Source organism: Malaclemys terrapin, chromosome 1 (genome assembly GCF_027887155.1).
Source record: "Malaclemys terrapin pileata isolate rMalTer1 chromosome 1, rMalTer1.hap1, whole genome shotgun sequence".
Classification (NCBI taxonomy): domain Eukaryota; kingdom Metazoa; phylum Chordata; order Testudines; family Emydidae; genus Malaclemys; species Malaclemys terrapin.
In genome coordinates, this window is record NC_071505.1 from 75,916,080 (window position 1) to 75,988,168 (window position 72,089).

The window sequence follows — 72,089 nt, forward strand, 5'->3', positions numbered from 1 at the left end:
GATATTTTAAAAGGGCCCTAGAGGCAATCCTGGCAATTACAGGCCAGTAAGCTAACTTCAAAATGAGGCACATAGGTTGAAATGATAGTAAAGGACAGAATTATCAGAGATAGATGAGCATGATATGTTGGGGAAGAGTCAACACAGCTTTTGTAAAGGGAAATCATATCTCAACAGACTATTAGAATTCTTTGAGGGTGTCAACAAGCATGTGGACAAGGGTGATCCAGTTGCTATAGTGTGGGCTTTCGGAAATGCTCCCACATCAAAAGGTTCTTAAGTAAAGTAAGCAGTCATGTTATAAGAGAGAAGGCCCTTTCATGGACCAGAAACTGGATAAAAGACAGGAAACAAAGGGTAAGATTAAATTATCTGTTTTCACAATGGAAAATGGTAAATAGTGTTGTCCCCCAGGGATCTATACTGGGACCAGTGCTGTTCAACATATTCATGAACGATCTGGAAAAGATGGTATACAGTGAGGTAGCAAAGTTCGCAGACAAAACTAAATTACTCAAGATAGTTAAATTCAAAGCTGACTGTGAAGAGTTACAAACTGGGTTACTGAGCCACAAAATGTCAGATGAAACTCAATGTTTATAACTGCAAAGTAAAGTACATTGGAAAACATAATCCCAGCTAAACATTCTAAATGATGGGGTCTAAATTGGCTGTTGCCACTCAAATTGGAGTCATTGTGAATAGTTCTCTGAAAATATCTGTTCCATGTGCAGTGGCAGTTAAAAAAGCTAACAGAATGTTAGGAACCATTAAAAAAAGGATAGATAAGAAGACCAAAAATATCATAATGCCACTATATAAATCCATGGTATGCAGTTCTGGTCACTCCAACTCAAAAAAAGATATATTAGAATTGGGAAAGGTACAGAGAAGGGCAACAAAAATGTTTATGGGTATGGAACAACTTCTGTATGAGGAGAGACTAAAAAGACTGGGACTGTTCAACTTAGGAAAGAGACAACTAAGAGAGGAATATGATGGAGGTTTATGAAATTACGAATGGTGTGAAGAAGGTGAATAGGGAAGTGTTATTTACCCCTTCATGTAAGAAAGAACCAGAGGTCACCCAATGAAATTAATAGTCAGCAAACGTAATACAAACATACAAAAGGACTTCTTCACACAGTGCATAATAGATCTCTGGCACTCATTGCATGGTGATGTTGTGAAGGCCAAAAGTATAACTGAGTTCAAAAAAGAATTAAATAAGTCCATGGAGGATAGGTCCATCAATGGCTATTCACCAAGATGCTCAGGGAGGCAACTCCATGTCCTGGATGTGCCTAAACCTCTGACATCCAGAAGCTGGAACTAGACAATAGGGATGGGTTACTCAATAATTGCCCTGTTCTGTTCATTCCCTCTGAAGTGTCTGGCACTGACCACTGTCAGAAGACAGGATACTGGGCTAAATGGACCATTGTTCTGAACTAGGATGGCCAGTCTTATGTCATTATTTCCAACCTTTCTGACAACACAGAATGATACTCCACTCTCATGTCTCAGTGGATTGATGTTTCTAGGTATACAGTGATGATTTAAATTCCATCGTTTTCCTGGAGCCTTATTCTATCATTTGGATCTTTTGTCTTTTATTTGGTTATGTTATATTTACCTCATATGAGGGTATTTTTTGTTCTATCTCCACTAATGGCTAGCACAACAAAAATCACACGCTGAGGCAAACTTCTGCGCAGAGTAATTCAACAGATTTCAATGGACTTTCAGCAGGGATTGAAAAAGGCAGTGTATATTCATGTTTGGCTTGTCTCCTAGGGCTGGGATGTTGCACAGAATCTTTTGCACTCTATTTTTAAGGTGACTCTTTGAGGACCTCCACACTTACTTGCACTTTTCCAGCAATGCTTTTGTTTTTCAAAGGACTCAGCTTCAACAGTGGAGGCTGTTTAGCAGCAGTAGGCACCAAGCATTTGAATGGCAGTAGACAGGATGTGTATTAGAGCACAGGGATTTCTGGAGCCCACAACATTCCATGCAACCGGTATGGCAGGATAATCAAAGTATGGTTGTTGGCATGCAGCTAATCAAGAGTTAACAGTGTAAATGTGTGGCCATTTTAAGGAAAGGATAAATATATTACAGAAAGTAGATGAAACAGGAGAAAGAGTTGACAGATTCTCTTGATAGCATGGCCCTTACCATGCTGGGACAGTCCTTCACTCTGTGATTATGATTGCATTGACATCAGTTTTGTATTTCTGGAATAGGCAAAGGGAATTTAACCAGGACTAAGGATATTGTGTTAGGGGCTGTCCCATGAGAAAGGGTAGTTCTGTTGACAGATGTTAGTATGATCATCTTCATTTGTTCAGCTGTGACGGAGAGTGCCCGTCACCGCCAGGATGATGCCTCTTCCTGCTCATTCTGGGGAATAGCTTGCAAGGTCGACACTCCTTCCTGCAGTTGCACACTGTCTCTCCATCTCTCTCTCTCTCAGTGTCTGCAGCCGCTCTTTCACTCCACAAGCTGCTGCTGCCTCTTTCTAACACAGCATTTTGGCAAGGTTACCATCTGTGTTGTCCCCTTCTGGAGTACCAAGGTCTTCCCTCAGCAATCCTGGGTAGTCTTCCCATTCACTGCCACATAGCGCTACTCCCTGTGAGTGGCATGGGAACCCGGTCCTGCCCTTTACTCCAGGTTCCGGTTCAGCGACCCCCAAGCCAGCAGTCAAGGCCTGTGTCCTCTTAGACCTTACTGCCTTTCCCTGAGCCATCCTGGCATTCCCCCTCTCTGTAGATGATAATACATTCCTACACTTCTGCTGCTTCCATGTGGCAGGTTTGGGCACATCTCTACATTTTGTACACATTTCCTCTAGGTCTCTTGCTATTCTGCTGTGGTATATGTGACATTATCTGATAAAATATGACCATGTAGGCCATTGTTGCTGCCACTGCTATATAATTGCAACAAATCTTGTACAAGGTATGTCAAGTAAGGTGTCTATGGAAAGGGTATGATTTGATTAATATGATTTTGCTATTTGTATGCATGTATCATTTTTGTATTTGAAGTTATGAGTATTGGCTCTATACCTGTATTTTAAACATTTGCTCCTGTGGTAATGCCCACAAGATATTTAGCCTGCACATCTTGAAGGGACTATTCGAGTTGAGTGGCCCATTAAAGAACACTTAACTCACAATGGAAGACGCCCACCTACGGACTTTGGACTAATGGACTTTCCTGCTGTGACTAAGCGAAATCATGCATGGACATGTGACTTGCCCATGTGACTCCAAACACCATCTTGTCACCTGTAATTTTCCACAATGAGAGCAATGGGTTTCCCTTCACTTGAGAGAAGCTATAAAAGGTGCTGGAAACATCTCCATTTTGCCTCTTTCCTGCTCAACCTTCTGGACTATGGACTTATACTAATGGGAGCATTCTAACCAAAGGACTGCGGACCTTCCAATGATTTGGAAGCAACCAGTACATATTTGATTCCTTTAAACAATTTTCTCACCTTTCTTTCTTTTTATAAACAAACCTTTAGATTTTAGATACTAAAGGATGGACAACAGCATGATTTTGGGGTAAGATCTGAGTTATATATTGACCTGAGTATGTGGCTGGTCCTTTGGGATCAGAAGAACCCTTTTGTTTGATGAAATTGGTTTTAAATAACCACTCATCTTTAAGTCTAGTGCCTGGGTGTTGAATCAGAACTGGAATGCCCACGGAGACTGCTTTTCTGACTTCTTGTTAGCCAGTGTGGTGAAACCAAAGTTTATTTTTGTTGCTAGTTTGGTATATCTTATGGGAGAATAACCACCAGTTTTGGGGTGTGTCTGCCCTATTTCTCAGCAGTTTGTCCTGAATTTGGTATTCTGAGTTGTGACTCATGGAGGCACAGTGACAGTACACAATTACTAACATCATCTGTTGACCACAAAGATCTTTGATGAATGACCCTTTTGAACTATTTCAGTTGCCCTGTGTAAGTTCCAACAGGTAAGCTAGGGACATCCCATAGACCACATTTTATGCAGATAAGAGGCAGCACAATATTCAAAAAGGCTAAGTAACCTGATATGTTTTTTTCTCTGAGCCACTGTTAGCTAAATTGAGAAGATGTTCTTCTTCATCATTATTAATGAAAATTATTTCAGAAGATCTTAAGGGGGGGAGGGTATGGGGTGGAACTATTCCGAGACGAATAATAAAATAATATTTTCATGGGCATGTTGTATGTTGCATAGCTTACTCTGGATCTTTATTTTCACATGCAAGTATTTTATTCTGAATCACACACTGTTGTAGTACAGTTTAAGGCTCAATTTTGAGCCACCATATGCACCTGTGCAAAGAAATAAGCAAACATAAGGCTTACTTATGTGGGCTACCAGAAGCACAGGTAGCAGCAGAGAAGCAAAGCAACCTTCACAACTTCCTCTCCTATCCATGTAGACATGAAGAGGGGCAGTCAGGGATAGGATGAGGATAGCTGCAAGTCAATCCCAGAGGAAGTGGGGGTGGGAGGAGAACAAGGTACCAGATAGTGGTTCTGACTTTCTTGCATTCCGTCCCAGAGACACAATCTGATTCCTTGTTCTGCTCCTGGCCAACATAGCCATTCTCTACTCTTTGCTCAGGACTTGTGGCAAAAGCAGAATTGAGTCTATAGTTTATTACATGCCCCAGGGAACTTATATGTCTGGATTTGTAAAATGCTATGTAAATTTACAGGGCTACATAAATTATTGTAGTAATAATAAAAATCCTTATTCCTAATGCAATAATTTAATAAAAACATGACCTCCCAGTTAAACATATTTTTGCTTTTACAGGCTTTGAGCACCTCTCCCCAGTTTGTGAACACTGTTCTTTCAGCTAGCCCAGCTGATAGGCAAGAGTGTTACACTATAAAAAAATATCAGGAGATAACAAATAAACATCTTTTTTTCACTCTCTTTATTCATAGGTTAAAATGTAATGCCATACAGTTCTTAACGTTTAGTCACTAAAAAAACCAAGGATTTCTTTTTGCATAAACCAGAAGCAAAACAGAAAGAGACTAATTAAAAAAGCCATCTTGCTTCAAGTTTTGAAACCATTACATACAGTATTAATATACATATTTACATTACAAGTATATTATATAAATATAATATATATGTAATCTTGTAACCACAATAAATATCAAGAAGGTTTTTTTAGGCACACAGCATAGAAAAAATGCAGAATCTGCACAATCCTTAAGAGTCTTGGAGTGACTCGCTCTTACATCATTTTCACACTGAAAAAGAAAATATTTTACATAAAATATACAGCCACAGCTTAAGCAGTCCTCAGTGAACTGGGAATCTTTCTTGTATTCCCATTAGAAGCCTCCTCCTTGGTTTTCTAATACTATTTTTCTATACAGCTGTTACATAAGAAAATAGTTTGCAAGATTTTGTACTCAGCTAATAGCCTAAGTAATTATCAGTGCTAACAAAATAAGTACAGCATATCTACATAATGTATATACAATTGTGTGAAGAAATATGGGTTTGGTGAACTATTTTGAGGCTCACTTCTAATACTTGGGAGTTAACCTGACATCAAAAAAGAGATTTTCAGTTAAACCAAGTCAGAAATATTACATCAGTTGAGAAACTGCTGCAAACTGAGGTAACAACTGTACTTTATAGACATAAAGCTTTCAAATTAAATTTAAAAAAAATCTTTGCTATCTTGACAGACCTAGGCCATCACTGATTTTTTTGTGTGGTGTGTATTCCCTTCAACACTCAAGATAGTCAAGTCCAAAGCAGACTGCAAAGAGTTACAAAAGGGATCTCACAAAACTGGGTGACGGGGCTACAAAATGGCAGATAAAATTCTATGTTGATAAATGCAAAGTAATGCACATTGGAAAACATAATCCCAGCTATACATACAAAATTATGGGGTCTAAATTAGCTGTTACCACTCAAGAAAGAGATCTTGGAGTCACTGTGGATAGTTCTCTGAAAACATCAACGCATGTTGAATACTTGAATACTGCATGCAGATGTGGTTGCCCCATCTAAAAATATATATATATATTGGATTTGGAAAAGGTTCACAGAAGGGCAACAAAAATGATTAGGGCCATGGAACAGTTTCCATATGAGGCATGATTAACAAGACTGGGACTTTTCAACTTGGAAAAAAGACGACTAAGGGGGGATTTGATTGAGGTCTATAAAATCATGACTGGAGTGGAGAAAGTAAATAAGGAAGTGTTATTTACTCCTCATAACACAAGAACTAGGGGATCAGCAAATGAAATGAATAGGCAGCATGTTTAAAAGAAACAAAAGGAAGTATTTCTTCACACAACGCACAGTCAATCTGTGGAACTCTTTGCCAGAGGATGTTGTGAAGGCCAAGACTATAAAAGGGTTCAAAAAAGAACTAGATAAATTCATGGAGGATAGGTCCATCAATGGCTATTAGCCAGGATAGGCAGAGATGGTGTCCCTGGCCTCTGTTTGATGGAGGCTGGGGTTGGGTGACTGGGGATGGATCGCTTGATGATTGCCTGTTCTGTTCATTCCCTCTGGGGCACCTGGCATTGGCCACTGTTAGAGGACATGGATGGGCTTTTGGTTTGACCCAGTATGGCTGTTCTTATGTTCTAATGCAATATAAAACCAGACGATCAATCCAAAGGGAATTTTCACTCTGTATGTACCGTCATGATATTTTAAAGACTGTAGCTAGGGGACACCTGAGATCGCACTCTAGTAAGTGAAGCAGACAACTTCTCTTAGAGAGCCAATGTTTAGTGATACAGTATAAACAAAAAAAAGTGATTTTGTTCTCTAGCTACAAGTCAGACTCTGGCATATCTGGCATATCTGCCATTAGATAGCCAATACCATAGCGTCCATTGGGAGCAGTATCCAGCGTTGGGGATCCAGTCTGTTTCCGGTATATGTTTTTACCAAAATTTGGAGATGGCAGCTCACTTGGAATCTTCCCATGAATCAGACTTGCATCATCTCCCTCTAGATTAACAGGCTCCTTTATTATCCGTCCTCTTTTGTAGGATACAGCGGCCAAACTACCAGAGCTATCATCAATAAGATTGCAGCGGCGGACTATGAAGACTATAGGGACTGGAAGTATGGCCAATATCATCAGAGATATACAGACAATCATTCCCCAGGGTGGATAGCTCAGGAACTCCTCAGTAGCCTATGCGGGCCAAGAGAAACACAATTAATACATTGTTACTTAATAAGAGACAAAGCTTGCAATCCTAACCCAGACGAAACTCCTATTCATATCACACATTAACTTCCCCCAAATTTTGATTAGCAATCAACCCCAGATTTGGTGTTGCTACATGAGATGAAATAAGCACTAAAAGCAGTGCTAATATTGCAAAAAACCTAGAAAACAGAACATTACCAATTCTTTGCTGAAAAACCATATAGCTAGATTTCCTAGAAACTGAATGTCCTTATCCCACTATACTAGACAATCATAGATTGTTCTATAAAGTAGTAATTCACTGATATGCTGTTCCAGCTTCCAGGGGGAGTGGCCATGAAATGCCTAATCTGAATATTCAGTTCTATGATAGCTGATGACAACAAAGTGGTGAAACAACTGATGCTAGCTCAGTGCCACCACCGTGTATTCTGCTTTAATTCAAACAAACAAACAAATGCCTTAACACCTCCCCCTTTCACCCTCTCTCACACATGCAACCTAACAAATCAGCACTGACACAAAGGATAAAAGGGAAGTGTCAGCCAGTGACTACCTTTTTTTGGAAATGAAAGAACCAATGCTATATTAAAGGTAATGATGTTTTTGTATTAGTATAACTAGAAACAAAAGTGGCCATGTTTACATTTGTAATGAACTATATGAATTACAAAAGTGTCTTTTCATGGGCTAGCAAAAGCACTTTAAATACATGTTACATTATTCTGGCAATTACTTACCTTTTCTTCAATCCATGCATTGTAACCAGGAGGACTTAATCCCATTTGGACAATACTAGCTACCAGCAAAAATAACAATACTACAGGGGAAACATACTTCCACATGTAGTAATAATATTGGTTTGGAGAAAAACCAAGCATATCCTTTAGGTCCTCCATAAATCTGGGGAGAAATGCACATTATTATTAGTTCAGAAACTGAGGTTTTGAGTGTATGTAGTTGAGACATATCAGCTAATTTGCAACAAGAGGCACACCAATAAAGTGTAAAAATAGAAATATCTCCACTTAGATCAATTATATGGTTTACAAACAGTACCTATATTAATAATGGGTTGAATCAGCTCAGATCAAGTTCACTCAGAGTGCTAGAAAACTTAGGTTTGAATCCTGATTAAGCCACAAGCAGAAATGAGTGTGATTCCTAAATGATGTTAGGCCAATATTTAGTTCCTGGTGTGTCACAAATATAGATTAGATTACCCTAAAATAAGTAAGAAACATATTTTGAATGTTGATGAATCATTGTGAAAATCCACAGTATTCAGCTCAGAAAGATTTAACACTGGTGTTTAGGGGTGATACATTAGGGAAAAAAAACCCACTGTTATAAGTTTTCCAACCCATTCTTGCAGCTGTCTGCTAGTTCAAAGATGCTACCCCAAACCAGTATAAGTGTAAAAAGAAATATTACCCTGAACCCAACGCAAAACCTACTGAAGTGTTTATATTGTGCTGGGATATCTATTTAGGCGTGTGCCATTGCTTTTGAATTCACATACAAGTACGGCACCAGAAAGAACAAAACAGGTGTTACAAAACTAATTTGGAATTGAAGTGTGCTATATATTATAATAAATTACATTATCAACAAGCTACCATTTTGCACCTTATCAGTTGTTGAATGACTGTGTGAGGTCTCGACTCTGCCACTGTGCCTTCATAGTGCAACATATGTTTTGAACCAAGCCTATTGTTTTAGGACTTTCTAATGAAAAAGGACACATACTCCAATGCCAGCAGAAAATGAGTGTGTTAACTTAGAACTGGTTCCTTTTGCGTTTTGTCAGCAAACTCTGATGGCATTTCAACACTTTTGCTGTTTCATTTCCCTATTTGAATGTTACTGTAACAAAATGCTTCTACTGTAATTAACGTTGTGGAAGAAATGCCCCATGCAAGATTACTATGACATAAAATCTCATCTAATTCCAGGAAACATACCACTGAGAATATACTTCATTGTGAGCAAAGGACATAGTTAAAACCAGTGAAAATAACCGATTTCACAAATGGCTTTAACCCTTGGTATATAGCTCCCCTTTCTCCACCATAGCAAACATAAGCTACTTGTCTTCACTTTTAAGATTTTTCATGACCTATCCCCACACTACCTATCATCTCTCATATACGGTCAAGATGTCATCTCCTGCCTCTGATCTGTCAATGATGACAGCCTTCATCACCCACGTGTTACATTTTCAAACACTTTCTTACTTTTTCCTATGCTGCTCCTCATGCTTGGGAGGTGCTTCACATAAGCATCCACAAGGTCACCTCCCTCAAACTCTCCTTTGCTGTGATGCCTATAGAAAACTTGAGGGTTAGGTGCTGTGCTGAGACTGCTGCCTATCAGGCTGATCAATATTGTCTCACGTTTCCTGTGTTCCCCCGTTGGTCTGTATCCACCTGCTGTCTCTTTTCTTACACTTAGATTATTAGCTCTATGGGGCAGGCACTGCCTTTTTGTACTGTTTGCCCAGCATCTACCACAGTGTGGTCCTGACCTTTGACTGAAGCTCCTAGGCCTGATAATTAATAGCTACTTGTCAATGACAGTTTGAGTGCTTTCGATTCAAGTGGTCTCTGCAAATAATATTGGGTTCCATACTAAGGTTAGTGTGGGGAAATATACACCATCAGTGATGTATAGAGCTTAGCAATGAGTTCACAGGTCAGTCTGAATGCTGGACTACAGTACATGCCGTGGCTCATAGACACTTTCAGTTGAATCATCAGGATACCCCGTGGAACCACTGACAAAGTAATACCTTGGACTGATAAATCAAGATAGGAGACAAATGCATTTGACATATGTAGGGTCAATGCTTCGAGATTATTAAATCTGAGACTAGATTTACAACAAAAGCCATATTCTTTTCATCATCTGCGCTGACTAGTTGATTGAAACTGTTTCCTTTGAATTTGGATCTGGGTACCCTGATCCATGCCTGTGACACCTCAAGACTAGATTAATGCAATGCATTTTGCATGGGACTTTATCTTGACTCAATCTAGAAACTTTAGCTGGTGTAGTATGCAGTAGCCAGTCTAGTAAGTAGTGCACCTTGATGAGAGTGTGTGACATTACAGTTCCAGGATCTGCACTGGCTGACTGTTGGTTTCTGTATTTTTAGTCTAATTAATGTGTTGATTTTGACCTAAAAAGCCTTAAATGGGCTGGCGCCTTCCAACTTGAGAGACTATCTCTCATGTCATATTGTCAAATAATTCAATCTGTCAAAAATCATATATTGTTCCTCACCCACTACTCTAAGTATGTTTAGCTCTTCTTGAAATCCTTCCATTGGCTTCCCCTTGCTGTGTAGATCAAATTTATACACCTCTTCCTTGACTTCAAGACCTTTCTCATCCTGCCCATCTCTCTGACCTTGTCTCTTGCCACTGACTTCCTCTTCTCTGTTGCACTGGTCTAATCAACCCTCTGTGTCCCTCTACTACTCGTGCTTGAAGGCCTTCTTCCATACTGCCCCCATAGATTTAGAACCCTCCTCCTACGCTGGTCCAATATATTCTCCAAATCCATCCTTAAAAATGCACTTCCCTCAGGAGTCCTACAACCACAGGCTCACCCACCCTGACACCCATAACCTACCAGAAATAATGTACCTACACACACAAGAAAAAAACAACCCCAAGATGAAGACTTGATTTCACTCTTCAGTTCATCATTCCCCTTCCCTTCTCTGTTTTTGTATCTGCCTAGATAATTTGAAAGCTCTTTGGGGCAGGGATCTGTCTTTACCTCATCCAGTGGGCTGCTGATCCTACACAACTAAAACAATAACAAGGATAATGATGAAAAGCATCAACATATTAACCATCACAGAAAGGAGCAACTCCATTTCCTGAACTTACTTGTCTATCCCATAAACTTGAGAAATGGCAATATTCTCCAAAATGACCACAATAAGTAGAGGCAGAGTAGCAGAGTAATCATCAAACATTGTGACAAAATAATTTCCAGAGCGCTGCACAAAGATCAGGCCAATTAAAAATGCCACCAGACAGCAGATGACTGGAACAAAGGACAGAAATTAGAATTGTAACCATAATCATGCATCAGAGAAAGAAAGGAAGGAAGGAAGAAAGAGTTACCAAACATCAAAATAATTACTGTTTTGCTTTATTCTAGGCTGACACTAGTTTTCCCTTCTTTTCTTCCCACCTTTGCACTGGCACAGTAAAGCCATCAAAGGAATCTTAGCCATTCCCTAGGCAGCAAACAGTCAAAAATTTGAAGTAATTACTAGAATGTAAGGCAGCCCTGATTCAGCAAAATAAGTTCTTTGCTGAATCAAGGACTATTTATCATTAGACACTTAAAGTGAATGTAAGGGTAGAATCCAGGAAAACAGTACGCTTAATGCAGTGCATGCTGTGAACTGGTCCTTAGTTCTCTCTTTCCATCAACTAAAGTTAAGTGCGTCAAAATTTTAGACCAATTTTTTAAAACCAAACAACTATATAGGTTTACTAGGTAGAATCATTCACTGCCACTTTGATTCAGATTGCATTCACTTGCCATGGGAACTATTTGCATTTACTTGCTTTCAGAGCAACAGCATCATAATCTTTTCTTCTTCTAAAGTCCAGCAGGAAATCTCCATCCCAAAGTCAATGAAATTCAGTGATGAAAGTCAATGGGATTTCTGCCATTGGCTTCAGTGGGAGCAGGACTGGACCCTACAATAGTAATACAGTGAGACAAATTCTGGAAGAATTTGAAGTTGGTTGTACTCCGAACAGATAAAACTTGTAGGATTGGCCCCAAAGTGTAACAGTATCCCATAAAGGTCACTTGTTATACTCCAGCCAATATATGTATTGACTTAAGTACTGTAAGGAAAGAGAACAATAATTTTGTAAATACGGTCATATAAAAATAAATGTATCTTTTTTTATCATGTAGCCACAGTTGTTTACTTTATTAATGTCTTTTGGAGAAAAAAGTTTTGAATTAAAGCATTGCAGAAGAAACAGCTATTAAAATAAAAAATGGATGTTAACCATAGCATTCAGGGCCCAACACAAATTGACAAAAGCAGGGAAAGTTAGTGTGGAATCTTCAAAAGGCCTCAGCACTGGCCTAATTGCTCCTACTGAAATCAATATGAGTTATCCTAGAAACTTCAGTGAAACAGATTTAGCCCCATACTGTGTGCTTTGGAAAATCCCACCCTCAGACTTTAGATTATCCCTGAATCGTTAACTCTTCCCTCTGTGCCTTCATGTTGTAGATAGCCAGAGTATGCAATAATCTGTATATGGAGACTCTGATGATAGCACTAATGTCACTGAACACATACACCCCAAAGTATTTAAGCATATGATAAGTCTCAGTGAAGGCAATGGAGATTCGAAGATACTTGAGTGCTTTGCTGAATCAGGCCCATAATGCTGCAAGTTACAAATGCAGGAACCACTTTAATCAAAATTGCAGATGTGTGGGTATCTATGACTCTTCATGCCAAATTCTCCTGTTGGTGTTTATGCTGTGCAATTCAACTGGCATTGGATGGGATGTAATCCAGGGTAGAATTTGGAGATTAGAGATCAATTCTGAAAACATTTTATTGTGAAGTGCTAAAATTGTATTACGTGGCAACAAGGCATTCATATACACATTCAGAACAAGTAGCTAATTTTCAAACTATATTAATGTTACACGAGTTATTTGATAGGGTTTTAAAGAAGCAAAAGAACTTAAGGACAGTGTTTCAGAAGTGGTGAGCATTTCTATTCAATGGCTCAGCACTCATGAATATCTGCTGATTAGCCTTTGTGAAAATTGTAAGGCCCTGATCAAGCAAACAGCTGAAGCACATGTTTCCTTGTTAACTAAGTCCTCCAAGGCCAGATTTTTAAAGCTATTCAGGCACCTAAGATTTAGACAGGTGCCTAGTGGGATTTTCAAAATTGTATAGGAGCCCATGGGAGCCCAGTGCATTACTGGTCAGGCCTAACTCTCAGTAAAAAAGTATTTTTTATGAATGGTGGGTGCAGGGATGCTATCTTCCTCATAAATATCTGACATAGGACATTTCTGGCAGTAGGCAATCAGAGTGAGTGGGCAATTTGCTTGGTCCACTGTGGTAGTTCTATAGACTTTCTGAACTGCAAATTTCATCTCACCGTTTATTTCTTTACCTCATTTTTTTTCTCTATCCAAAGAAAAGATTAGTAAAAGATGGTTAAGGATGCCCCATTAATCACTCATAAATCAGGACAAGCCACTATTAAGGCTGCATGTGAAACTTTCATTCCTCTTTGTGCATAACTTTTAGCATTTTATATTTATTTTTTTCATTCTTTTCTATTTACACTGTCATACTTATCTATGCTTGAATGGCGAACATTTTGCGGGACTTAAGAATGACTGACTTTAAAGGAGCTCACAATGGAAACTGTTATACAACTTGAATTACACACAATAAAAATTCTTTATGGAGCTATGTATAGGGAGGTGGGGAATAGAGAGTACAGACTGGTCTGCAGTTAAATTACACTATACTATATTCTATGGTGCAACTCTTCATGCCAATAAAAACATGAAATACCTCTTATTCTTCTCCAAAGAAGTGAGGAGGAGACCTATTTTATTGGGCTAATGAGAGATGAAAACTTGTAAAACTCACCAGTAAGAATTTCTTTCCTCACTTTGAAGGTATCAACAATAGGTGTGATGATTCCTTCAATGGTTCCAAACATACTGCCAAGTCCCAAATTTACCAGCATGAGGAAGAACATCACTGACCAGAAAGGAGAAGCAGGGAAGTGGGTCATTGCTTCTGTAAAGGCAATAAAAGCTAAACCGGTGCCTTGAACAGCCTGTCAATAAGAAATCCACATGAGATGATTAATGGAGACAACAAAGCAAACTGTGAGTCAAAGTAACAGTGGGTCAGTATTTATTTACATATTTTTGTAAGCTTGCGTACACAAATTCTGCCTCCCACTCCAGGCACCAGCTTGGCAAGCAGGTGCTTGGGGCGGCCACTCCGGAGAGGGGCGGCAGGTCCAGCTATTCGGCGGCAATTCGGCGGACGGTCCCTCACTCCCGCTCGGAGCGAAGGACCTTCCACTGAATTGCCGCCGCAGATCACTATTGCGGCTTTTTTTTTTTTTTTTTTTTTTGGCTGCCTGGGGCGGCCAAAACCCTGGAGCCTGCCCTGCTCCCACCCATAACATTGCATTCTCTAAATGTTTGAAAATCAGGCTCATTATATTTTATGATCTCAGGATCAGTATATCTGATCTCAGGACCATAGCATACAGTAGCTCAATGCAGAGACACTGATTAGGGGCCTGATCCAAAAAATCTGATTGGGGCTTTAGATGAGGCCCATCTGTTTACAGATGAGGCTGTTCAGAAAATAAAGCCAATTTTAGATATACAATATTGCATTCTTTGTATTTCACAGTGGCAGATGGCTAATAAAATACCTACTCATTCATAATTTTTGCATTGAAGACACAAATATCATTCTAACCTTATTAAGCTCATCTTCGATCTGACAGGATTTCAGGCCAAGAGCAGGAAATTCTTCTTCTTTAACTTTTTGAATGATGTCATAAACTAAATTGTAATCATCTGCTGTAATGCTAGAGAAATTAATATGATGGGGGATCATATCCTGGCTCAGATTGCCTATTTTCAAAAGATTTAAAATCTTTTCTGAATTTCTGTAAAACACAATGAAATAGTGATAATAAATCAGAGGATTTCTTGTGTGAATTCCTAAGTGAAATATACCATAAAAATGAAGGAAAAAAATGAATATTCATACTGGGTAATGCATTTCTCATTTATGATATTTGCTTTGAAGCCCAGGACAGCAAACACCACCAAAGTTGCCAGCACAGAAGTGAAAAAATTGATGAAGGACACCAGAACAGCATCGAAATGGCAGTTGTTGTCTCTCTTGTTGTAGCTTGAAAAGGCAATGACTCCACCAAATCCAAGCCCTAAGGCAAAGAACACCTGAGTAGCAGCTTCTCTCCAGACCTTGGGCTCCAGCATTATTTCAAGCTGTTTGAAATTAGACACAATATATGTCAGCTACAAAATACAGTACTTCTTTTGTATGGATAGACAACATACAATCCTGTAAGATAACCCACACAAACTAAAATGCTAAAGCACAAATTTATTTATATAGTATTAGAATTCTACCACTGGAGGAATGTATGGACCAAGATTTCCACTGGCTTTACACACAGTCCAAGAGGAACATAATGAGGCACTGTTGGCCAGTTATGTTCATTGTTAAAATAATAGCTAGTTGTACCCTGGTATTGGAGGCCACATTGTAGTACGTTTCTAGTTTAACTGGGTTAATTGATTTGAGTTGCAATTGTTAAGATATTTTGGGATACAATTCCTTTATAAAATTAAAATAAAGTATGTTGAAGATTGTTTGAATAGCAAAAATGAATTACATGAAGCATCATGTGGAATTCTATTGTGTTAACAAGAGAGAGTTCTGTGAATGCACTTATATTATAGTCTAAACTCTGGCCACTATAACCTTTGCTGATATCTGTGGGTCAAATTCTGTCTTCAAATATACACATAAACCTCTCACTGACTTAAACAGATCACATCTCCAAGTGAAAATTTGGCCCTGCACTGAAATTTGATTGTAAATTCCATTTGCATTGCTTCTTTAGCCAATCCAATTTCAATTAATGCCTTTGGTGAAACTAGATAATTTATACTGCATTCACCTTGGATCTACCCAATTAGTAGATCACAACAGAATAACAACACTGTCTAGTTCTTATATGTGTTGTTTTTCTTCCATAGATCTCAAAGAAGGTCAGAAGTTGATGGTTATGTTGGACATATTAGATTTGTCTACTGAGATCAAACTGAACCATACCTTCATAAATATGTTATGAAATTATATATAACATTAAAAGACCTTAATTTTGATGACATACTTTGTATTTAAATTTCATTAGTTTTATAAGAAAATAAAAGCATCAAAATAGTTACATTAATTTATTGTTTTTCCTTACTTTAAGCAAAATATGCCTCAAGTTTCTTTAATACAATTTTAGAAAAGTTTCCAACTTCCTGTAAAAACTGCAAGATTATATATATCATATGTAAACTGTAAAGGAGCTGTTTTCATAAATCTAATTCTGGTCCTGGAAGTCCTGACAAATGGATCTTTAGTGTGAAGGTGGAAATATATATTTTTCTGTAAAGATGCACAGTACTGTAATTACAAATGGTACAAACAGATACGCCGTACTCTACAGATACACCTCTATCCCGATATAACGCGACCCGATGTAACACGAATTCGAATATAATGTGGTAAAGCAGTGCTCCGGGGGGGCAAGGCCGCACGCTCCGGCAGATCAAAGCAAGTTTGATATAACGCGGTTTCACCTATAACGCAGTAAGATTTTTTTTGGCTCCCGAGGACGGCGTTGTATCGGGGTAGAGGTGTACTTCAAATGTTGTGTGTATCTATCACACAATCATTTCTAGTGCTTGATCACTAGATGGAGCTAAATATACACTCTTAATTCCTACCAGCATGTCAGAACATTTTTTTTCACATTTTTATTTACTCTGTTAATATAGAGCATTTTCATTTCAGTTTTTGTGCAGTATAAGGAAACATTTCTCCATATACTGTGATATTTCTCCCCAAGTAACTGACTTTAATGGGCTTTGAATCAGGCCCATATATATTTCGTTTGCTACTCTATCTACATCAAGCCAATGTTCAAGTGACAATCTTCTAGTTATATATACTGCAAACAACATTATCCTCTCCTGTATTTACACCATCACTCGAGAGTAATGAAAATCAGGTTTTGAGACACATATCTAGAGACCAATAGAAAATATTAAGAATAAAATTTTTCTTTAAACATTATTTACTTGAACAATTTTATTACTAACCTCTTTTAATTAAAAAATCATCAGTATTATTTGTAATGTACTCATAACTATGTTTAAATCATGATTGGCCAACTCCTAAGAGATGCTGAATTCCTTTTGCTCAGTGGGAGCTGGGGAGCTTAGCTTCCTTCAGGATCTGGCTCCAGAGTGTTTTTATGATTAAAAGAAAGATAGTCTTGTGTTTGAAGCACTGAACTGCAAATCAGGAGCTCTCTTTTAAAGCACTCAACTACATCTCAGGAGCTCGCAGTTCAATTCCTGCCTCTGCTACAGGTTTCCTGTCTGACCATGGACAAGTCTCTTAATATCTCTGTGCCTTGGTTTTCCATCTGTAGAAATTGGGATAACACTTCCTCACAACCACCCGGCAACTGTCTTGTCTATTTAGCTGGTAAGCTAATTTAGGGTACGGACTGTCTCTCACTATGTGTTTGTACAGTGCCTAGCATAATGGGCCTGGATCTCAGTTAGGGAATCTTAGCATTACTATCATGCAAGTAAAAAACAATATGATTGCTAACACAGGTCGTTTTAACCTACTGATGGTGCTCCTGACATTCAAACAAGGGGTAACCTTCTTGTTATTTTTCTCTGGCCACGATAACCCCTTCAATTTTATCATATATTATTTAATATTCATCTGTGAGGGCCAGTCCTGCTTCCACTGAACTCAACTGTAGAACTGACTTGTACAGAAACAGGAACAGAGCCCGTATGTGTTTCTGAGCAGGTAGGCTCTAAGGGCTTGATCCTGTGCCACTGAAGTCAATGGAAAATGTCCCATTTATTACAATGGGAGCAGGAGCAGGCCCTGAAAGAAGGCTGCTAAGCCCAGTGTTTTATTATTCAGAGAATTCATAAATGAACAATTTGCCATTGAAGCCATAAGTGCACATTCAATGGAAACTAAGCACATACCTTAGGTGTAAACATGTGACGAATTCCATCCATGGAACCATTTAAGAGCAGTCCTCTGACTAGAAAGCATATAAGTACCACATAAGGGAAAAGGGAACTAAAATACATGATCTGGAAAACATTAAAAGAACATTAAAAAGACATGCATGGCGTGGTTTTTTTTTTCAGAGTTTCATTTTCTATAGTCAGTGTCTTTTCATGGTACAATTACATGACCAAGATTAAATTGCAAGACAGACTCTCTGTTCCCCTCTATGGGGCAGAATGGAGCAAAAGTAAGGTAACATTGCTCAAATGGTTCCCCAAATTGCAGAAAAAATTATAGTACAACATCTGGTCTGGTTGGCTGAACAACACAGAATTGGGATTTCATGGAAATCCAATGGGTATGTCAGTCCTGATGAGAGGAGTGGAGAGCAGCCACTCTTAAGGACTTTGCTTCTGCTTCTAAATGTACTCTGTTTCAGGCAGAAATCAAGATGAAGAAAGTGGCTGCTTTTTGCAGCATTGTTATAATCTGCAACTTGTACTCCCTTTGGAAGAGGGATAACAGGTAGCCCAGTGGCTTCACCCCACCAAATAATGTGTACTGCCAAGAAGGAAGGGGAGCCCAAAACAGTGTGCAAATGCCCCAAAATCCATGGGATTTCAGCCATGTTGCATAGGGATTGGACCATTCCCCGTCACCTGAAGATCACATCTCACTGGGCGAGTAGGCAGAGAAGTTAGTACACTTTAGAGCCCTAGAATACAATCCAGACCAACTTTCTGAGCCAGGAGAACCCTACTCCTACACTCTACAGCACTGATGCAGCTAAGGACCAGGTTTTTACTTTATACTTGAGGGCTGACTTCATTTGGTTTTACAAGCATAAAGCTTAATTTTCTGAGGTACTTGTAACCCCTTGTGATAAATATCTTTTTGCTTTATTGTTAACTTATCTGATCTCATATTGGAAAGAAAACAGTATCCAGTAAGTGAAATGCTATCTTTCATTCCTTATCTGTTCTTGAAAAGGCTAGTAAATGGGTTTGGTGCTTGAAAAACTCAATCGTTTTATTATGTGTCAAAACAGGCCACACTTAAATAATTTCTGTTACTGAAATATGCTAAAGAGGCATGTGATAATTCCCCATGATCTGATGTAACATCCTATCACAAGATTTTCTGATTGCAAAGAACTGGGCAGATGATGCTGTCAACAATGAGGTGCCAGAACCAGCCAGTCTTAAGGGCAATTGTTTTTTTCTTATCTGGGGCTGTATGTAGAGGAAAGATGAATTCCCTTAAATTTGGCTAGTATTTTATAATACAGCCTGACATTATGACTCAGTCCTCTTGCCTCCAGGGCAGGAGATTATGGGTGGAAGTTCTAGGTGAGTACTTCCAGTCATGTTAAATACAAATTTTGCAGATTCACTTAGGATCAGGAATAACTGGAGGACGAACCTGGGGGGAGGATTATTGCCATTGCCACCTTCTAGGTCCACCCCAAAATGCCCCTCCATAAACTTCAGACCTTCCTGCAGCATTCCGCAGGTGTCTCCTTTCTAAATGCTAGTTAAGATAGCCTGATTTACGACCCAACCCTGTTAACATTTACACTCACATGTAATTTTATTGACAGTCCCAGTTTTAAGAATTACTGTGATGCATAAAATTTCCACTGAACCCTGTAGGTGCCTAAACTCACGCGGCACCTAAGATTTTACTGTAAAATTTCCTTAGATACCTATGACTCTGCCTCTGAGAATGTACACTGCTGCTTCACTCTAGGCGCCTATCTCCCACCTAATCCCCAGAGCGATTCACATATCCCGGGAAGATTGGCTTTCTGTCTCCTCAGTCATGTGTGGGGCCTGATGGTGGACAGCCTCCAAACACAGCTAATGGATTGGGCGGGCCCCTCAGGTGAATTTACACAAAACAGACAGGAGAAGAAGGAAGAGGACAACTTCCCTCATAACATTTAGCCCAGTGATTAGAGTATTCTCCTGGCACGTGGGAGACTCACAGTTCAAGACCCACTCTCCCTGAGGAGGTGAAGGGATTTGAGCAGGGATCTGCCACTGGGCTATGGCATATTCTGATGTGGGAGAGTTCTCCTCCTGAAGCAGTACACTCTGGATAATTAGTCATTGACACAGGAGGGCTGGGTCCTCAGTCTCCACCTCCCAGTGCTCTCACCACTGGACTATAGAGTCATTTTCATGCTTGTCCTCTCTTTTACTTTCTTGCTGGCCCAAATGACTCTTTGACACAGAGAGCACACATGAGAGAGAGTTCAAGCATTAGAATTACTCTGTAGCATCTATCGCTCTCCTCCTCAGCAGCAGCAGCCAAAGGGGATGGCTAATCGAAAAGGTTGAAAAGGAACAATGAAGGCTTCCAAAGGGAGCTGTATCCAGCCCTCATGATAAAGGATGTTACAGCAGCATGGACCTCTGTCAGACAGGGGATCAAAATGATAACGGATCATAAGGAACCAATCTACCATCCTGTAAATGGGCATGGATGTGGTAAGAGCCATCTCACCTCTTTATCTGATACACAAATGTATGCACAGGTATCAGTGATGCAATAAAACAGAGGTGAAATTACCTGCATTATTTATGTCACAAGAAAACAAAAAGGGTTCTCAGATTCAGCACTCCCTCTCTTTTTATAACCATACATTATGTCTACAGTTTTAATGCTTAGGTACCAACAGTTCTCTACCTGAGATTATAAAAATGCTAGATGAGTCACAACCTTTAGTCTGCCCGTGCAGATTTTATGAGAGGGTAGGCAAAGGAAGTGGCAAGTAAGAATGTACAGAAAGTAAAACACTGTAATTAAGATAAAGAATATACTCACTTTGCCTGAAGACTGAATGCCTTTGATCATTGCCAGGCAAACCAGAATCCAGGCAGCCAGCAAGCACAGAGTCATTTTCCAGTTCAGACCCCCACTCTCTGAGAGAGAGTTGGAAATGTTCAGTGCTTCTCTGTACCAGTAATAGGTGGTAGCAGAGCTTTTTTCACACTCAGGCTCCACAACTGGCAAAAAAGTCAACAAATCATTATTGATCTTTGGACGTTGGGTAAAAAGTACTTTCACAATCTTACAGCAAAGCATCACAGCAACCTTGAATTAGTTCTTATATATTTTATTACCATGGGGGCATCATTTTAAAGTCTATTAATATGAAAATATCACAGTTCAAAGATGGAATCTGAGGCCTACTGAATGGAAAGTTTTGAATACGGCCCTTGAAAAAATACCCAACTGTACTCCCCGGAAGTGAAATTCATTTGTGCGCAGAACACCAACCCAAAGCCTATGAATCATTTAAATCCCATGTAAGCCCTCAAAATAGGGCTTTGAGTAGTGCAAAGGCCTTGGACATAGTTTTCTGCACAAAGTTGAATTTAATCAATTATGCATAAATTAGACTTTCTGCATTATAAAGCTGTGAATCATGTGCCAGGTTTTCCATTATCATTATGGAAAGTAATTTACTATAAAGTTATTCTGAAATGTAGATGATGTTAATTTTGAAATAAATATGGTGAAGCCATTTTCAAATAAGGGTGTGTGATGGGATGTACTAGGCCTTCATGGCCCCCTGCTGGAGGCCCCACTGCTCTGCTACACCCTACCCCAGGAAGCAGCAAGGTGGAAGGGAAAGCCAGCAAAGGTGAGTCCTCCAGGCCTGCCTAGAGAGGCCTCACTGTAGAAGCCATCTTGGAAGCTAGAGAGACTTGTCCTCCAATGGCTAGAAGGACAAGCAACAGCCAATCAGAGCCCAGCAGGCTTAGATAAAAGGAGCTGCAGGGCCTTTGCAGATCCGTTGCTGGATGGGACCAGAGGAATGAGGAAGGGGGCTCCTATCTAGCCAAAGGAGCCTGACAAGTAGCCAGAGTTTAAGGCTGGCTGCACTTACCCTTGATATTGCAGACATTGGCCCTGAGATAGAGCCGGAAGGGCCTGGGAGGAAGAGGCCCAGGGAAACCGCAGTAGAGGATTGGAGTAAGCAGTATGTGGCTGCTGTGTATAGAGTCCTTAGGTGGGCCCCCAGAGGAGGGGATGTGCCTGGGTTCCCTTATGGGCCACTTGTAAAGTGGCATAAATGCCAGGAAGAGGAGAGGCCTTATCTGGGAGCCCAAACAATGCGCCATATTTAAAGGGCCCAGAGCCAGGGCTGAAGACTGAGGGCAAATAGACTGTTTAGTTATTGGACTCTTTAATACCTGGAAGGAATTATTTTGGACTTTTTGACTTGACCACATGGCCAAGCTACTGAAGACACAGCAAGGTTGGCCAGCAGCATGCAGGGGTTCAGTCACTACCGGTAGGAGGTGCTCAAGAGGTGTGTGCTCTTTTACAGGGTGCCTCAACAGAATATCCATATCTTACACACACACAGTCTGGCAGGTAGGCACATAAATGACTATTTTACAAGTCAAAATAATGATTTAATGATACCAAAGTGTTAAAGCACTTGAAAACAGGGTCCTATATTGTTCTGTTGAACTGAAAGTAGTTATGTGTATTACAGTAGTGATATTTTATAGTACTGTAATGCTACTATGAGTTTTCCAGTAATCTTATACTTATCAAACAGAATAGTTAAAATGTATTTTAAAGGATTTAAAAAAAAAAAAGACTCATAAAATTCACTTACATTTTTAAATGATAGCATTTCTAATCTAGCTCTTGAATCAAAATAGCTTATGGAGGAAAGAGGTTTATTTTAAATCTAATTAATACAAAGGGCAGATACTGAGCTGGTATAAATTGTCCTAGCTCCATTATGGCTAGTACACGTTTGCCTGGCAGTTATGAAGCTATGACAACTTATATGAACTGGGGATCTGCCTCCAGGTATTGAAGAAGCAATCAAAACTGGGAAAAAACTTCATAAAGAAATTATTTGCAACATTTCAAATTACCCTGGTCATCTTCTTCATGCAGAAAAATACCCCCAGCACACACTGAATATTTAAGATAAGAATAAAAATTAAAAAAATCAAAAGAAATGTTTCCTACTTCTAGGTGTATGGTCAGATCATCATGAGGTAATCAAATCCTAGGTATAAGAAGCACTTAGTTGTGTTTCATAATGTGCCAGGATAGGATTATTGCATTATGAGTATAAACCAATCACTAATTCTCTGATTCCTGCTTATTTATGAGTCAGACATAACATTGTTTAACTCACTGGTTCTTTTGGGCTTTCTGTTGTCTAACGTGTTTTCATTAGGACACTGAACAAACATGCCACTGAAATCATTACTGGAAAATATAATCCAAATCTTATCAATGTACAACTATGTCTTCAAAGAAAACACCTTGTTGTAGCCACAGGGAGCTTTGACATACAGTATTAAATATAGAAAAGTTTCCTCTGAGATTACATCTTCAAAGTCAAAGTAAATATAAAACTCACTATTAAAATTAGAAAAGTATATTTATAGTTTAGCCTATAACTTTCCTCATCAAAACATTTCCTAAGAGGACAGCATTCAACCAACCCAGTTACCCTTCAAATGACCTTTTTACATTATTAGGCCTTTTGCAAAGTCTGCCTATTTGTCTTAGACATGAGGTGGTTTATTTTTCTTTTTATGCATCATAATGCCATATCTGCCTTATTTTAGGTTTAAAATCTAGTCAGTGTTTCTTTCAATGAGGTAAAGGTAGTCTCAGGACAGTACTGACACCTGTACAGACCAGACATCTGTCCCTGAATCCTCCTGTCAATATTTGGAATGGTTTGAAAAAAACATTTCTCTCCCCTTGTACTGTATAAAAATCTCAGACAAAGCTAAAGTGATAACTGAAGCATTATTTAGGGGAAAGAGGGAAATGGACATTGGCGGCGAGTATAATATGCCAACTCAGCCTCCCATGGGGCAGCCACTGCTGCTGGACGCCCTGTTGCAGGTTTGGTGGAGGACGTTTTTGCTTGTTATTATGCCCCAGGCAGGTTCTGGGGTGGCTGAGAAGATAGTACCTGCTACTCAGCTTCCCGCATTGATCAGTAATCACTCTGGAGCCCAGGGATATTACTGATGAAGCCAGGAAGCTGAGTAGCACATACTGCCTCCTCAGCCTCCCCGGAACCTGCATGGGGCATATCAAAAGCTCATGTTCTTTTTCCAGAAGAGACACTTTTTCCGCAGGGTGGCTTTGGGTCTGAGGAGGCACAGCATGGCTGCAAAGGGTGGCTGACCCGTGGCTTCTCTGGCCATGAGGGTCTTGGGACTCTGGGGCAGGTGTGTGTTGGGGGGGGGCTCAGGGCTTCGGCTGGCCCGCAGCTCCTCTGGCAGAGGGAGAGGGGCTCGGGGCTCCTCCAGGGTGGGCTCGGGGCTCCTGCAGGAGAGGGGGGCTTGTGGCTCCGGTTGGGGGGGGAGGGAAGGGGGTCTCGGGGTACCATCCGCAGGGGGTGGGGGGTGGGCAGAAGAGGTGGAGATGGGGGCTAGAGGGGCTCCACCTGCCACCCATGGAAACGGACTATACATGGCATGCTGTCAAATATTCAAAGCAAAATAACTGAAAAATACACAGAAAATATATCTTTTTCTCTAGTCTCTTTCAGTTACATTAATCTTAGGTGTAGAATAGTAGGTTAAAAAAAAGTAGGGCTGTCAATTAATCGTAGTTAACTCACGCGATTAACTCAAAAAATTAATCATAATTAAAAAACTAATCGCACTCGCAGTGTTAAACAACAGAATACTAATTGAAATTTAATAATATTTGTGGATGTTTTTCTACATTTTCAAAAATATTGATTTCTATTACATCACAGAATACAAAGTGTACAGTTCTCACTTTATATTATTATTTTTTATTACAAATACTTGCAATGTAAAAATTATAAAAGAAATACAGTAAAAACTGTTTTGTCCAACATGTTAGGAAGAATAGGGGGTGCCGGTAAGTGAAAAATGCTGGTTATCTAAGAGGGAAGGAGTTTGGATGGGAGAGGAGGTGTGGGGAGCGGGCTCTGGGAGGGAGTTTGGATGCAGGAGGGGGCTGGAGGTGCGGGGTGCCAGATCTCGAAGCTGCTCACTTGGAGTGGCTCCCTGCAAGCGGCGACCTGTTCCAGCTGCTCCTAGTGGAGGCACGACAGGCAGTTCTGCACACTGCCTGAGCCTCTGCCCGCGGGCGCCACCCCCGCAGCGCCCAGTGGCTGCAGTTCCCAGCCAATGGGAGCTGCGTTGCTAGCACTCAGGGCAGGACGGGGCAGCGCGCAAAGCTGCTTGCCACGCCTCCGCCTAGGAACAGCCGGGACAGGTCACGGCACTCCCTCCCATGGCCCAAACCCCCTCCCGCAACCAAACTCCATCCCAGGGCCTGCGCTCCACACCCCCTCCTGTGCCCCAAGCCCCTGCTGGCTCCACACCAACCAGACTATAAACTGGAATTTCAATGAAGATCAGAAATGCTGGTTTATAGAGCTTCCCAGCTAGAGATGTGCTGGATAAAACAACTTTTACTGTAGTATTTTTCAATTCACCTCATACAAGTACTGTAGTGCAATCCCTTTAACGTGAAAGTGTAACTTACAAATGCAGATTTTTTGGTAACATAACCACACTCAGAAACAATGTAAAACTTTAGAGCCTACATGTCCACTCAGTTCTACTTCTTGTTCAGCCAATCGCTAAGACAAACACGTTTGTTTACATTTATGGGAGATGCTGCTGACTGCTTCTTATTTACAATGTCACCTGAAAGTGAGAACAGGCGTTCACATGGCACTTTTGTAGCCGATGTTGCAAGGTATTTATGTGCCAGATATGGTAAACATTGACATGCCCCTTCATGCTTAGGCCACCATTCCAGAGGACATGCTTCCATGCTGAAAATGGTCATTAAAAAAATAATGTATTAATTACATTTGTGACAGAACTCCTTGGGGGAGAACTGTATGTCTCCTGTTCTGTTTTACCTGCATTCTGCCATATATTTCATGTTATAGCAGTCTCGTATGATGACCCAGCACATGTTCGTTTTAAGAACAGTTTCACAGGCGATTTAACAAAATGCAAAGAAGGTACCAATGTGAGATTTCTAAAATTAGCTATAGCACTCGACCCAAGGTTTAAGAATCTGAAGTGCCTTCCAAAATCTGAGAAGGACGAGGTGTGGAGCATGCTTTTAGAAATCTTAAAAGCGCAACACTCTGATGCGGAAACTACAGAACCCGAACCACCAAAAAAGAAAATCAACCTTCTGCTGGTGGCATCTGACTCAGATGATGAAAATGAACATGCATCGGTCCACTCTGCTTTGGATCGTTATTGAGCAGAACCCATCATCAGCATGGATGCATGGACGCATGTCCTCTGGAATGGTGGTTGAAGCATGAAGGGACATATGAATCTTTAGCGTATCTGGCACATAAATATCTTGCGACTCTGGTTACAATAGTGCCATGTGAACGCCTGTTCTCACTTTTAGGTGACATTGTAAACAAGTAATGGGTAGCATTATCTCCTGCAAATTGTAACCAAACTTGTTTGTCTGAGCGATTGGCTGAACAAGAAATAGTACTGAGTGGACTTGTAGGTTCTAAAGTTTTACATTGTTTTATTTTTGAATGCAGTTATTTGTTTTGTACATAGCTCTACGTTTGTAAGTTCAACTTTTATGATAAAGAGATTGCACTACAGTACTTGTCTTAAGTGAATTGAAAAATACTATTTCTGTTGGTTTTTTACAGTGCAAATAATTGTAATAAAAATAAATATAAAGTGAGTACTGTACACTTTGTATTCTGTGTTGTAATTGAAATCAATATATTTGAAAATGTAGAAAACATCCAAAAATATTTAAATAAATGGTATTCTATTATTGTTTAACACTGCGATTAATCATGTGATTAAAAAAATTAATCATGACAGCCCTAAAAAAAAGTTGTTGTTTTTTTTAAATGGCAATAGCCAAATAAAGGGTCTGACTCAAAGCCCATTGAAATCAGTGCAAAGACTGCTCTTGACTTCAGTGGATTTTGCATCAGGCCCAAAGTGACTGTAAAAAAAAAAAAGAGTATATCCAAGACTTACATGTATGAGAAATATTTTTCACTAAAGGACACTGATCCCATGGCAAGGGGTGCTGAAACGACTGAGAAAAGTAAAACAAACTCCATCCAATGATCACATTGTAGTAGAGGGCCACAAAGAAACATACCTGAAGGATAAAACAAGATATTTTAAAAGTTTTATTGAATAACTGCATATCTTAAGTTAAAGTAAATAAAACAAGCTAAATCTTGCACTACCTAAAATTGAGTAAGGAATGAATAACAGCTCTGTGATTTGGCCCTTGTGGATATATTTAAAAGTCCAATATTTTCCAAATTCTTGGTTTTTTTCTGTGTTTATCCTGCATATCTTGCTAATATTTTAGCAGACTCTTTCTCCCAAAAGACTAATATTTTTATATATTACAATATGAGTTTTACAGATTCTGTAAACATTGTAAATTGGCCCTGGTGCTAGGACAAAAATTATTAACCTTTGGTTAAAACTGAGCAGAAAGTCCCAATGTATTTCATTGTGATGCTCTGGAGAACATCAAACTATGTAAATTACAAACTTACTACACAGCTTGCAAATCCAATTCCACCAAGCGTTGGACTGATGTAATTCCATACACCAATGCTTCCTCGTCGGATTCTCTGGCCCACAGAAAGCTCCAGGAAAAAAAGTGGAATCCCTATTATCATCAGCAAAATTAAATATGGCACAAGATATGCACCTATGAAAACAAGAGGACATCAATTACTATTAGGATGAGGAAGAGTCTTCTAAGTCGGGGCAGGTGTATATTTCTGAAAGGAGAACAAATAATGGATGACACAAGTTGCTGAAGTCTTTAATGTGTGTGTGTTTTTTCCCTTCACTCTCCATTAAAAAGATTAATTGTGACTAGATGCTTAACACAATATTAACAAGTGAAAAAGATTACCGACCAGAATAGGGAAAGAACAGATTAAAGAATATTTAGATAAATTACAGGTTTCAGAGTGGTAGCTGTGTTAGTCTGTATCAGCAAAAAGAACGAGGAATACTTATGGCACCTTAAAGACTAACAAATTTATTTGAGCATAAGCTTTATGGGCTAAAACCCACTTCATCGGAAGCATGCAGTGGAAAATACAGTAGGAAGATATATATACACAGAGAACATGAAAAATGGGTATTGCCATACCAACTGTAACAAGAATAATTAATTAAGTTGAGCTATTAGGTGAACTATTATCAGCAGGAGAAAAAGTCTGGGGATAGACAAGATGATCGCTCAGTGTCCCTTTCAGCCCCATAGTTCTATGATTCTATTAAAGCAGCTGATACCCTTCCAGTTTTAATCTCTGCCTGTCACTTGTAGAAATGGTTTTCCATCATACAGATAGTGTAGTATTCATTGGAAAATGCCCATGAATCTTTTAAAATTTGAAAAGCCAAGAAATCTCATGTTTACAATGCATTTTCTGTTAAGTAAGTGCATATCATTTCGAGCCAAACCTTGCCAAGGAGTGAGTGCTCTCTGACCTGGCTACTTGATTGTGCTAGATTTTGTGTGCATATAACCACACTCATCAGAGTAGTAGTGATGTAATCACATGCTAAATCAACCTACCTTCAGACACTGTGTGTGTGTTAACTGCTATCAGAGCAGCAAAAGTGGACATTTTTGACCTATACAGGAATTGTGTGATGTTGCAAAAAACTTTCAGTGAGATTTAGGCTCCTAAGTTCCTAAGTCACTTTTGAAAATAAGACTTAGCTGTCTAAATTTCTTGGGCCTTCTAATGGTGAGTGGAGCAGTGCTTAAATAACTTTAAAAACCAGACTTAACTGACTAATGTTACCCAGGATGTCTGTACTAGAGCAAGACCTGAACCCATGTCTTCAGCACACAAAACTACAAGCTTAACCACAAGGCTCTAAAGTTAAGCACATACTTAATTCCTGTGCTGAATTGGGGCCCTTTTGTAGACCAGTTGTAGGTTGGAAGATTTATCAATTAAACCAATGGGCCAAATTTACCCTGGCATAATTCTGCATTGTTTTATACCCTGTGCAACTCTGTTACTTTCAGTGCACAGGTGTAGGTCAGCATCAGAGTGTTCCAGATGTCCCGATTTTAGAGGAACAGTCCTGATATTCAGGGCTTTGTCTTATATAGGTGCCTATTACCCTTCACCCCATCCTACTTTTGCACACTTACTATCTGGTCACCCTAGTCAGCATAGAATCAGAACAAATATGTTTTGTTTCAGCTTCTTTCAGCTTCTTGCAGTGTCATCCTCTCACTGTCACAAATTGGAATTATATGTAAGCATTCTTTCCAATGCATGAAAACTTGGCACATGGGTGTTGTAGCGTACATGACAAATGAGGATAATTCCTATTCAATTTGGGCAACATTTGGCCATATTTACTAATAGCATCCTAAATTAGCACAGTACATAGGTAAAAGTGGCTCTACATGCCAACTTTCAAGATAGCCCTTGAGTGTCACAGTTTGGTATGTTTCTGTATTTTCATGCAAGAGTTCTGTTCTATATCTTAAAAATATTTTTCTGTCAAATCACACATGCAGCATTTTATGTATGATACCCTGGCTCATACAGTTAGGTCACTTTTAACAGGACCTTCTTTCTGTCACTCACTGTTGGTATGTGCTGATAAATCTAAAAAGTATATTTTCAGATTTATTTAAATTATTGCTGCTGACATTTTTTTCTCTAAATATTAAATATCTGATTCTGGTCCCATTGAAACCAATATGACTTTTGGCATTACTTTGAGTAGGATTTGGTCCAAAACGTTGTCACCTGCTTTCTGTATACTCAGCATCAGGAATCATTGGTCTGGCAGCCAGAGATGTGAGCCAGCACATCTTAAATGTCTAAATTTATGCGAGTTACAATAAATCGAAGTAGACTATCTAATATTGCAGTTTAGTGTCCTACTGGATTATATATTCTAAATTGGTTTGTTTACTCCTGTAAGAATATTAATTTTGCATACACACATGCACACACACACACACACACACAGGTATTAAAAACTACTAAATGTTTCACTCAAGTGATCTTTCACAGTCTTAATTTGTTCAGTTACAGCTAGTAATGCTATGTTTAGGGTTGAAACTAGCCTTGAGCAATTAGCTTTAATGGAATGAGAATTAAACTTGCAATATACTTCAATATACTTCATTGCAGCACGCTCATAAGTTCTCACACTCAATAATACAGTTCAAACTAGAATTTGTAAAGTTGAACTTGAGAGAAACTCTTATAGTCACATGTGATAACTTGAAACCATCTATTACAGGTTATTGATCAAGAATTCATTAATGAATCCATCTGTACTCAGACTTGGAAACCTCAAGAGTGTCTAATTTGTACTTTATTTTAGTAAGATTAGTCAATGGAACTGTGGGTTTGAATTACTGATCACTAAAATGTCAGCATTTATTTTTTTCATAATTCTCAGAAATGACAGCTTCCTTTTTGTGTTATCAGTTCACAACCTATACTGTTCAATCTGCTGATATTTCAGTTTGAAAATACAGGCTACCCCATTAACAGCCCCTGATGTGTTTCCAGTCAGTACAGGCATTTCAACAAGTAATGATGAAGTAGACTCTATAGCTTTCCTGCTGCTGCTTATACTTATCAGCTTGCTCATCATTACTTGCTCTTCCTACTCTTTAGCTCAACAGGAATACAGAAAGGATTGACATGCTAAATGCTAGGAAAATCAAGAGCTTAAAATTCGCCTTCATGGCAACTGAAGCCCGATCAAGCTACTAATAAACACATACAACTTCCATGGGACATGAATGTGTTTCGCATGCTTCAGGATATGATTATTGTAAATATACTTAATATTAGCAGAATAGGTAATCTGTATTAGTTGTTCTTGGTATCAAGATGAAAATTTTAAGCAATTGATTTTGCTGGTATTTCCCCTAGGGAGAAAAAGGTCTGGTTTGCCATTACTTGTTGGACTGAATGCAGTGAGTGGAACCTTGAGAGCTGTTTAATTACCACTGTCAGTCGAAAGGAGTTGAAAATCTTTAGCACGTCACAAGATCAAGCCTCAGATATTCTGCATAGCTCTAAGTATTTGGCCCAGACTTAATGATGTATGTTCAAATATGTATATTCAAAATAAAGTTTTAGAATTTAACTTATAAGGATTAATGTCCAGATTTCACTTTCTATGCCTATTTTCCTTTTGAAGCTGCAAGTTGTAACATTAAAATATGTGTTAATATAGCTTTATAGTTCAGATCTGTATATAAAATATATTTGTACTCTAATAAAATTATCTATAGTAATATGATGTTATTGTCATATTTTCTGACCTGACATCCCAAACTATCAATTTCAAAATGCTTGGATTAAAGCTGTGCATGACTCAGCACTTTAGAGAAAGCTGTGAACTGTAATATAAAAAATGTGTGATTAAAAAAAAGGTATCACGGTCAAATATGTGCATGGAAATAATCAACTCCAAAAGCACTCCAGGTAGAAAAATACTGTTGACGATATTTAAGAGTTTCCTAGATCTGTATTTTGTGGAGTTCCTAATGTGAGTATATGACTCAGCAAGTCCTATGAAGTCTGCCTAGTGAGCCAGTATTGCAAATCTTGGTTAGACATCATTTACACCATCATTCTTTATGAAAGTGTGATGCATGGCTAGAAAGGGTTAAACATCCTGCAAAATAAATAACTCTCAGAAGACATGTGGGCAGATAATGTTTGTGTTTTTGTGTATTTACATATGTATGATTAGGGTCAACGATGTAATCAACAGTACCTGTCTATGCTGTATTCTGATAATTCAGAGGTCAAAAGAACATCCTATCATTTAAATGAATTGTAAACACAGGATATCTCAGTATTCATCTCTCTTTGAAATGTACTGTGAATGGTGGCGGAACAAGCAAATGGCCTTATGTTAATTCATATAGCTAAGTACCGGTGATGGACCTCCTTCAAAGTCACCCTAATTACGTTTTGTTCCCCGAGGAATTCTAACTTGTCAAAAGACATGAAATTGTATAAAAGATCCTTGGGCCTTGATTCTATCTTCTCAGATCTGCTTAGGCTTCATCAGGGGAAGTTTGAGTCCCAAGACTGAGGTCTCAGTTATGCTGGTACACCCTGAATATGAGATTTGGACATTGAACAATAACCTATGAACTATTCCTGAAAGAACTCTTTGCAACTACAAAGTTCACCGTCTCGTCTATGAATCTGAACCTCAATCAATTTAACTCTACATCTGTATGTATAGTGATCTTTTAACAATACTCCCTCTCTTTTGTTTTTTAATAAATTTTAGTTTAGCTAATAAGAATTGGCTGTAGTGTGTATTTGGGTAAGATCTGAAACATTCATTAACCTGGGAGGTAATGTGTCCGATCCTTTGGGATTGGTAGAACCTTTCCTTTTATATGATGAAATAAGATTTACAGAAATTTTCATCATGGGTACCTGAATGGAGGCCTGAGGGGAACTGTGTTGTTTGGACTTCTGAGTAACCAGTAAGGTAATAAAGAAGCTGTTTTATGCTGGGTTGATAAATCTAAGTATTGGAATGTCCACCAGCTTTATGGGGATTGTCTGCCCCATTCTTTGCAGGTCACCCTAAATGAGTGACCATAGCTGGCTCCCCACTAGGACCCTTGTCACAGTAAGTAAGGTGTCCTTAATTGACACTGACATTATTTTATCCCTGTAACCTTGATATCACTCCCCCCAACCAATTTCCATTTTCTTTCTTTCTTCAGACTATATTGAAAAACAAACATTATAAGAACTGTCTCCATACCAATGTGTGGATAACATGGTGTGCTCTGTATGTCAACAATATGTCCGATGCTAAATATGAGTCAAAATACCAATAAGTTACTATGGAAGAGTGCAAAGAGGGAGCAAGCAAAAAAGGTCCCAAACCCCAAGGTCAGAGAGAGAGAACTAGTAAACTAGGGAGTCAAAGTGAATAGGGAGATCTGGAACCAGAGAAGGGAAAAGTGTTTGGAGGCACCCAAGTCCCATCGCCAGTCTAGCCAAGTCCCATTAAGGAACTGGGATAAAACCAATATTTTCACTATAGAAATGATCTCTAATCAATTCAGCCTGATGCCTACAATTCTTTTCTATAGTTATTTGCATCTTTAAAGTCACAAGTGTCAAGAATAAAAATGGTGAAGGTTAGCCCATCATAAAAGTTTACATACTATTGACGATTTTAAAACACATTATGTAGAAGGAAATACAGTAAATTTATTATTCTAATGGAAAGCTTTTTAGTCAATAAATATATTATTTTTGGTAGCTGGAAATTGATTGGTTTATTTCTAAAAATATTCATGAGGCTCTTCATTGTCTGCAGTTATTTGTCAAATATAAGTAGTTTATAGTTAAAGAACAAAAGTTTGGATTAGACTAAAGTTTGTAGGTCAATAAATATTATCATATCGAAAAAGCTGTTCTATTGGAAAATCTACATGAAGGTGCCTTGCTACATAATCAGAACTCATGCAGATACTTTAATCAAGTGATCTCAGTGCAAGTTTGTAGAGCAGTTCTGACAAAGACATTTCAAACAGGCTTTGTGAAATTTATGCAAAAGCACTCTAATTGCAATGCAAAATAGATTGAACAGTCTTAAAATCTGGAGTGTGCAAAAAGAGAAGAAACAAAACCTATGTTTGAGTATCCATTTATATCAAAGTCTCCCCATTGTGCTTTATTGTTATCTTAAATCACCAGGAAACAGATCAATACATTTCTCATTCTTCTCTACTAGTCAGAAGTTAACCTTGTCTTCAAAATGATATAAAATAAGTAAAGAAAACAGACTGCAGTAGGCACTGTTAAGCCATGTATTCACTGGCCCAGCACCTGCAATAAACATAACATCTACCTATACTTAGAATAGGAGATCCCATGATACTGCATTCACTTCGGAAGGACAAATATTGAGCTCTTAATGTCAACCACTGTAGATTTATTTTCCCAGACTACAGCACAATCCCAGATTTGTATTGTTAATTTGTGTTTCATCTGGATTAATTTGGCAAGCACAAGATGACACAGTACTTGTAAAGATGTCTGACCATATCAAAACAATCTTTCCTTGCTCTAAGGAAAGCAGCTGATAGACTGGTGCTGCTGGTTCACAGAATTAAGCAATGAGTTTGCAAAATTCATAATTGACTAGCACTAAGCAAAGCTTCACAAAATAACTATAAGTTTGATAAACAGACTATTGTAAAGCACTCTGCATGAGACTGCATCTCGATACCCTTTGGAAAGTGAAATGGGTGCAGAAAATGTCCACTCCTTTACTGAATGTGAATTAGTTTAACTTGTTTGTTTGCCAATAAGGATACAGGATCAGCCCTACCCTACCCATATACTGCCTACAAACAGCCCTTAAACAGAAAGAATATATGGCTTTCAAGAACACTATATCCAATTTCCACTTTCTCAATCAGAACTTCCTATTTAGCACAGAGACAAGGAAATGAGTCAGATTCCACAGGGACCCAACAATTTAATGGTTCTAGCTCCAGAATAAAGGTACAAATTAAAGTTAAATGAAGGGTGGAAACTCTTCCATTGTTTGAAATGAATGAGAGCTATGCAGCTATGGAATGTGGGCCATTGTGACCACAGGTTGGAATTCAAATAACTATTTTAGGCCTGATTCTGTAGCCTTTAATGGCATCCGTTGCCCCAGTCTGTACATTTTGAAGGATCTGACCCTAAATGTCCACCATGAATAAAAGTTCTTGTTTGTTTTCAATTCTCTAGAACCTTCTCATTTTTTGTTCAGCAAATATGGACAGATTCTTTTTCAACTCAGCTGAGCAGTCAGCCATACCAGGGTGTGGATTAATAGGCTATTGTTGCATATCTTGAAGGAAGGCCCCAACTCGAGCCTCACAATGTATCTAAGACATGTATCAACAGACAAGTAATATGCAATTTGATGTGGTTTCTTTTTTATGTGAAAGGTATTAAGAAAAAGTGAAGCAATTTTATATCCTAGCACAGTATGTTCTTCTAACATCTAGATTAACTCCTTTTAGTCTCATATTATACACTGTATGATTAAAATTCTTCATTACCTATAGAAACTCCATTACATTCCCATAATATTTTGTTCTGGCAAAGAACTGATCATGATCAAACTATCTAGGAAGTAGTGATCTAATTAAAAAGGACCTGACGCTCAGTTATGCTAAGTCTTCATTTGGTCCTTAAAGTGAGGACCATTACATTTAAGTCCATTTTAATGCCCCTTTACACTGCCTGACTGATGTAAAGAGGCCTAGCCTGACTGAGAATCAGGCCCTAACTATTTCACATACCACAATCTGCCCACGAAAATAACAAATGAGAGGACCTTGCTTAGCAAATATGTAAGTTAAAATAAAACTGTTACATGAACAGGGAAATTCTACCACAAAACACAAGGCCAAAGAAGCTTATCAGAATAATGTACTGCTTCCTTCAGCAGATTTGTCTCTCTAAAATAAAGATGGGGTGCTTTCTTCTCATAAACACTTGCCAAAATTAAAAGATAAATTTGAGACTCTGGAGAAATTTATCTGGTTTTTACAATGAAATCAGCAAGGCAAGTTAGTAAAAACCGACCCTTACCTCCACCATTTTTCTGACACAGATATGGGAATCGCCACACATTTCCCAACCCTACAGAAAATCCAACTTGTGCCAGAATATACTGAAGTTTGCTGTTCCAGGCTGGTCTTTCATCTTCTACATCTGACCCCTCTTCAACATCTACATCTTTATGTTCTTGATCATCAACCAGCAGTTCACTCTTCTTAAAGGCATCATCTGCAGAGTCTTCATTAGAGAGAAGATCCTTAACTGACTCGATAACCTCATCATCTAGTTCTCTTTTTACCACCTTGCTGTTCTTAGGCATTTGCAATAAAGAAAAGGTGTAAGTGGGTCAGGTTCAGTTCAGGCAGGCTGACAAAGAAAGCTTTCCTTTGGCTAAACCAAAAATGTTGGTAATTCACTGAACAGCTAGACTGAAGAGGATGTCAGATTAGTCCTTCATACAGAGTGTTCAGGAGAAAGAAGACTTCTGGTTCTAAATGTTTGAACTATATATACCTGTGAAATTTAAAGAAGAATAAATTATTAAATTATACAAGAAAATGTAATTAGGAAAGTTATTTGCTCATTTATCTATTTCAGTTTATTTTCACATTAGGTTACAAGAAAACTCCTAACTCATCTTTTGGATGGTTGTTTTAATTTGCCTATAGACTATAATGATAGTTATATTCTTCTCCTTATAAATAAAATGTCAGAGAGATACCATCAATATGTGGAGGTCCAAATTCTGATTTACATTAAGTTATGATAATCCACTTGACTCTACCTTTCAGATTTCAAGCATCTCTTTAAAATATGTTTCACTCAATTACTAAGAACTAGCATGTGTGTGCTGAGTCTAGCAGCCTGCTAGGCAAGGCTGAGAACTTCTTAACGAGGCTTTGATTCCATAAGTCCTTTAGCACCCATCAACCTTAACCACGGGCTTTCAAAAGCCTGCTCCTAAGCAACCAGAGGAGCTAGCGAACAGGAGCGGCTAACAGGGGAGTTTTGCAAGGGAGTTCTCCAGGTGAAGGAGGAGCGATTATGTGACCCTTGGGGTAAGTTGGTTGTCTATAGTGTGTGTGTTTGTGGTGTGCTTGCTGCTTGATTGAAATATACCGTGTGGTCTGTTTGTTTGGGAGACGGTGAGCTGACCGTGTGTGTTCTAAGCCTAGCGGCCTGCTAGGCAAGGCTGAGAGCTTCTTAATGAGGCTTTAATCCCTAAGCCCGTTAGCACCCATTAGAAACAGCTAACAAAGAGTTTCACAAGGGAGTTTCGAGGAGGGAGTGTGAGCCAGGGGGCTAGATACACTTAACATTCTTTAAACTTAAAGCCAAGCATCCCCTGATAAAAACAAAACAACAAAGGAATGAGCTGCAGCTAATGCAGGCAGAAGTCCAGCAACAGAGTGGGGGCTATCCAGTTTACATGTGTAAAATAAAATTAAAAATCTCCGTTCAGAATTTCTATTTGACTTGTGGCTAAAAACCTGAAATTATTTTTTTTATTTTTTTTCTGGAATTTATTTATTAAGAATCTTAAAGGGGGCAGCCTAAATTTTCTGAAATTGTTTCCTGAAACTCAGACATCAGTAAGATTTTCAAATTTAATATACAGAGAAGTGCTGTTGCTTTAATAGTGTGGACAGCCTATATTGTGTGCATAACTATATAGCACAAGAAATGTAAGAGCCCCCAACACACATTTTCAAGGTAGGGCTTTTCATTTGTTTAGAGTGAGCTGAAACGGTGCTTTAGATACAATTATTTTGGAAAAAGAGGATATCTGAACATAGGCTGAAATGTCTGACAACCTGTGTTTTTAAAAACCCTTCCCTTTTGAACATATATATTTTAGCACAGACATAAAAAGTATATATAATTATACTTTCTTTTAACACAATAAGCCATTTAAAAAGACATTTGGGCTTGCTTGCAACTGCTCATAAAGTATTGTAGATATATCTGAGTAGCTATCCGATTTCTGGGGAAGTGCTTTGGAAGGAATTTTTCACTATTCTCATAGGGTGAAGTTCAGCATACTGCAGAGGATTGGTATGAAGCCATCTGGACAATTTAAACCCCTAACAGAGGTCTTATAATTCAGGCTTAAGTGATGTAAAGAGCTTAGTGCAGACCCTCTGAAGTAAGTAAATTTACCCAAAAGGCCTAATCTTGAAGTCCCAATTGATGGGGAATCATGTTTTATATGATGCATGAAAACTCCTCTAGCCTTTGGACGTCAGAGTTTCTGTAGCAGCATCTGGCCTCTAGTGGTAGGGCTCCACTGTAGTCTTAATGCCAGATGACAGCAATGAAAGGAGTTATTTTGCCCCAGACCTCAGCCTGCAGCTAATCAAGAGGAATGTTTGCAGAAACAGAGCTGGATTCACTGTCAATGTAAGTGCTATCATCTTGAGTGGGGAAAGCCTGCAAGATTTGAGGGAGATAATGCCATGGAAAATGGTATGACCCAGGTGTCTCATCTCCTGCCCATCAGAAATTTCCCATCCCTCTTCATCCATGGAGTCCAAAATGTAGGAGGGCTCCTGCATGCTTCAGGAGAGGAGGGATGAGCACATTAGCACATATCTCCACCTCTTCCATGAGTCCTGCCTGTTTGTGATTGTTTCCCTTCCTCTAATATGGTCATCCTGACTGGATGATTAGATCTTTTTTTAAGAACAAGTTCCCATGTAGACAAAAAGGGGTTTATTTTTTTAATAACAGCTGAATAATATTAGACCCAATGCACTCATAACTGTACTTGCCATGTTAGTATAAAGGCAACACACAACACTACTAACTGTAACTGACAATTCATATAGGCTTGTGAATGCAAAAAAGTGGGCCAAGAGAAATAAATGCAGCAATAGAAATCCAAAGCTCACTTCAGCAGCATTAGAAAACGCAGTTTCTCAATGAATCTAGGTCAATGTGTGCACTGCCTGCTTTGCTACCTGAGATGAACCTACTGAACGGATGTTGACTCTTAAAGAGGTAAAACAAGAACGGGTCGTACATATCTGTTTGCTACTATGGTACAAAGCAGCATTGCCAATGACGTGCGCATATTTACTTTTATCATAGATTATGTAACAAAGCCCATGCATTGGAAGAGAAATAAACAAAACCTATTTGTATGCTTGCCTTGGTAGAAAAACATAAAATAAACACTTGTTAAGTAGAAAAAGGGAAAATAAAGAGTATTTGTTTTCAAGTCTCTAGAGGATACTGTAGACTATAAATTAGTCTCAAAATGCCCTTTTAAATTAGCATTAATGAATACATTACTCTATATTCCAAGTTTCACATCCTGATAAGGCACCCACCAGTCTCCCATGCACAAAACAAAAGTTTTCCACTCCTATTTTGGTATCCCTAAAAGTGGCAGCAAGGTTGCTCTGCAGGCCTTCTGGATCACATGCCCCAGAGGAGTATCCTGGAGCAGGGTCTTGAAGATACCATTGGTGTATGTATGCCTCCAGGTCTGAAATTGGCTCCCATGTACAAGCCACATTACCCCTTTAATTTCTACTTTGGCAGAAACGGGTGACAAAAACTGTACATGGGGTGACTGCTGAGTAGAATTTTTTCCACACTTTAAGTTAAGGGGCATTCTGGCATGTGTTGAACTAGAAATGGGGCCTACAGAGGCGCCAATTCTGAAAAGTACTTAACCACGTAATGAACTAGCAGTGAACACAGCAGAGGTTGGTAGGAGAGTGGGGGTGTTATATAAAAGGAAAAATGAGAAGAAATAGTATCATACTTTTTGTTGTTTATCTCTGTATGTTTGTTTATCTTGCCTTTTAGGAACAGGGTGTGTCTTCTATTCCAGCGGTTATTCCAAACTTTAGCAACCCAAAGACCCCCATTTTGATTTTTAAAATTTTCATGGACCCCCAAGCCTCCTGCTCAGCCCCAGGCCCTGCCCCCCACTCCACCCCACCCCTTCTCCCAAGGCCTCTTCCCACCCCTGCTCCACCCCTCCCCCTCCTCTTTCCTGCCTTTTTCCATTCCCTCCCCCAAGCGTGCCTCATCCCCTCTCCTCCCCCTCCCTCTCAACGCCTCCTGCATGCTGGGGAACAACTGTTCAGCGGCACACAGGAGGCACTCAGAGGGAGGGGAAGGAGTTGATCAGTGCCCCCGAACATGATTCCACCCCCTCCTCTGAGCGCGCCCTGTCCCCACTCCTTCCCCTCCCTCCCAGCACCTCCTGCACACTGCTGAACTACTGTTCCCCAGCATGCAGAAAGTGTTTAGGAGGAAGGAGGAAGAGTTGAACAGCAGGGCCCCCGGGGCCCCTGGAGTACCCTCGCCGACCCCTCAGGTATCCGCAGACCTCCATTTGAGAAATGCTGTTCTATTCTATTGTGTGTACAGTGCCTAGCACAAAGGGGTCCCAACCATGACTGGAATCTTTAGGTGCTCTCAGGATATAAATAATGAATAATAATAACATTTTGAGTACATGAGTCGTCCCATTGAAGTCACAACCATAATCATTAGAGACATAGGTGTTTCCATTGATTTTTCAGTAGTATACCCTTGAACTATATTTTAAGCTTCCAGAGAATGAAATAGACTTCTTAAAGAAGACTTTCAATTTTAAAATGTAACCTATAAGAGTAATTTCTTCTAGAAATAAATGTGAATGATGGAACAAGCAATCTTTCCCAAAGATTAAAAACTAGAATAGAATTATTTTCAAAAACCTCTGGCAACTGTATGGAAGTGAAATTAAAAATAACAAAAACAGTGCTAAGTATAATTGCCCCTTTTAGTCCATTTCACTACTTCACTGAATGACCAACATGTCATATTCAAAATGTTCTGAATTCTCAGATGCTTGTAGCTTCTACAGGTTCCCAGATTAGATTTTCCTTACCTCATAAGCCTTTTGGGAAATTTTTGCCTAATATGTAACCTAATTCAATATCCTCTAAAATTAGATCATGACCATATGTTTAACTATCATCTTGTAATGAAAGCAAAATAATTCCCAGCCTCACTATCTTGGCGCCATATAAATTAGCCTATAATTTAAATTAATCTCTCAAAAACTTTTAATTTTAAGGAACAAATCTGAAGAGGAAAATTCATAAATGTTCATTTCTGAAGTATCTGAAGTATTTCTATGCACTGTTGGGGTATACAGGAATTATGACAAGTCCTAGCTTCTGCTACTTCTTTTTTTATTATTATTATTTCTTGCTTTTCAGCTCTTATACATATAGTAATGGGAATGCTTTTTTCATATATGCTATGTTCAATCAAAGATCAATATGATCAAATTGCCAGCCACTTTTGCCATTCTATAATTTCATGTTCACCCCATATATCTCATTGTAAACTATGCATTATTTCTTCCCTTTATAAAACAACCTGAATTGCTACATCATTTCCTCAGCGCCTTACTGTCCATTTAAGCAAACGGACAGAGCATTATATGCGACATAACTAATTTTCTAAAGAAAAATCAGATTACCCCCAACGATTTATGTGATTTATTCCAGAATGGATCATTTAGGAGAGAATATATGCCAAGAATGTTACTTGTCACACAGGGCAAATATTATGGTAACTCATGTCCTGGACCCTCTGTCAAGTTAGATTTTCTTTCATCAAGCAAAAAGAACAGGAGTACTTGTGGCACCTTAGAAACTAACAAATTTATTAGAGCATAAGCTTTCGTGGACTACAGCCCACTTCTTCGGATGCATAAGTGGACTGTAGTCCACGAAAGCTTATGCTCTAATAAATTTGTTAGTCTCTAAGGTGCCACAAGTACTCCTGTTCTTTTTGCGGATACAGACTAACATGGCTGCTACTCTGATACCTTTCATCAAGCAGTTATGTTCCCAATAAAAACAGAGAAAGTTACAGCATAATGTGATATGTATTGTAGCAAGTCCCTAAAGCGAAAGGCATATGACAACCAGCAATAACATGCCGCAACAAAAAAGATGGGGTGTCTTTTCTCTTTACTTATCTGAGACAATAGGCATTTGTAAGGAAATGCTACCACCCCTTCACATTTTGTATGAGCCATTTCCATTCTGTTCTGTCTGTTTTAAATCAAAATGGGGGTCTTCGGTTTGCTAAAGTTTGAGAACTGCTGGAATAGAAGACAGACCCTGTCCCTAAAATAGTCAAATAAAACAAAGAATACTTTAAACCAGTGATTTTCATAAGGCTGAATACAAAGAACCTGTATGTTGTACTAAATGTTGGGCTTTATTATCTGGAGTCCTGGATGTAGCCAAAACTACTAAGCACTCTGACATGAGTTTTACTAGATTCTAAGGCCAGAAGGGAACATTGTGATCATCTAGTCTGACCTCCTGTGTAACACAGGCCTTCTGTTTACTTGGAGTGGGTTGGTTACTGATTAGGATGTAGTAATATGGCAAAATACAAAATGTGACTCCTGATGGACAAACAGGGAACATGGTGTTACCCATCCCACCCCTAGGGTATTTTCCTTTAAATTTCCTTGGGATGGTACTGTAATGCATGTGTAAGTGCTGTGACACTGCACCCCATATTCTTGACAGTGATATCTTTATGATATGATTATGGCATAACTATGATGTATTTTATGCAAGATAGATTTTATGTGAGATATCTTTGGAAAGGTTATGATTTACTGAATATGATTATCCTATGTGTATGCATGTGTCATTTTTGTATCTGAAGTTAGGAATATTGTCTATGTATCTATTACAAATGTGTTTACACATGGGGAATGCCCACTAGGCATAATGCACTCAGTCTAGATGTTCTGGTTGGGAAGTACCCATTCAAGTTAATGAACCATTAGGAAAAATGATAGGCCTTAGGAAAAGCTTATCTCCCACCTTGGAGCCCTCCTGGGGACACTGTAAACAGCCTCTGACTCATGGCTGCCAGGACCCCACAGGGACAGGTGACCAGGTCACCTGGTACTGGACTCCATCTTGGAATACCAATGATTTTCCACTGACTGGCGTGGGAAGGAAGCGTAAATACAAAGGGTTCCCACCAGTTGCAAAAGCTATTTAAGTGATGGAGTTACATCAACGAGGGTCTTCACCGACTCCCCACTCCAAAGAGACTCTTGAAAGCACCCGAGGAACAAGGACTGAACTCAGGAGAAGTGCTGGACCCAGGCTAAAAATGATTTTAAGCCTGTGAAAGGTTTTTGAGCTGCAAGCAAGTGCAACTAGTCCCTTAAGAATCTCTGCAGCCTGCTTGTTTCAACATTTAGGGAGAGAATTTGCTACTCATATCCAATCTCTTTAATATATTAAGCCTAGGTTGTGTTTTTGTTTATTTGCTAGATAATATGCTTTTATCTGTTTGGTATCCCTTATAATCACTTAAAATCTATCCTTTGTAGTTAATGAACTTATTTTATGTTTTAATCCAAACCAGTGTGTATTTGACTAAGGTGTCTGGCGAAAAATCTCAGTTTGGTTACCACAAGTGTGCATGGTCCTCTATTGAGGGAGAGGCGGACCAGGTGTTAAACCCATATACTGGCCAGATTTGACCAAGGAAGGATGGTACCGCTCTGGGGTCCTAGGCAGGGCCAGATTCACTTTTTGTGGGCTCGGCGCCAAACATATTTTTGGGCCTCCATTGCAGAAATAGGGCATGTGATGGGAGGCGGTCCACAGAGCGAGGGGCTGGTAGGGGACAATGAGGTGCAGCGCAGCGGGAGTGGCCCCACTCAGCCCAGCACAAGGGCACTGTTTACAAACCCACAACTACTAGATGCACACTGACCCGCCCAGCCCTGTGCTGCCAGCATGCCCCTTCCACACTGCCCCCCTGCCCAGTGCCCTGCCCAGCACCCCCTCACCCAGAGACTTCCCCCACAGATCCCTATGCCCAGCACCCCCTTCCTAGATACCCCTCCCGCTGACCTCCCACCACAACTGCATAGCACCCTGCACACCATACCCCCTGCCCAGCTCCCCCACCCACAGATCCCCTACTGTCCAGCACCCCCTTCATAGTCCCAACATCACAGCTGTACAGCACCCCATATTCCTGAGAGAATTCTGCATCAAATTCTGTGCATAATATTTTTAAATTCTGAATATTTTTTTTTTACAATAAATAAATGTGGAAGCTCCACCATGGCAGTGGGGAGCACAGGCCACTGGCTGCATGGAGGTGGGAGAATACCCCGCAGCCTCCCCCGGCCCCTTGGGACAGGGACTTGGCAGTGAGGCTGAACCTGACCCTGACACCGCACAAGGGCCATGCCTGCCACAGAAACACACTGGGGCCCTGCCCCTTTTGCGCCAGGCACACCAGATGTGGGCAGGGAGTCTCAGCCCGGCAGCAGGATCCAAATGCAGAGGGACTTAGTGTGGGGGTATTCAGATGGGGGAAAGAGGGTTCTGTGGGGGACAGTCTGGGTGCAGGCAGCTCAGTGGGGTATCTGGATGCACAGGGAGGTACCAGGTGCAATAGGGTCTGTAGGGGGGACCAAGTGAAAGTGGTTGGAGCTCAGCGGGGGATAGGGGGAGTCTGAGTGCAGGGGAGGTGGGGTTCATTTGGGTGGGGGTCTAAGTGTAGGTAGTTAGGGATCAGTGGGGAGGGTATCTAGGGGGGGCTCATCGGGGTGGTACAGATGCAGGGGAGGTGGGGTATCAGGGTGAGGGTTTGATGGGCCTGTTTAACAGGGGAGCCCCAGCTGCTGCCAAGGGGATCCTCATGCTGGGCCCCCATTTCCCTATCCCAGGGATCGGAAACCTTCAGCACGCGGCACGCCAGGGTAAACCCCCTGGCGGGCTGGGCCAGTTTGTTTTTCTTGCCGCGTCCACAGGTTTGGCCAATCGTGGCTCCCACTGGCCGCGGTTCACCACTCCAGGCCAATGGGGGTTGCGAGAAGCTGCGGCCAGCCTATCCCTCGGCCTGCGCCGATCCCTGCAGCCCCCATTGGCCTGGAGCGGCAAACCGCAGCCAGTGGGAGCCGTGATCGGCCGAACCTACGGACGCAGCAGGTAAACAAACAGGCCCAGCCCGCCAGGGGGCTTACCCTGGTGGGCCGCATGCCAAAGGTTGCTGATCCTTACCCTATTCCCTTCTCTTCCCCATCCCATGCCCCTTCCCCAGCACTCCATCTCCTCCCCATCCCACCCCCTTCCTTCCCCACTGCCTCTGTCCCCTTGCCCTGCTTGCCCCACCGCGGGCACTCACTCTTGTACAAAATGAAGGATGGCTCCCAGCACACAGAAGGGAGCTCAACAAGCACTAGGACCCAGATGGTGGTGTCCAGCTGCAAAGTCCGGGGAGCTGAGCAACACCTTCTTTTTTCAGCCGGGCTGCGCAGCTCTGCAGTCACAGAGTAGGTATGCTCATTCCACCCCCTTCCCCAAGGCCCCGCCCCCACCTCTTCTCTGCCTCCTCTCCCCAGCGGTGAGCATGCTGCGGCACCGCTCTTCCCCCTCCCTCCTGCCAGCAAACAGCTGATCGGCAAACAGCTGATTGGCGGCACGGAGGGGGAGGGTGGGAATGCAACAGGCTGTGAGAAGAGGCAGGGGAGGGGGAGCTTGGCTGCCCTACTGCAGCAGGAGCCTCAGTGCCAGCAGCACCAAGCTTCTGCCCCCCGCAGGAGAGAGCGGAAGGCGGAGAAGAGTGGGCCTGGCCGGAGCCCCCCTAGAGTGTGGGCCTGGTGCCCGGCGCCATAATAAATCCGCTACTGGGTAGGCTGGTGGTTAGAGAGCCTGTGTGTGAGTGCAGCTGGGTGTGTCCCTATCTGTGTGAATGCTAGTGAAAGTGCAGGCTTGGAGGGCTTTGCAACTTGTCACAGCAACACAGTGTGAGCGAGAGAGCCCAGGCTGGTGGGTCAGAGGGCTCAGTGGTATCCCAGTTCCAGGTGGCACCCTAGGGGGAACCCATCACAAGTGCCTACTCTAGAAATGGACTGTGTTTGCATTATATATTGGAAATGAATCTCACAGGATTATTTTTGGTTTTATCTTCCAAGTAGTGAACTCCTGAGTTTGGTATTACTGCCAGATAATCTGCTGTGTTGCCATATTGGGCCCATTCCTGGCTACCTTCTAAGCAGGTTGATGAAGTCATATAGTACTGACTGATTTAGACCATGTCACTTATGTGTCCACTCTACTTCTGTTAGCTAACATTAAGAGGGGAAAACAGTTCCCCACTAATAATACCATTACAAATGTAGTTAGGAGCTAATGACGTTCCAACACAAGGTACTATAATAGGCTCAGCATTTCCCTGTAACCATTTTAAATCCTTCACCAAACCACATTGCTTTTGGGGTACATACTACCAAAAATGCAGATTTGGGAATAAGAATTTTTTGGAGCGTAAACAAAATAGCATCAGCTCCACATCATTGCATGAAAGCTGAGGGAACCCCCATCTGGCCAAATGCAGAAGAGCTAACTGAGCATTGGCAAGCAGTGTGTTAACGCCTTGCTCAGACCTACAGGTGCAAAGGGTAAAGTACTGTGGCAGGGCTTCGGACTTGAGGCCCCGTTAGAGAACATCTAGGACACTCTATAAAAGTAACTTGCAGTGTCACACACAGTTGCTATATGGTTGGGTTTCAACCACAGGTTGAGGTTGTTGTTTTACTCCCTTCTTACTGACTGATTATTTGCTTCCAAAAATCTATGTGACACAAACCACAAGAATAAAGTCTTGGGGGGGAAAATCATTGTTAGTGAAAGGCTTTGTGGTGTTGCTGGACTATGGGGCCTACTCCACCAGCTCCTACCTCCTACTATATTAATTAGTCCATAGCCTGGAGTTACACATTTATAGATTTAGGACAAAATCAAGCCTTAAATATGTTCATCATTTTGAGGTTTTCCTAATAGGACATTCACTTCATAACCCCAGATTTGTCTTGTAGCAACCTCTGTAGTTTCTTGAAGGCTTAAAAGATACTAACTGACAACAAAACAGTTTTCACAGTGCAGTTTAAAAGCAAAAAAAAATAAATAAATAAAAAGCAAACTTTAGTTCTAATATAAAACTTGCTATAAAAATATTTCAACTCAGTGCAAGTTTAAAGGGACAATTAAAAATCTTGTATATTTTTAAAAAGCAGTGGCTCTACTATTAATAATACCTTACCACTGAAAGGATATCTAAAACCTAATTTTCACATCATTAATGCTGTTTGTTTAACTTTTTTATTGCTACACTTGATCTGGACAATGAAAATAAACTTGTCAGTTTAATTTTTGTTTCTAGTCAGTTTTACATGGCCATTCTCATACACAGGCTGTTGTTGCATCGTTTAGCTTGGAAACACTATAATAGAGGATTTTTTTTTTAAATGGGGAACGAAATTTTGCTTTGGAATTTAACAGCAACAGAAAACCACGGAAACCTTTTTTCGCCCTTTTGCTGTGTAAATCCCTGTTTTTAAAAATCTAAATTTGGTCTTAAATCGACTGGACAAGTGCCCCTTTGATGTCTCAGGGAACTTAACAGAATGGAAATTGCTGGTATAGGTGATGTGTGACCCAGTTAAAAATATTTTAGAACAAAATACACAAATAGGAACATGTTAATAGTAATTAATAATCTGAACTAGCACAATCAGAATTCTTTGGAAATCCCCTCACCAATCATTTATAAGCAAGCCTTCTAAATTAAAACAATACCCAGCTAGCAACTGACTAATGATTATCATCTCTTAGACACGTTTTAAACTGGTTAAATTAAAATGTTGCCTTTTCTTTCAATATCAAAACCAAGAGAATCATGTTGACACTTGCATCGTCCAAACTATGGGCCCAATCTTTCTCCCGGAGAAGATAGTGGGAGCTTTATTATTTACTACAATCAAGGCATAATGGGTATGTCTACACATCCCATGGCAGCAAGACTCCCAGCTCAGGTTGACAGACTCAGGCTTGCAGGGCTCATGCTACTTTGCTAAAAATAGCTGTGTAGGTGCTGTGGTTAAGCTGAAGCCTAGGCTCTGAAGCCAAGAGGTGGGCCCTTGAGGGTGTGGGCCTCAGAGCCCGAGCACCAGCCCAAGCTGTACCTTCAAAACATTGGCTAAATAGCGATTCTTAGAGTGCAAGCATGAGCCCCACAACACTGAGTCGATCGACCTGGCCTGGGACCTTGTTGCTGCAGGCTGTATAGACATACCCAATAAGTCTAGATTCAGAAAAGAAAGTAACCTGCTTAGATTTTATCTACATTAGGTACTTATATGACCCCCTCCCCCCATCACCAGAGTATCTGAGCACCTCACAGTCTTTAATGTATTTATCCTCACAACACCCTTGTGAGGTAGCGTGTACTATTATTATTATCTTTTTTTAAGATGGGGAACTGAGGCACAGAGATGCTAAAGCCCTGAAGCAGAATTCTCAAACTATGCAGGGAAACGCCTTTCTCAGCAGCGGGGCCCGATCTCTGAATATGCCCAAGATCTGATACCTGTCAGACCCCACAGCAGGAGAGCCAGATGCAGGCCATTCATAGATGGAGGGGGCAGCACAGCACCCACTCAAAAGACAGCCAGAGACTCAAGGAAATGTAGGACAACTGAGAGGTATCAAGCATGAACTGGAGGCAGGGAGATGGTTTCACCTGCTAGAGCATTGGCTATTGAAGTGGCCGAACTCCAGAAGAGGGTTCATGGCTGAGGATCCCTAGCACAGGGAGGCATGAACCAGATCAGACACTTAGGTGCCTAAGCCCCTCTTCTAAGCATTTTACTCCTGGCTATCTTAGGCAGCTCCCAGCTCAGCTTTCTAGTCTCAGATGATCCCTTTTTTAGGCACCTGACTCTCCCCATGCATTGTATGGGGAGGTTGAGTGCCTAGCTTCAGGCTGAAAATTCCCCTAGGCAGCAGGCTGCCTAGAGGTTAGTCATTGCAATGCTGAGTGGAGGAATGCCTAAGTACCTTTGAGGGTCTGGGCCCAAGTGACTTGCCCAAGGTCACACGGGAAGTCTGAGGAAGAGCAGGGAATTGAACCTAGGTCTCCTAACTCCTAAGCTAGTAACATAACCACTGGACCTCTCACATTACTGTGATTTTGTTAATGACCGAAGCAATATTAATAACTTCAATGGGGAATTTAAGCTTGAATGTACTCCTTAATTGTCTTAGCTTCACTGTATACAAAGTCACAACTTTTCTTTCAAGTTCACAGCCACGTTCAGAAAAGCTGGCACAGGCAGATGGGAAGTATAACTCTGGACCAGTCAAGCATATTGCCTCTGATGGAAAATTCACCCCTTACTAAGGCCAATGACAGACCCAGTGGAATAGAGCCACATTCCACAATGGTGGTAAAGGTAGATGAGCCATGACCATGGATGTGTGTACCGTATAGGACACAAGAAGAGCTAGATCTTCATAATGGTCATCCACATGCTCAGAAACCAACCTTCTGACGACTGTCCAGCGCTATGTGACCTGGCAAATAACATGGCTGCAGACCCAGGAACAGACATCGATCCTCCATCACTCAAGCAAGTATGAAAGGCCATCCAAAACTTATGCTGGACATGATGGTATTCCACTTGAGCTACTCAAAAATGCCTTGGAATCAGTGAGCATTGGCGTGCAACAACTGTTCTTAAAAGTGTGAGCAGCAAAAATTCCAGTAGAATGGAAAGATGGCATCATAGTATCCCTGTACCAGGGCAAAGGATCTTGCACTAACTATGGCAACTACAGTATGATCTCATTGTTATTGGTCCATGGAAAGGATGCAGATATTCCTTAACACTGTCATTCACAGCAATCAGGTTTCATTGTTGGGCGGTCAACAGTGAACGCTGTCCTTAACCTCTGGCTTCTGGCTGAGCTGCACCAAGAACTTAACCACCCACTTCATGTGGCATATATTGATATCAAAGCAGCTTTTTGATTTGGTTGACAAGCAAGCACTCTGGCTCACATTGAAAGGAATTAGCATTCTAGATGTTCTGTTAAATCTGGTGTGCAATATTCACACCAGTACTGGTGTGAGAGTGCGTACTGGTTCAAGGCTTTTGCTGTGTTACTGCACAACCTCAGATGTGTGGCAGAGATGTATTCTTGCCCCCAAACTATTCTGCCAAGCTATCAACTGGATATTAAGACTTTCCACTCCACATGTCAGAATCAAGGTTGGTCAAGAAGTGTTCATCGACCAAGACTATGCTGCTGCTGCCCTGTTTGTGGAGTAGTCAGAGAATTTCAGCCCATCCTCCAAAATCTCCAAGATGCTGCCCACACTATGGGGTTGAACATCTCATGGCAGAAGACCAAGGTCCAGAATCTCAGAATTGGGCCACCAGAACCCCTGGTGCGGGTGGGGTCAAGTACCACGAGAGCATTGCTGAGTTCATCTACCTAGGCAGAGTTCAAACAATCACAGCAAACCAGACATTCTTCAGTGAATAGGTCTCACTGCCTCCTGTATGAAGTCCATGTCTCACTTACTGACCCAAAAACATCTTTGGACTGAGACAAAATCTGGAGCACCCACAGAGAAAAATTAGTGGGTGCTCAACACCCACCGGCAGCCAAGCTCCCCCTCTTCCCCCCAGCCCCCAGAGCCTCTCCTCTGCTGGCGGCCCCACTGATCACTCCTCTCTCTCCCTCCCAGCGGCTCCCGCCCTCCACAAACAGCTGTTTCATGGCGTGCAGGTCAGCTCCGAAAGAGATGGGAAGAAGCGGGGACGTGGCGTGCTCAGGGGAGGGGGCGGAAAGAGGCAGGGAAGAGGCGTGGCGGAGCAGAGGCGGAAAGAGGCGGGGTGAGGGGGCATGGGGGTGGGGCCTGGGGAGGAGCAGGGTTTGAGCACCCCCTGGGTAGAGGGGAAGTTGGAGCTTATGATCTGTATTGCTATATGGGTAAGAAACCTGGACCCTCTTACAGGGAGACTTGGAGCAGCTAGAGGCATTACATATGCACTCTCAGCGCCAAATCCTGAGCATAAAGCAGTTTGACTTTGTGCTAAATGTCATAATCTTGCCGAGATTTGGCCTTCCTTCAATAGTTCTTTACATTAACAAGTGGTTGTGTATTCTTTTTGGCCATGTCAGCAGGAGAGACAAAAACATCCCATGCTCTCAAATTTTCCATTGAACCATGAAGGGAAGCATGCTCTAACCTTACCTGGCACCACCCACAGGGCCACCCCAGAGATGCATGGATTCACAGGACTGAGCCAGATCTGGGAACTTCCCTACACGATATATGGTGTGACTCCACCAACCGTGGTCACTCTGGCTAGCACAACCGTCCTTGGTAGACTACAGACATTTAATGATGATGACAGACAGATGGAGTTTGTCAGGAGGCAGACAGGAGTTCAAATTTCCAATCAGATGCCTAGGAACTTCACCAGTGGGAGAATCTGAATAGATACATTCTCTAAGCAGCCTGGCTAGACAGCTTTTTCCTGCTGGTCCTGCCCACTTAGGGGGGTTTCACTGCCACCCATTCCTGCTCTCTCATAAAGAGTTGTAGCAGCTTTGCACTGTCTTCCATCATACCAGAGACCATCACCAATATTTAAATCCTTTTTTTAGCATTTAAACTTGAATCTGACTCAACAATCCTTGTCAGGCTTATCTGGTAAGATGTATATATTAATATATGAGTGCAACTTACTGGACATGGACTGTTTTCCAAGCGCTGTCAATTATGTAGTATGAATAAATAATTAAAAAGTGATGGTGCTGGAGACTTTCACAATCAATAGGGAAAAACATTCACAAAACATCTGTAGACTTGCATACAAATTTGAAAGTAAAATGAACATAGATGACCCAGAAATCCTATAGCTGTAATCACAGCATCAGTCTATATGCAAATATATATGTAAGGCAATTTTAGTTTATAAAGTACAGTAGAATATTATTACACTGATTGATGTAACTCAACAGCAAAGAGCCATAGCAAAGATCTATTTTGTTTACACAAAGTAAAACATAATTGTTTTTAGATTCATAGCTTTCAAAAGGGAACATAGTATGATTTGAAAACATATAGCTCCCAACATGCCTTTAATGGAAGGTGTATTGTAATGTGTTTTATTTCTTTTTTATTTTATTTTTATATATTTTATTTTGTATTTAATCAAAATTAAAAGCATTCATCAAAAAGAAAGTGAAAGAGTCTAAATACACTAATTAATACATTATATTTATTTGGTTTCGGCCCATTTGGACATTTACGTAACGGAAACAAAGACAAAATGAAGTCATCACTTTTTAAAGCTTTATAAAAGACTAGCAACAAACACCAAATAGAGCAGAATTTCTCTTGTTTGTTTGAAAAGTCTCATTAATCATAATATAATATACTATTCCTACACATTCAAAATAGAAAAAAAGAAAAATGGAATTGATTTCCTTTTAAATTCAAGATTACTCTTTAAGAGGAGTAAGACATTCATGCTCTTAGAGCTCAATGTTCCTTTCAGGGGTAGCTCTATTCATAACTTTGCGGAGTTAGGGAAAGGTGGAATGCATGGTGCGAAAAGGTATATAGAGTTCATGCCATATTCTCCTAACTTTGTGAAGAAAGTGCCAGAACAGTTTAAAGTCCCGTCTGCAAGGTGTTAAGTGCCTTCTTCTCCCATTCACAAAATGTCCCATTGACTCCACTCCAATGAAGGATAGTGTAGTTCAGCAGATAAGATACTGGACTAGTCGTCAAGATTCTATCCTCACTCTGCCACTGAGCGGCTTTCTGACCTTGGTTAAGTCACATCTCCATGCTTCAGTTTTCCCATCTGTAAAATGATGATGATATTTACCTATCCCTGAGATTTATGTGCAAAAAGCTCTGAGCAAAGGAACCTTGCAGGAGTCAATTCAAATATAGAGCAGGACAGTGGAAGCTGATGCTGGGAGAGGAAAAGAAAAAGAGCAGGAGCAGAGGGCCTTGCTGAACTGAGAAGAAGAGGACCAGTGCTGCTGATAGGACCTGGGGGAAGATCTGAAAGACATCAGTTCTGACTGGGAAATAGGAATGGTAGGGGAAAGGTAGCAGGATTGATCAAGTTTTGGAGGCAGACTGTGATTGTGAAGAATGGCTAAAGTTGCTGAAGACCTGTTTGCAGGGAGCTAATCACACAAAAGAAGAGCTACACTACATTACAATACTCTGTTTAGTTGACATTGAACTGCTGCTGCAATGCAGCAGCAGCATATTCCTTGCAGGTATCCAGAGCCTGCACTGTCTTCTTCCTGCCAAGTCAAGCCCATTGTTACCCTTCTGCACCCTACAAGATGGAAAAGTATAGGAGTGGCCATTATGCTGCTCCTCAGTAGGAGCTGCATGTTATAGCATTTTGCCCTAGTTAATTAATGTAGTTATGCATACCAAAAAGTTAATACAAGTTTCCCATCATAAAACTGTTATACAAGTGTACATTAAGAAATTTAAATCTGTTAGGAAAACATGGCGTTCTCAGTTTCATCCATATTGTCTCTAAGGCTAGACTCCAAAAAATATCAACCAGTGTGGTAGAAATAGATGAGGACTCAAGCTGCATCTGACTTGATCTTTCCCTTCTGAAAGATGTGAACTCATCCGTATAAAGAGGGACCCAGTTCTATGTGTTCCCTTGTGATTCTACCTGAGATGTGCAGGAATATAACATAGAAAATGTGACATTACAATCTTGCTTATTTGCTCAGAAATGAACCTTTGGTTTGGAGGCACGAGAAATAATGAGTATCTCCCCCTTAAATGCCTCCACCCCAATTAAATATTTTGACCCAGGCAAAATAATTTAAAGACTCGGGGACAAATTTACCACTCATGTAAGTAGGTACATATCTATTGACTTCAGTGAAGCTATGCTTGCTTATTTTAACAGTGAATATAGCCCTCAATTCCTAATAAATGTTCTTCCTGGCATCTCTCTTAGAACAGAGACTTCTTTCCCAATCTCAAATACAGGCCAAATAAGTCCTTCATTTCTCCTTCTTGTTCTCTCATCCTGACACTCAGGTCCATTGGAGGATACTTTCTGGAATTATTAGGCAAACAATATGGCTTAGCTAGGGGTCGAAACTATTCTTCACAGAATCATCAAATAGTTGGTTCATTAACTCAATGGCAACTTTCTCCTTGCAAATCAGTGGCACGGCAGGGACTTATATTTGGGGATCTCCAATTGGACATCTGGGGAATATCAAAGATAATTTTATTTTTGAATTCTTGAGTACCATTTTTGTTCTGAATTTGTAGGTTGTCTCTAATAATCATCTCAATTGTGGCCTGAACAGATCCTAATATTATCTCTTGTACCTATAATCTTCTCAGCAGATTCTAAAGACTTCTCAACACTTGTCACTGTGACAGGCAGAGATGCTCTGTAGTGCCCCCTTCAGGGCCTCTCCCCACCTTAGTCTGCAAAGTTCTTAACTGGCTTGCTGGTTCCTGAGTAGTCAATATTTTCTCCTGAACCTTGGAGGACTGGCTTGTTGATCGCCTGTTCTTAGAAGATTTTCCTTGGGCTAGGAGTTTTGGGCACTGATGCCTCCAGCAAGGGACAGAGAAGCCTAATAGACCCTATCACACACCTCCGCCCCACAGAATAGGCCTATTGGTCCAATCTCCCTCCTCTGCAATAATGCCACCCTCCCAGAAAAAGAAATCTGCATTCTGATGCTGTGAACCTGGCTGGTGTATACAAAAGGCATAGGGTTCTAACTCCAGATACCACCAAGTAATGTGAGGGTTAGTGTCTTTCATTGACTGCCACTATTTGAGGGGGTGCCTTCTGGGTTTCATTGGGAGGTACCCCTCATTTTGGGACTTCTCTGGGAGCCTCCTGTGTCTTTTCTAGTACCTCAAGTTGACTCCTCAGGAGGTTGGGGCCAGGCTTCATCAGACAAGGGCCATTCACTCTGGCTGGACCAACCTGCTGCCATAAAGTCCTCTGTGAGTTGAACTGTCACCATGCTGAGATTGTATCAGCATACCCAGGTTTGGATGGCAGTTAGCAGAATATCTAGGTACTGTTCGAGCAGCACCACCTCCAGAATCTTGGCTGGCAGTGGGATGCCAGCTGGAGCTGGCGGGCAGCTTAGTTCTTTAGCCGCTAAGCCACAGCCTGGGGTTTTGCCCCCGGTGGGAAATGTTCTGTCTAGAATTGTCTTCGGCGATACCCCTCATTGGTTGAGACAGTAGCTTTCAGGGTATCAGAATCCTTTGCAGCTTCATCATCTAAGGACAAGTAGACCACCTGGGCTTCCCTAGTCAGAAAAGGGGCTAGTCGTGTGGCCCATGTGGCCTTCTCCCACTGTGTGGCAGTGCCTATCAGCTCAAACGTAACAAAATATGTCTCAGGGTTAGCAGCAGGTCCCAATTTGGAAAGGACAATACTGGGGCTGGCTGAGTCCCTTCAGAGTGGGAGCAGCTGGTGATCCATTCCAGTATTGGCTCCTAAAACTGCTGCTGCCATTATTGCTTGCTTGCTGCTATTGGGTGGCTCGCCAAGTCTCCCACTGCCCTTATGGAAAAGCTGCTGGGCCTCTGCCTGGACCTGCTGCTGCTGAGCTAGGAGTTTTATGATCTTCTCCATGCTTCCCCTTTGCAAAAAAAGTCAATCCCATTTCTGGGTCCAAGTTGTGGCAGGCAAGGCTGCATGTGGTACTGGAGCTGCTCCATACCTTAGTCTGAAAAGTTGGCCACCTACTTGGGGTTGTAAGCTTGGCATCAAGTTCTAAACAAAAATAGCAACTCATGATTTGGCTGTCTGCGCCTTTAAACAAGAAGGGGGGAAATTCCTTCAAAATGCAAATGCTTAGTTGCAGTGCTTAGGGCAAGCCCCTGGCCCGGTTAGCCCTGATGAGCTCCTCCTCTGTCCCAATGTCACCCAGCTCTGCCCCTGAGCAAAAGCAGGCTAGCCTTCTTAACTGGTCTGCTGGTTCCTGATCGGTATTTCCTCTTTTAGGCCTCTGGAGAACTGTCTTGTTGGTTACCCAGTCAGAGTGGATTTTCATTGGGTGGAGAATGTTAGGGCTCTGTGCCTATGTCCCTGCCATTGAGCATGTGCACTGCTGCCTCATTCTAGACATCCAGATGGTTAAGCCCCAGTCTGATGCACTAACTGAAGGAAGACAGGCCTCCTCCATCTTACTCACCTGTGGGGCCCAATCCTGTAGGTGTGCAGTTCCACACAAGATGACTTCCCTCATAACTTTTAGCCCAGTGTTTAGGGTACTCACCCAGATGTGGCACACCAAGTACAGTATGTTCTGCTGCTATTTGGTGGTGTGGGCCCAGGTCTTTGGAATGTTGGTGTTCAGTTATTATTATGGCAGGTTGCTAAATTTTCCCTGAGGAATACAAGTGAAAAAGGGAAAAGGAGTTAAATCGGTATGAAATTTCAGAGGACAAAAGAAAAATGTACTTCTCTAGCCTGAGTGCTTCTCCATGCAAAACTTCAAAGGCCTGCTGCAAACAGTGGATGTGTTAGCATTTCTAAAAAAAGATCACAAGAATCTTTTATAATAGAAGCTACTAGGCAATGTAAATATAGTGATTGTTACCAACTCTGCCGATAAGGACCAAAAGTGCTAAAAGCTTGCATTAAGTAAAGCAGTTTTGTCGCCCATCTTAATTCACTCAACTGTAAGTAATTTCACAGTAGATTTTATAAAACTTAATATTTAATTGGTGAAAAGTTCAGATATTCTTTTGTATTAGAGGGGATTAAAATGAAAAATGTAGTAAGTGGGGAGAAAATAGTCTCTGTAAGTAACCAAAAATAATTTAACAACATGACAGCACCTTCAGGGAACTACATAGCTGCCAAATCACTTGCCTGAAATATTGCTCCTGATACTTAAGTCATGAGATAATTACCAAAAGAAGAGGATGACAAAGAGAAATCTGATAGGAAGGAACATGAAGGGACATATTTTACTTTAATATTAAAGGATGCCAACACTTTTAAAATAATTTAAAATACAGAGAACACAAATTCAGACAGGAAATAAGGCATACTTTTTTTACAATGAGAGTAATTAACCATTTGAACAACTTACCAAGGCTTGTGGTGGATTCTCCATCACCAAGAATTTTTAAATCAATACTGGTTATTTTTCTAAAAGGAATTATTTTGGAGGAAGTTCTATGATCTATGTTATACAGTAGGTCAGACTGGATTGTCCCTTCTAGTCTTGGAATCTGTGAATCAATGAATCAGCTATATTCTGCAAAAGTAACTTGGCATTGCATCAGCAATTTCTTAATTCCACTGTTGGTGGCACATCTGAATTTCTATGAGGGGACCCAATTCTGGATTCTAAGACCAAAATCAACAGGAAGGCTCCCCTCACTTGTAGTGCAATATTCAGCTCCCAAGGCATTCTGTGTGTGTAAGGAGCTGTTTATTTAATAGCTCCTATGTATAAATTCAATCCTTTAATAATGGCAAAGAAGTCCAAAATGGAGAAATCCTGATTTGGGTTTTCTAACATTTAGTTAACTAAATTTTCATTTTAATGCAGAAAATATCAATCTAAATGGTGTCTGGGAAGTAAGTTGCAACATACAAGGATTTGAGGGAAATTTTGTCATTTGTATCAAAGGGAGAAAGTTGTCTGGAGAACATATCTGAGTGCACAAGCATAACGGCTGATGTAACACATGACTTATGAAATCACTAGTGCTAATTTATTCATTTTTGAGGGAAAAAGAAATTGGGAGAAACCAGCATCTTTATCCTCTATTAACAATAATAATTGCCTCTTAAGAGGAAGACTGTGTTTTGAAAATAGTTAAGGTCTCTTATAAACCAATGCTACTACACTCACTGTGATTGATATGTAGCAATACTAAATACCAGATGGTCTAAAATGGCTGATCCACATGGTAATATAAAACTTTGACTGCAAAATTTAACAAATAACATTAAATTCTGTGCAATGGAAATCTACATTCCTTTGCATCCCTAAGGGCAGGGAGACGATGATACCTTTTAAAAATCCTATGTGCTTCCTCAACCGAAACAAAGTACTGTATGGCAGAGAAAAGCTGAACCTCTGCATGGCTGGCAGTTCATTCTCATACTAGCAACAACCAAAGGAAAATATTGCAGGAGCATATAGGCAATGAGGAGGATTATCAAAGGAATCCAGTAGCGCAGAGTCCAATCACAGCATGAAAATAACAGGCGTGAATCTCCCCTCTCTCTGAGATATATTGTTGTACGTGTGCTGGAGAGAGGGGATTAGCCTTAAAATGCGGGAGGGGGAAAAAACCCAAGACCGAACAAGATTGGGGAGAGATCCTCATTAACATACCCACCCAAACATGGCTGACATCACAGTAGACCAGCCTTGTGTATCCCCCCACCCCCTCCCAGCCAGACTGGGATTCGGAAGGCGTGGGAGAAGGAGGAATACGCACTGGCCATGACCATTGGATACACAGAATGAGACAGCATCCGGACCTCTTCCTCCTCACTGCTGATAAAATGATCTTAGATCCCGGCCCCTCGCCCCCGCCTCCAAAATAATACGACAGTAGCCTCATCTGAGCAGATCCTGCCTTCTGAGGATATTTCCCTAAACCTTTCCCCCAATTAAAGAGAGAGAGAGAGAGATGCCGATTTGGGAATTGCTACAGGCGCAACCGGCGCTATTCATCCTCTTTCATCCCCTAGATAGCTTAAACGATTAAGATCAGGCAGATTCCTCTTAATAAGCCTCGGGGCCACCGAAATAGCTAAATCCAGAAAGGCAGCTCTCCAGATTAAATGCTCCCTTCCCTGCGCTGCAGACACACAGGCAATCAAGGCGTTTTACATAACCCGCGGGACCTGAAAGAAATGCTTTTGATCCACACAAGGAAAGGAACTCCCCGCCAAAAGAGAAAGAAAGAAAACCCAACCCCACCGAATCAGAGCACAAGGCGCCTCTTTCCATCTGGCCACACTATTGTTTCCCCAAGGACAAACCCGCTTCCCTCCGAACAGGCGATATTCAGTCTAGCAAAGAGAATCTCCCAAGGACTGATGTGACAATGCCCCTGGCTTCTGCGAGAGGGGAAACACCGGGCGGAGAGAAACCACTTCCCCTCCCCTCCCTTCCCAGCACAGAGAGATAAGCGGGGGGAGGGGGGGACTCTCTTTACTCCCCAGCGTGAGCTCTCCGGTGCCCACAAACCCCACTACTGGTATTAACCTACCAGGCAAACCGTGCCTCCGACCATGTGTTTCTTTCCATCCTGCCAGATCACGACCCACACAAGATGGCTTGGGAGCACTAAAGCCTAGAACATCCTGTGGGGACTCCTGCTGATTCCTCTCCATCCCTTTCCCCCCCACACACACACTCGCCCCAGACATGCCCCCTTGCCCGGCGCCTTACCTACCTTTCTTTGGGGCGTCCCGCGGGGCGAGGCCCTGCAGCGGAGGCTCGCTTCGCCTTGTGTGCTTGGAGTGAATGAATGAGCGTGTTTGTCATAAGGTTTGTGTGCGTGGTGGAGAGCGAGATGCAGGCGCACATGTGCCCAGCCCTCTATGCAGCGGCGGCTTAAAGGCGGACACACACACACACACAAAAAGGGGGGGGGCGGCGCCGGTGGAAGAAGGTGGGCAGGGCTGAGCAGGGGGAGCCGCACCTCCCTTGACGCAGAGGAAACTCTGCAACACCCGCCCGCAGTTGCATCCTTGCTCAGCCAGCGATGGGGGTGATGGGTGTGGGAAGGTGTGGGGACGGGGGCCCAGTGCTCCATTCCACAAGCGTGCCGCTGCCTGGTGGTCCTTAACCCGGTTTGTTTAAGGCTCTGCTTGATCTGAAGCCTGGGCTGTTTGTGTTCAAGAACTATCAGCAGCCCCCAGCTGGCCCCACCCTGTCTCCAGCGCTGGAACGGCCCATGGCATCTGCAGTATGCTCCTTGCCCTGCCTCACAAAAGCAAGAAGCACCTTTTTCCACCCTCTTCCCCTCTGCTACCACCACTGCATCCCAGTGCACACATGCAAGGTACCTGTCTGCCTAAGGGTTATGGGAAAGTGAAGCAGTTATGGCTCTTTCCATGCCCTTGGCCCAGGCCCAGCGCTTCCACTGCAATCAGGCAGGATGGAGAGTTGGGATCTATAAGGCAATGCGTGGGAGGGGTGTGTGTATTTCTGTGTGTTTTGTGGTTGACATGCTGATAGAGGAAGGGGAGGGGGCGCAGGGGTGGAGAAACACAGGAGTGAGGAGCTAAAAAGTACATGGAAAGGGAAGGGGATGTGGAGGAGGTGAGCTGGGTGGTGGGGGAGCCCAGGAGCAGGTGAGGAGCCCAGCTGTATTTTGTAGACTTGGATAGGATGTATGGTGGTGGTGAGGAGTTGTGCTGGGAGTTGGGGACAGGACAGTTAATGAAGGAGAGAGGAAGAAGAGCTCTCTGAGGGATGGGAGAGTAGGAAGATGGAAGAGTGGAGGTGAGGAGGTGATTCGGGAAATTAGTGAGATGGAGGCATGGGAATGAGGATCTAATCATACATTTGAAAAATTGAGATGAGGAGTAACAATGCATGAGTCCTGCAGCCAGGCTGTGGATGACTTCTAAAGGACTGCAAAATGTTGGAGGGGAGACATTAATTCGGTCCTCTTGTGCATACACATTATAATACAGTTTTTAATTATGTGATCACATACTGTTTTTCCCACAGGACCCTTTGCTTCATTCAGTACACAGGACAGACAGTGTTCACTTAACGAGCAGCTATGGAATATTTTGTTTTTTTCATCACTGTTCAATCTGTTGTCCTGGACCTTATCTACTGCACACTATTCAAACTCTGTTATGAAGCTCAAATTATTAATTTCCTCTTGGGCTTTCAATGGTGTTTATTAGTATAGTATCTGAGTGCTCCACAGTTAATTTATCTTCACAACACCCCTGTAAAGTGATGGGGTGGTATCCTCATTTTACAGATGGGGAGCTGAGGCACAGAGAGATTAAGGTAAATTTATCTACTAATTTTGGGTGCGCAATTTGAGACACCTAATACTTGATTTTTTCAGAATACTTAGCACTTTGAAGCACAGCTTTCAATGACTGCAGTGGCATTTGTGAGTACTCAGCACTTCTGCAAATGCAGCAAGTCGGACCTCAGGAACTCAAGTCAGGCATCCAGAAAATGAGGAGCACATAGTTAGTGCTAGTGACCACCTCTGAAAAGTTTGGGTTAAATGACTTGTTTAACATCACACAGGAATTCTGTGGCAGAGGCAAGGATAGAATCCAGTTCTCCAGGGCAGCAGCCCACTGCTTTAGCCATGAAACCATCCTTTCTCTTCCCTTAGTCCCTTCCTCATTCACTACACAACCTTCAATTTCTGCAACAAATGAGGAGAGGCCCTACAGGCGACAACCTCCTTTATTACATAACTCTGATTCATCCTTGCAGCAAGACCATTCTATACACTGAATAAGACAGGAGTCCTGTGGAAAAAAATCATATGTGATCATATTATTAAAGACTGTATAACAAGGCATAAACACAAAGGGGATGAATTAAGGTAATACAGACAACTTTAAATCTAGCATTTCCTAACTTTTGAGTGCTTGACTTTGCAACTTCAATCGTGTTTTTAACATAGTTTTTCTGTGTAATTTACTAGGTTTTTAGAAAATCATATTGAAAAAATAGAAATTCCATTGTGTGGCATCATATTGACACCCGCATCAGCAAGGTTGGAAACTTTATATTCACCACATATACCTCTGCCACTTGAGCTAACTGAGCAACTAATAGCAATAGTATGTTATCATCCTTTATATGGACTAGCACTAGTGAGGAGTGAGACACAATGATGAGACTCAAGAATCTTGGGTTCCATTCCAAGCTTTGGAGGGAAATGTGCTCCAGTGTGCACAGATTCTTTTGTTCATTTCCCCGAAGTTTGACCCCTTCTACCCCATCCCCTCTAACTTGTCCCTTTCCTAGTCCTGACTGTTCCCTACCCCAGGATCCTTATACCAGGCCCATTCTCATTGTCCACCTAGTCCTAGTCTCCACTCCTAAGGCTTCTCAAACCAGACCCAGTCTCCTTGTTTGGTCAGTCCTAATCTCCCCCTTTCAGCTTGCTGTCAGAGTCCAAGCCTCTGCCCCCCCCCACTTAGTCCCAGTTTCCCCTCCCACTCCAACACCTTGTCCCTAGTCTCCTTGTCCAGACAGTACCAGTTCCTCCATCTGGCTCCTCATCCAATCTGTCTCTCATCTTCCATCTCACTGGCTCACAGTCCCAGTCTTTCTCCTTGAGCTCCTCATCTGATCTCAACTTCCTCCTCCACCCCTTCCTGTCTCCTTGTCCCAATCAATCCCAATTAACCCACACCTCAGCTCCTTGTCTGCTATGTTGCTCCTCCTCCTTTTCCTTTCCCTCTCCTACTGATTTCTAGTTCCAGTCTCTCGTGCTCCCTCCAGCTTTCATCCGATCTCAGTGTTCCCCACCAACAACAGCCAACTGGTTCCCAGTCCCCCTCAGTCTTGTTATACTCACTGTTTCCCAGTCCCTGTCTCCTTGCCCAACTCCCCCTCTCCTCCCCCCAGCTGTTTGTCTCCACCTCTTCAAATCCCACAGTTTCCACCATACACACAACTCCAGTCCCAGTCTCACCAGACTCACCGTTCCATTCTACTCCTTTCCTTTTCCCCTGGTCCGGGTTTTGTCCCCTGTGCATTTGAGTCAGTTTCCTCCTCCATCCAGTATGGCAGCAGGGGGGTCATTGAGAGCACAGGAGAAACAGGTTCCTGTTCTCAGTTCTAATGTCTGGCCCAAACCTGACCCCGAGCAGCTGGGAGCAGCTTTCACAGGTACAGCTCTTCTGAGCCCTCATAGCCCTGGGCTTGAGAGAGCATGATCAGTCGCTCTGTGAGGACAGCACATGTGCAGTCTGGTCAAACATAGGAGCTGGGAGGGCTTGGAACATGCATAGTCTGGTCACCACTTTATGTTGTGAGAGGTTCAAGCATGTTCAGAGAGGGAGGAATCTTCTGAGATTTTAGCTGATAAGCATCAGATTGAGCATATGCAAACTGTGATTTTTCAAATGCTTATAACTTGGCCAAATTTGGACAAATTTTCATGGGTATAGCAAAAAGCACATCCAGGACAGAAAGGAGACCCCACTACCAAATTTAAAAACATGCTCCAAAACAAGGGGCTCTAGAGCATTTCAAAAAAAGGTTACCAGAAGTTTTTAACAAGGGGGAAATAATGTAATTTTCTCCACCATTGTTCTGGGAAAAATCTGAACCACTTTGTCTTAAATTCTCCAGAAATATTCAGCCTGAAGCACATACCTAACTTGGAAAACTTCAGCCTGAATGTTTTGTGTTTGACAAAGTTATAAGCAACAGAAAACAGGATCTTATAGTGGGAAATGCTGCACAACCTTAATGACATTTAGAAAGTGCTATTTTTTTTAAAATATCCTCAGAGGCATTTTTTCTCTTTCTCTCACTCTCCTTTTATAACTTTTATTTTGCAAAGTGACTTACAAATTAAAAAAAAAACACCAAAAAACATTTTTGTAGTATTTTTACAATGCAAGAACAAGTCAGATATTTTTCATTACAAAGGTTTATAAAGTTGCTGTTTTAGGAGTGCTGTGTTGGTCAGAATGTTTGAATGGAAACTTAAGTCCATTTTCTTACCTCATTTTCCTACAAGAGGTTGTCATGAAGGTTTTCTGTATTTTTGCTGTTGTTGACAGGCCTCCTCACTAAAGATTTCCACAATCCACATCTAATTTAATTTTCAAACAAATTCTGTACATGTTTTTGTAACCCCCTCTGGAATTGGTTGTTCCTGACATATTATTCTAAGCCTCTAGGAGACTTGCCCCTGAAGTACAGCAGCAATGGCTACAGAGGTTCAGGACTCGCTTTCCCAGATTGCCTAGCATACAGGGAGGTGACAGAATAAGCTGGAAGCTACTACCAGAATCAGTCATAAGCCAGAACTCAAAGACAAATGGTTTGTTTTTATTTTGGGTTTTGGTTGTTGTTGCAGTGGAGAGGAGATTGGAAAGGGGAGAGAAGCATCACTGCCTGGGACGTCCCCATTAAGCTTCCCATTTCTACCAAAATGGTGGTTACTGGGTCATTGAAAGATGTCAGCGTGGCAGAGATCAGCAACATGGGAGGCCAAGTCAGGGTACCAAGAGCTAGACTAATTATCCATACTCCAGAACAGTGTGACGGGATCCCCGGGGTACAACCTGGAACTGGGTTACTACTGTGCTCCCTTAACTCTCCAGCCAGGGCTATCCCTCACAATGCTTTGCTGGTGACAAGCAGCAAACCCCTCCGGGTGCTGTTATAACTCAATACAATAACATATGAGTAGTATAAGGGTCCTACTGTCAATCAAAACCTAACCCCGCCCCCTTGACCCCTTAAGCCCCGCCCTTGACCTCTTGGTCCCTCCCACGTGTCACCAGAAGTCCCACCCCATAGGGGTATTACTTCTGGGGTCAAGGTGCCACCTGACCGGAAGCAAGGTGTGTCATGTGACCCCTCTAAGAACCCCTCCCACCACCCTCTACCAATCAGGAGGGGTTTCGTCCCGATAGGACCTCCCCGAGAGGAGATTTTGACTAATCAGGGTGACTTCTGGGTTGGGGTGACCCCTCCGTAAGTGAGTTGTGTGACCCCACTAAGAACTCCTCCCAAGGCCCTCCGCCAATCAGAGTGCAGCACCATTACCCCATAAGTCCCAGCGCCAGACAGAGGAGGCGGCCATGTCTTACCAAGGACACGTGTTTTCAAAATCGTGGAAAGGCTGCTGAGAGGAAACATGGACTCCTTCACCACCCCCGTGAGAACTTCGGACTTTGTTTTAGCCCCGAGTGTCTTTGACCATCCGCGGAGAAAGCGCTACATCAGTGACAGTTCCGAGGAGGAGGGAGCGACCGAGGGGAGCCCTTTGGCCCAACCGTTGCTGGATACGCCGGACCCCGACCCCAAAACCCTCATGAGACACTCCGATGAGCATGGCGGTCTCTCTTTGTCCACCCCCTCAGAGGTGGAAGGCGATCGCGGCTCGGGGGAGTCACTGGTGAACAAGGTGAACGGAAAAGATGGCATTCAGGTAAATGAATGATTAAGAAGTGGCGGTCGAGGAGGGGTGGGTAATGGGTTAGGAACTAGGGGCTGTGTAAATTAAAAAACAAGCAGTGGAGGTGCTTACCCAGTTTCTTTTCTGAAAATTTCTCAACAGCTCGACAATGCCTTTCCAGAGGACCCAGAGGCCCTGGACAGCATTGCATCAAGCAGCGAAGATGAACCGGGTCCACCATGTTTTTGCTCAATGCCAGTACAAGTTGTTGAAAAGGACTCTAAGGATGATGGCTATGAGGAGTTTAGGAGGCGGCTTGGCATAGAACTAACTGAGCCAGTGCCTCATCGTGAGCTTAAAAAATGTCATGCAGACTATTGTATGCATTGCTGTTTATGCTATCCTTAAACACTGCCTTAGGGAAAAGCTTTTTGAAGATTGTGAGGGCTGTGTCATAGATGCACCAGGCCAAAGGCACCATGACTGTGTGACTTGGACTTCAGTGGATTTAAACTGCAAGCTCCAGGGCCTGTGTGCTGAGCTGTGTTTGGAAAGCTTATTAAACACTATTATTGCCATAGGTTATGGTATGCAATGTCTGTGCCTAACCCAAGAACATTTAGCGCAAGGGGTGACCTTGATAAATGCTGTGCAATTCAGTGCAGACCCTGATCGTGTTTTAAAGAAAATGACCAAACCGGAAGATGCCTGCATACAATCTTATATTGACCATCTAGTCCGCACAAAGAGTTACAGAACCCTGCTTAAGAAAAAGACTATTTGTAAGAAATCTAAAAGGATTAAGTTAGAGAATGGTGAGGGGACAAACATGCGATATAAAACTTGGTAGCTGTAAATTTTTTTTAAAAAGGGGGATTTGTGATTATCTGTGTTTTGTTAGAAGGCCTTTGGCCCTTAAGTGAGCTAAAAAGTTTTAATGAAGCAGTTTGGTTTGTTTTCAGGAGCTGTATGTTTTTTAAAATTAAAAAATAAATTGTGAGAATTAGCTTTTGTGTTTTTGTGAGTGTATAGCAAAAAGCTGAAATGTATGTTGTGGGAGAGGGAAAAAATCTTTAAAATGTGCTTACAATAAAACAAACAAGGCTAGTTCAGACAATAGAGTTAATATGGAAATATACCCATCTCATAGAGCTGCCTTTACTAGCAGGACCAAATATTGATTTTGCCCCAGATCCCTAAGTGGCCTTTTCAAGGCTTGAACTCACAACCCTGGGCTTAGCAGGCCAATGCTTAAACCAGTGAGCTATCCTTAGTCTGTTGAACTGAATGGGTTTACCCCCCCCCCAAAATGGTTTCAATACCCCAGATCACAAAAGGGAATGCTATGGGTGGGGTGATTAAATTAACCTGTTAGCAACTATGTTGAAGTCTGTTTGAAACAATGGGACTAAGATGGTATAAAAACCTCAGGTTTGCTGGAGCTTGTCCTTTTCAACAGAAAACTTTCTTGGATAGCTGTTGGACTGTAAAAAGAGGTAAGACTTGCTGTCTTTAACTCTGAAGCTATATATTATATAATGCCACTCTTTGCCCATGCTGTCTTAGTAAATAATGGTGCCTATGTTTATTGCAGTGTGATCTGTTTAGCATGGAACCAGTAACTTTAAACTGCATTTCACCACCAGGCCAAGGTAAAAACCATTTTAGCTATAGTTGTGCTTAATACAGTTGAATTAAAAAAAAAGTATTACACAGGCTGCATAGGGATTTGGTGGTAATACAAACTAACATTTTTGCTTGTTCTTGAACCTGAAGGCCCAAGCACACATGAGGGGGAACAGAACAAGCATGTGCCTGCAACACTTTATCCCATAGTGAAAGGTAACTTTATTTATTCATTCATTTTGCAACTTGCTTTTAAATGCATGTGGGGTTTTTGAAAAGTGTATGGCTGCAAACTTGGGTTTGGTGTGTTTTATAAAGCTGCTGTTTGTGTGTGTGTGTGAGGGGCCTGTGCAAGGCATAGGTGTTTTTGTTTTGTTTTTTAAAGTACTTGGTTTGTTTCAAACTAACAGGGTTTTTTTACTGTGCATAATGTGATGGGTTTTTAAAAATGGGGTTTGAGGCACTTGGGGAGAGGGAATGCTACTAACTAAACCAAAAGCACATAGCTGAGGGACAGAACAAGCATGTGGCTTTTAAATGCATGTGGGGTTTTTGAAAAGTGTATGGCTGCAAACTTGGTTTGGTGTGTTTTATAAAGCTGCTGGGGTGTGTGTGTGTGTGTGTGTGTGTGTGTGTGTACAAGATGGTTTCATGTGTTTTATAATAATGTTGTTTGCTGCACAGTACAGTTGAAACATGAGAGATCCTTAGACCAGAGGGAAAACAAGCTGAAAAGAAAAAGGAAAGAGACAGCTGAAAAGGAAACTTCACCAGCATCAGTGACGGATGGATGGATGAAGCCCTGTAAATATATTTTGCTTATTGGTTTGGTTGCTCTATGAGGTTTTGTATTTTATGTAAATACATAGGTGTGGCTGAGAGAGATGGTAAAGTTCAGTTTTTGTAAAATGTTTTTTTTTTTTTTTTTTTTTTTTGTCCCGTTCTCTTCCCCCCCCCCCCCCCATAGGCCTGGGCAACTTTTCTGACAATGCTGTAGTCGGAGCTACAAGGACATCTCTTCCAGAACTGCCAACGAACCAGGAATCTGCTTTGAGACCCTTAACAACACAAAACAGCACAAGAATGCAGCTGAAGTATCCAGGCGGGCCAAACCTCATATATGTCAAGCCCAAGGACAAAACAAAAGGCTCTGGTAAAAAACAACCATGCCACCACAACTCCAGTTCCTCAGCGGCCACCACCACACCAAGCCCTGAGGAAACTGAGTGAAAATGCCCACATTCACAAACCCGGAGCATGCGCTCTAGGGGTTGTGGCTAAAAAAATCAAGAACTGACAAACCATTCTCCCAAAACCATAAGCTCGTCACAGCTCCCCCATATTCTAGTATTTGGGAAGGGTTTGAGGCTTCCCTCAGAAAAGTGATGGAGGCTGTATCCTCGGGTAGTCTAAAAGAACGGGATTCTAGAAAGAAATGGAAAAATATGATGCTTTGTTAAGAACCATGCTGAAAAACATAAGGGCTGGAAAGGGGGGCTCTGAGCAGGCATGACTAGTTGTGAAAAGGGGCCTGGGTAAAAGGGGCACCCTCCAGGGTACACATCAGCTTCTGTGTAAACAAAAGGGGGGATAGCGCTTGGGGGATAAACAGATGGCTGCCAAAAAGTTCCAGGCCCAGGTTGTTGTAAAAATTTTAAAAAGGGCTAAAGAGGTAATGAGGAAAAAACAAACCAAGAGATGCCCCCTACTGGAGGCTCTCAAACTGGCTTGTCTGAAAATGGGGAGGCGGAATCAGACTCTGGTTTAGCAAATTCCCCAGAGGGCTCTCTAGACGGGTCCCGTTCTACTCCCAATGACCCTCATGGAGGCCCCTCAGAGTCTGACTCTCAAATAGCATCTGATGTAGAAGATACCGCTAATGATCCCGTAGAGGAATCCCCAAGTAACCCCGAAAATGCCGAGGTGTATATGGAGAGTGAGAAGTTGGCAACATGAATTATCCAGATTTGGGGGGTCGCTGTATTGTGAGGAATTTCATTTTGTCCAGCTGAGCAGGTTGCTGAAGCCATACACCAGGGAATACAGTTAGTGCTCGATGATGTTAATGGTAGGGTAGGCCCTGATGATTATGTTCAGTTACGTTTAGAGAGTCGTAATTTAACTAACTCTTTGTTTTCGGTCAAAAGAACTAAGGATGAGCTGTCTGCTGAAGATTTCTTAAATCAGACCTCAAAACTGCTACAGAGCAATAAAGAGTTGCATGTCGATGGGACATAGCGCCTCGTTGTGACAGTTGTAAAAAAAACGGGTGGGGGGCTCGTAGAGTTTTAAATTCTATCCTTAATAGTCAAATTATTCATAAAAAGAGTGTTTAGTAGACCTGACTTACGCTGGTACCAATTTGTGTTTTGCGGGTGGGCTCTTGGCCGTCATGTCCGATCATAAACCTACAGACGCAGAATTGTTAGAGGTGAGAAAGTTACATGAGAAACTGAGGTGGTCAGATAAAAAAAAGCTATACTCAGTGATGTAGCAAAGTTTGAACAGCATTTAGGAGTTAACGTGCAAGTGGTGCTGTATACGACGAAAGGCAGCTGGGGCTTTTTTAAAATGGGGGGCACAGTGTACCCCAAGACTTATTTTATCTTGTTGCACGATGAGCATTACTATGGGGTTTTGGATGTAAAAAAGTTGTTCAGAGCAAAAAATTATTGAGTTTTGCCACACGGTGTACAGCCACGACCACTCTTGCAGGTATCGTTGCCGCCTCTGCTTGAGCGTAACATGCTCAGACAGCGTGGGTGTGCAGTAGCGGTGTCCTAGCTGTAGACTGTATTGTCGGTCCAAAGAGTGTTTAGACAGACATATGATGCAGACTGTGCATCAAAAAAACAAGTTGAATGCCTGTCTAAAACTTTGTGAGAAGTGTCAGTCTTATGTGGACGAGCGGCATAGGTGTAAAGGGAGACGGTGTAAGCAGTGTCAGGGTTTGATCGTTGGTGATGTAGACAGTCACCTCTGTTTTATGGACAGCCTTAGAAAGCCCGAATCGTCAGAAAAGTATATATTTTTTTATGATTTCGAATGCACGCAGGAGACTGGGTTGCACACTCCCAATTACATTTTTGCTATGTCCCTAAAGCCAGAAAAATCCTGGGAATTTAAGGGCGATGAGTCTTTCTGTGTTTGTGAAGACCTTTATTGGCAAAGAGTTTCAGGACTACATGTTCCTAGCACACAATTCTAAAGGTTATGATGCATACTTCATTGTTAGACTGTTACTCAAGGAAAAGATGGGCCTAGAACTGATCACTCAGGGTAGTAAATGAATGTGCGTGGTAGTTAAGGCCCTGCGCATTTGTTTTATAGACTCTTTAAACTTCTTGCCCATGAAGCTTAGCAAGCTACCGCAGGCGCTGGTTTGAAGGGTGCAAAGGGTATTTTCCACACTTTTTTTAACATGTTAGAAAATCAAAATTATGTGGGGCCTATGCCCAGTATGGAGCACTATGGTGTAGAAAGCATGATGCCCAGAGAAAAAGCAGTTTCTCGACTGGTATTGGGACCACAGCTCTGAGGCGTTTGACTTGCAGAAAGAGCTCGCGTATTACTGTCAGCAGGATGTAAAAATTTTGAGACAGGCCTGTATCCGATACAGAAAAGAGATTATGAAAATTACAGAGAAGGGAGATGTAGTAGAGAGAGAACCTGGTAAATTCACAGAGATAAAACTGTGTATAGATCCATTTCGGTACATAACACTGGCATCTGTCTGCATGGCTATGTATAGGTTTGTTTTTGGAGCCTAACACGGTAGCTCTTCTCCCTCCAGACAACTATCACAGGCAGAAAAAGATATTCGACCCCAGCTAATCAGTGGCTGTTGTATATCTCTCACAAAGAAAATATACAAATACGGCACGCTTTACAGGGTGGGGAACTACAAGTAGGCCCCTACTTTTTAGATGGTTATGCCTATGTTGATGGGGTACGCACAGCCTTTGAGTTTAACTGATGTTTTTTTCCACGGCTGTGTCACCTGTTTTTGTGAAAAAGCACAAAATCCTATGACGGGGACCTATTTTGGGTTTCTTTATTACAAGATGCAGCTCAAGACCGACTATCTGAAATGACTTGGTTTTGTAGTGAGGACTCTTTGGGAGCACGAGTGGGAGGTGATGAAAGAAACAGGGAGCTTGCAGACTTTTTAAACCGAGCCCAGTTACCCCTGCCTCTCATGCTTAGGGATGCTCTTTTTGGGGGGAGGACAAATGCTATCGGCCTATATTACAAGCCTAACCCCGGGGAAGAAATCCACTATTATGATTTTACCAGCCTGTACCCTTTCGTAAACAAAACCAAAGAATACCCTATCGGACACCCTGATATAGTCTGACAAATTTGGACCCTTTGCAAATTATTCTGGAATTGCAAAAGTTAAAGTGTACCCCCCACGAGGCCTCTTTTTCCTATTGTTACCTGTCAGAGTGGGTGGCAAGCTTATGTTCTTGCTATGCCGAACCTGTGCGGAAACCGAGCAGCGGGAGACATGCACCCATACTGACAAGGAGCGGGCCATCCTGGGGACTTGGTGCACAGTGGAATTGAACGTGGCCATAGCGAAGAGGTACACGGTGGCTAAGATCTATGAAATCTGGCATTTAAATGAAAAATCTGAAACTCTTTTCAGAGTACATAAAATTACACCTCCACCAGCAACAAGAGGCTTCAGGGTATCCCAGCTGGTGCACAGACGAGGAAAAACAAAATAAGTACGTTAGCGATTTCTACCAGAAAGAAGGCATGCATTTACACCAACATGAGATCAGATCAAACCCTGCTAAATGCCAAATCGCTAAACTGTTTTTAAATTCTCTGTGGGGTAAATTCAGCCAAAGATCCAACCTACCCAACACCAGCATCATGAGAGACCCTGATGAACTCTTGCAGTACCTGTTCTCCCCCAATTATGAGGTTTCATCCTGCGAGTCTATCGATGATGAAACAGTGTGCGTGTCGTGGAAGCACGCAAAAGAACGGTACTTGGTCTCTGGCAACACCAATGTTTTCATAGCCTGTTTCACCACTGCTTATGCCCGCTTAGAATTATACAGCCTCCTAGACGGTTGGAAAGAGCAGTGCCTGTACCACAACACTGACTCTGTGATATTTGTGAAAAGGGAGGGTGACGGGAATCCCCCTCTGGGGGATTATTTAGGGGACTTCATAAGCGAAATCCCACCAGATCAACACATCACCGAGTTTGTGTCGGCAGGCCCGAAAACCTATGGGTATAAGCTGTTGGGTGGAAAGGCCTGTATGAAAGTCAAAGATATTACCCTAAACATAGCAAACTGTGAAAAGATCAACTTTGACAGTTTGAAAGATCTAGTCCTGGACTATTGCACGGGTCTGCAAGAAAACACCTCAAAAAAGATTGAGGTGCAGCAGCCCTCTATCGTAAGAATCAAAAAACAGTGGCAAATAGAGACAAAAACCCTTAAAGACACAAAGTGGTTTACAACAAGAGGGTCCTAGGAGAAGGTTTTAAAACCCTGCCCTACGGCTTTTGAAAAAAAGGATACGAGGTGGAAACATCCCTTTCCTGCAATTCTCACAGGGCCTAGCAACTGCGGGAAAAGTTACTTTATAAAAAACGTGTTGGATGATGCCAAACACACACTG

The 72,089-nt window shown here is 41.6% G+C and overlaps 1 protein-coding gene across 2 annotated transcripts; it reads right to left on the reverse strand.

Moving 5' to 3' along the window:
- Positions 1 to 4,941: 4,941 nt before the first annotated feature.
- Positions 4,942 to 59,288, reverse strand: SLC6A15 (solute carrier family 6 member 15). Of its 2 annotated transcripts, none has more exons than XM_054027486.1 (13): positions 59,133 to 59,288; positions 55,979 to 56,089; positions 35,817 to 36,299; positions 27,717 to 27,874; positions 27,178 to 27,304; positions 20,975 to 21,156; positions 18,118 to 18,228; positions 15,065 to 15,306; positions 14,768 to 14,960; positions 13,913 to 14,105; positions 11,133 to 11,292; positions 7,974 to 8,136; positions 4,942 to 7,215 (listed from the first exon to the last, which is right to left on the reverse strand). In XM_054027486.1, exons 3-13 carry the CDS (start codon positions 36,103 to 36,105, stop codon positions 6,844 to 6,846), a joined length of 2,190 nt encoding a protein of 729 aa, XP_053883461.1. In that variant the 5' UTR covers positions 36,106 to 36,299; positions 55,979 to 56,089; positions 59,133 to 59,288; the 3' UTR covers positions 4,942 to 6,843. The 2 variants fall into 2 exon arrangements, with proteins under 2 accessions (XP_053883461.1, XP_053883469.1); XM_054027494.1 differs by lacking the exon at positions 59,133 to 59,288 and adding an exon at positions 58,947 to 59,029.
- Between the last annotated feature and the right edge of the window lie 12,801 nt (positions 59,289 to 72,089).

Coding starts and splice junctions, on each gene's coding strand:
- SLC6A15 (XM_054027486.1), bottom strand. CDS start 36,105: ATGCCTAAGAACAGCAAGGTGGTAAAAAGAGAACTAGATGATGAGGTT. Junction 11,293..13,912: donor GAGGAAAGAAATTCTTACTG/GTGAGTTTTACA, acceptor CCTTTGTTCCAG/TCATCTGCTGTCTGGTGGCA. Junction 7,216..7,973: donor ATGCATGGATTGAAGAAAAG/GTAAGTAATTGC, acceptor TGGCCCGCATAG/GCTACTGAGGAGTTCCTGAG.